This window comes from Triticum aestivum, chromosome 3B (genome assembly GCF_018294505.1).
Source record: "Triticum aestivum cultivar Chinese Spring chromosome 3B, IWGSC CS RefSeq v2.1, whole genome shotgun sequence".
NCBI classification, from domain to species: domain Eukaryota; kingdom Viridiplantae; phylum Streptophyta; class Magnoliopsida; order Poales; family Poaceae; genus Triticum; species Triticum aestivum.
This window is the reverse complement of record NC_057801.1, coordinates 809,524,631-809,595,284: the sequence shown is the minus strand read 5'-3', so window position 1 is coordinate 809,595,284 and position 70,654 is coordinate 809,524,631. Positions and strand designations below refer to the sequence as shown.

At 49.2% G+C, this 70,654-nt stretch overlaps 3 protein-coding genes and 1 pseudogene across 5 annotated transcripts; 2 read left to right on the top strand and 2 right to left on the bottom strand.

Moving 5' to 3' along the window:
• Positions 1-40,856: 40,856 nt before the first annotated feature.
• LOC123072574 ((DL)-glycerol-3-phosphatase 2) lies at positions 40,857-43,364 on the top strand. The gene is made up of 6 exons (XM_044496150.1): positions 40,857-41,113; positions 41,276-41,500; positions 42,464-42,524; positions 42,623-42,770; positions 42,878-42,954; positions 43,037-43,364. The coding sequence occupies exons 1-6, from the start codon at positions 40,897-40,899 to the stop codon at positions 43,158-43,160; spliced, it is 852 nt and encodes a 283-aa protein (XP_044352085.1). The 5' UTR covers positions 40,857-40,896; the 3' UTR covers positions 43,161-43,364.
• A 5,240-nt stretch (positions 43,365-48,604) lies between these two features.
• Positions 48,605-50,294, bottom strand: LOC123072575 (uncharacterized). Of its 3 annotated transcripts, none has more exons than XM_044496153.1 (4): positions 50,091-50,294; positions 49,618-49,796; positions 49,442-49,502; positions 48,605-49,031 (listed from the first exon to the last, which is right to left on the bottom strand). In XM_044496153.1, the coding sequence occupies exons 1-3, from the start codon at positions 50,200-50,202 to the stop codon at positions 49,446-49,448; spliced, it is 348 nt and encodes a 115-aa protein (XP_044352088.1). In that variant the 5' UTR covers positions 50,203-50,294; the 3' UTR covers positions 48,605-49,031; positions 49,442-49,445. The 3 variants fall into 3 exon arrangements, with proteins under 3 accessions (XP_044352088.1, XP_044352087.1, XP_044352086.1); XM_044496152.1 differs by having other exon boundaries at positions 49,442-49,525; positions 50,091-50,267; XM_044496151.1 differs by having other exon boundaries at positions 49,442-49,796; positions 50,091-50,264.
• A 1,611-nt stretch (positions 50,295-51,905) lies between these two features.
• LOC123067972 (protein Brevis radix-like 4) lies at positions 51,906-59,679 on the bottom strand (annotated as a pseudogene).
• Positions 52,423-56,170, top strand: LOC123072576 (uncharacterized). The gene is made up of 4 exons (XM_044496154.1): positions 52,423-52,753; positions 53,249-53,483; positions 55,579-55,673; positions 55,764-56,170. Exons 2-4 carry the CDS (start codon positions 53,252-53,254, stop codon positions 55,836-55,838), a joined length of 402 nt encoding a protein of 133 aa, XP_044352089.1. The 5' UTR covers positions 52,423-52,753; positions 53,249-53,251; the 3' UTR covers positions 55,839-56,170.
• Positions 59,680-70,654: the final 10,975 nt, after the last annotated feature.

Sequence of the window (70,654 nt, the reverse complement as noted above, 5' to 3'; positions counted from 1 at the left end):
TACAGAGAATCCGTTGAATCGGCGGACGAATCACCATCAGAGTGGACGGCCGTCTCACCGCCATCTTCAGGAACTTCAGAAAGCTCTTCTCCGTGGACGCAGCCCACAAAGACACGCTTCATGCCGGGTTGAACTCGGGCGGGTTTCGCACGCTGAGCCGTCTCGACGAGGTCGGTGCAGTTGTCTGGCTCAGGCCCTGGCTCACCGATCCGGCCGATGAAGACATGGATCCCTCCGAAGGGGACCCGGTACCCGTACTCAATTGAGCCGGTGTCGGGGCCCCAGCCTTCGTCGTCGATGTAGATCTTGCCGCGACGACTCTTGGTCATCCGGCCCACTACGTATCCCTTGAGCCCTTCGAAGTTTCCCTTCAAGAACTCAGATCCACCGTGCGCTGGCCCCACGGCGGGCGCCAACTGTCATGGAATTGTCACGTCAGATGTCCTCGTGAAAGGACTTAGTTGTGGAGCCATCGCAACTAGGAAGCTTGAAGGGGTTAATCGGGACAAAGGACACGAGGGGTTTTATACTAGTTCGGCCCCTTACGGTGAAGGTAAGGCCTACGTCTAGTTGGGTTGGTATTGATGTTTCGATGACCAGGGAGCGAGATACGCTATGCCAGGTTCTCGATGAGTTGTTTCTTACCCTAAGCCGCCAGCGGGTCGTCCCCTTATATACACGGGTGGACGCCCTGCGGCTTACAGAGTCCCGGCCGGCTTATAAACAATGTCCGGCTCGGTGACTAGTTAAGTCTACCTTATGATACAAGTAATATTATTACAGCGGTTTACTACAACGGGCCTTAAGTCGCCTGTGGGCCTTAAGCTCTCTATGAACCGCCATCTTCATTCTTTGGTCTTGGGCTTCTCTTTGATGAATCCTCTTTGCATAACCCGGCCCCTCCTGGGCGGCTTACACAAATAGTTATATCCCTAACAGGTTGGGAACCCTTTGCATGGGTGCCCTGGGGGGGTTTATATAGGCCTACCCCCCAGGGGTACATCGGTAACTTGGCCGGGTGTAGGACCCGTCTGTCAGCGCCTCTGGTCGCCGGCTTCTCCGCCGACAGCTGGGGCCCGCCGCGTGGTGGGCCCCTCTGACTGGTCCGGTACGGAGCCGAGGGCCGTCTCCACCGCTGGCGGGTCTGGTTGGTGGCTAATCACTTTAGCCACGATGCTAATAACGCAGGCTTGGTTGGCAAGGCATGGCTACAGTCCAACCGCCTGGCGGGAGATCACTGTAGCCTCGACGTGTCTTGTCTGGTTAATGGCGCTCAGGACTCGAGGAAGGATCCGGCTGCTCGCCAGGAGCCGAATCCCCTTGGATCCGACTGGCCGGGCTTGGCCGTCTTCCGGGCCCTTGCTGCCTGGTAGGGCCCGCTGCTTGCGAGCCGTACCGACAGGCCGTTGTGGGAGCAGGCCCTACCTGACTAGGATGACGTCGAGGGTGGGATGGCAACAGTGTTGCGCCGTGCGGAGATCTCCGCATGTACGGGGCACTGTGGCCACGCCAAACCCAGGTTTCAGGGGCGAGGGGCTACACTGTAGCCTCACCCTGTCTTGTCCTCTTGATGAGGGGCGCAGACTCTGAGGGCGCCAGGTGGCCGCCGGCTAGAAGTCGGCCTCTCCGGAGGCCGTCTGCTAGGAGTCGGCCTGTCTTGGTGCCATCTACTGGTGCTCGGCCGTCTTTGGGTAGCTGGCCATTGGGCCAGCCGGCCATTGGGCCAGCCGGCCATCGAAAGGCGGTGCTTCATTCCGGAGTCTCGTGGGGCAAAGCCGGCCCAAAGTCTTGAAAGGCTCAGGGACTCGGGTTAGGCTACCCGTGGCCATTACTCCAACAGTAGTCCCCGAAGCTGGTGAGGCGTCACGGTTGACAGGCCATAAAGCCTCAGCGGCTTCCTTCCTTGCCGCGCTCTGATTGAACGCTCGGTCCGCCTTGTGATGCGCCGGCTGTCGAAGCCGTTTGACAAGGTGGACTCGTCCGCCGATTTTGAATGCCAAGGCGGGAAGGAGATGGCATGCCTGCTGAGCTTCCCTAGGTCTGCCGCCCGCCACGGGCACGCCATGCGGCACGCGCCAGCCCAGCCAGGCTGCCATCCCACGCGCTGGATGGGACGTGTCAGCAGGCCGAGCCCGCCACCACTGGGCCTCAGCACGCGGACAGATCCGCTGTGGCCGAGGCGGGCGGTTGCGATTCCCACGGGAGTTACTGCATAGTAACTGCATAGTAATCGGGGGGTCGTGGGGTCGAGGGCGCAGTTAATCCCATGATCCCACGTCCCGCCCCCTCGGCTTCACAGCGCGAGGGCTATAAGTAGGGGAGGCAGGGGAGCGGCGGAGCACGCGCACCCTCCTCCCCGCTCTTTCTTCCTCCTCTCTCTCTGCTGCTGCTGCTTCGTGCCCGCCGTAGCGCTGACGTAGCTCGCCGTCGCCAAGCCTCCTCTCCCCGCGTAGCCCCGCTCGGACGCCATGGCGCGCGAGAAGGGAGGAGACTGGGACGGCTAGGTGGTCATTAAGGATCACCTCAGCTTTCTCTGGGGCATGCGCCGAATGCCCAACACAGCCTTCGTCAAGGTGCGGGTGCTCCCGCGGGAGGAGATCTTGTCGGCGCCGCAGGGGAACAAGCGGGTCGTCTTCCGCTCACATTTCCTCCGCGGCTTTGGCCTCCCAGCGAGCAGGTTCCTCCGCTCCTTTATGGAGTTTTGCCATCTCCAGCCGCACTACTTGATGCCCAACACCGTGATGCTACTGTTTGCCTTCATCACGGCGTGCGAGGGCTACCTCGGCATCCTCCCCACCAGCAAGTTGTGAGGAGCTTTCTTCTACGCGAAGCTGGGCACCTCCGCCAAGGAGACGGAGGCTGAGTGCGGTGCCTTCGTCGCCGTGCACCGGCCGTCGAAGAAGAACGCCTTCCCGGCTATCAAGTTGTCACAGACGGTGAAACTGTGGCAGCAATCATATTTCTACGTGAAGAACATCGACTCGGCCGTCGACTTCATCAACATGCCGCCTTACGAGGCCGCCCCCCCTATTGGACCTTGGGACAACTGGCACTACAAGGCGAAGCCCATATCGGCCGACGCGGCCGCCGCCATCATCCGGCTTCGGGTGCTGACAGATGCGGAGGTTCTCGTGGCGTCCGACCTACTGTTCGCCTTTGTCGAGCGCCGGATTCTCCCGCTCCAGAGCTGTCCTCATCTGATCTGTCGGATGAGCGGGCACCGCGACCCAAGTCGGATGTGCACAAAGGACATGCCTCCTGCCAAGGTGGATCTAATGGTGAATAAGATCCCCGACCTCAAGGTGTCGGAACAGTCCTGGCAGTTCGGCAAGCGGCCCTACTCCTGCGACAACCCGCCGCCTGTCGTAAGTCTCTTACCTTTCCCTTTTTAATTCTTGCCTTGGTCTTTGTCTTGGTATTGAGTGGTCCTTCTTTGGAGCAAAGATCTACATGTCTTCGGTGATGGCCACCCTTCGCGGCAACGGGTTGTCGCGGAATTAAAAAGTCCTGGCAGTTCGGCAAGTGGCCCTACTCCCGTGACAACCCGCCGCCTGGCAACCCTCATGGGGCCGGGTGGTAACTACCAGGCGGACCAGGAGGTGAGCGATGTGGATGACCCCGACTAGGGGGCGGCCGCCTTGGAGGACGACGCCGTAGGCGGCGGCGACGGAGCGGGCGGCTCCGAAGAAGGAGGCGGCATGGAGACCTGGCCCGACGACGACGAGGACGACGAGCCACGCCCTGCGCGGGGCGCCGTTAACACAGGCGCGGGCCCTTCCGCCAGGCCGTCCGCTCAGTGCGGCAAGCGTAAGCGGAAACAGGGCGCTGCCCTGTTCGGTAGCGGCCAAAGAGGCCCAAGAACCCGGCCGCCGCGGCCAGGCGGAAGGAGGCCGCGACGAAGGTGGCCAAGTTCCAGAAGCTGCCAAAGGCGCCACCCATGGTGTCAGCGTAAGTACCTCCCTTGCCCATTTCCTTGGCCTCTTCCTTGTGGATCTGGCCTGAAATTTCTTTGCTTTACTTTTTTGTCTCACGGCCCCGCTTTCCCACAACAAGTCGACCGCCGCATCTGTCATCAGGTCGGCGGAGACCTCCACCACCACCCGGCGAATCGAGCCGGCTGCCGACCTCCGTCAGGCGCAGGAGCGAAACGCGCGAGAGGTGCGCGAGGAGCGGGAAGCCGCCCGCCTAGAGAAGGCAGAGGCTGACAAGGCGGCGACGGCCATGCTGAAGAAGCTGGCGGAGGCGGATGCTGATGCCGCAGCGAAGGTGTGGCTCGCGACGGCCGCATGCCGCTAGGAGCCGCTGCTCGTCGTTCCCCTGGACTCCGCGCCACCTCCACCAGAGTTCATGGCGTCCACCAGGGGAGCCGGCGACGAGCAGCCGGCCATGGAGAGGGAGGGCGGAAATGTCGCCATGCCGGATGTTGTCGTGCCTCCGCCACCGCCGACTGGCGGAGCGCAAGACAAGCAGCCGACTGCCCCGCCGGTGCCACCAGCTGGGAATGAGGTGGTGACGGGCCCAATTCCTGAGGCCCGCACACCCGTGCGTCGTCGTCTCGCAAGGGCGGTCTCGGTACCGTGAACGCTGGAGGCCGGCGCTGTGAGCTCGTCAGCTCCGGACACCGAGGTGACCAGCTCCGCGCCCTCCGGCTGGGTGCGCGGAGGTGGGATGGGGGACTTGAACCAGGCGGCCCTTGACGTCCAGGCCAAGCTCCGGGCTGAAGCCGATGCCCTCAAGCGATGCAATGAGGCATTCCTGAACTCGCGAGCAGCCATCCGGGTATGCTTCTTACTTCTTTGTTTTTGATCTTTTTATTTCTTGGTGGGGGTGCGCTAGCGCACCCACTGAGTGTAGTCCCCAAGTTTCAGGCCGGCTGCTGAGCAGGCGGTCCGGAACTTTATCTTGCAAGCACCAGGTGCTAACTCATTCTAGCATCTCTATTGCAGGATTACCACAACCTTCACGCGTCCACCTTCTACTCGGGAGTCCGGGAGCTGGAGAGGCAGACCGCCAACTTGTTAGAGAGCCGGAGTAAGTCTTGTATTTCCTTTCTACGGGGGCGTGCTGGCGCACCCGCGGGCTGTAGTCCCCGAGATTCGGTCCAACTGCTAAGCAGTCGATACGGATCTCCCCGGCAACTATATTTCTTTGGTTGATCATTGGTAACTTCTTTCTTTTGCGGGGGCGCGTTGGCGCACCCATGGGCTGTAGTCCCCGAGATTCGGGCCGACTGCTGAGCAGTCGGGCCGGATCTCCCCGGCAATTGTATTCCTTTCTTGTCGAATGTTGACGTCCTTTCCCTTCTTCTCTCTTGGCAGACGCCAACGTCGCCTTACAGCAGTAGCTGGGCGAAGCCAACACTGCACTGCGTGCTAAGGAGGCAGAGTGCAGTAAGCTGGCCGAGGAGCATGACTGACTGGTCATGCAGCTGGCGGAGCAGACAGGGCTTCTCCAGACGGCTCAGAAGGAGGCTAAGGCGAAAGAGACCGACCTCCTTGCTGAGTTTGAGATCAAGCGCTCCGTCTGGGCCGACAAGGAGGCTTAGCTGACTGCCGGCTTCGGTAGCATCGAGGACATGCTCGACGATAAGTTCCCTCTTCTTTCTTTCTTTGAGCTGCCGGCCTCTGCTTAGGCTGACCATTTGCTTTTAACTTATGTCTTCTTTGCTTCTTCGCCCAAGCAGACTTCTTCCCAGGCCACTCTGTTGCTGCGAACCAGGCCAATGAGGCTTCTCGGGAGGAGCGGAGGGTGGAGGGCGTGCAGATTGCCATCGACGCCCCCCGGCCCCTCAACAAATAGCTTCTCAGCATCTAGGCCCGCCTTCGGCCGGCTCACCAGATGTTGCGTCGTCTTCAATGCATCGGGGCCCAGGCGATTTCCACCCTCTGGCCAGGCATGCTGGCTCCGCGCACGCCCAGTAGGACTACCGACTGGCTGGAGGTGGCAGCCGGTCGCCTGGAGGCCTGGAAGGGCTCTTCGTGCGGGCTGGAGCGCGACGGGCTCTGGAATTCATCAAGGCGTGGTACCATGGGCTAGATCTAGCCCAGTTGACTATGCTCCGGCAGGAGGCGCAGGAGGAGCTGGTGGCGGTGGAGGACGACCTTGTCAAGCGGGCGGCGGCGACCGCCGACTACATAGACACCAGCGTCTTCATCCCGGAGCTGGTCAATGAAGGTGCCGAGGCGCCACCGGAGTGGTTCGGGCTGAACCCGGAGGATAGCGAGGACTCGGTCGAGGTGATTGACTCCACCGATGAAGGGGAGGACGCGGAAGATGAGGACATCAAAGAGGACGCGTCGGAGGTCGGAGCGGACGGCCAGCCCCAGCCTGACCATGCCTCGAGCAACGATCCACGCTCAAGCGCGCCGACTGCTGCTGAAGGCGACCAGGCGGGGACCAACCAGCCGTCTGTTCCACCAACCGGCATCGCTGACTCTGCCGTCCAGCCATCTGCTGCTCCAACCGACACCGCCGACTCCACCGTCCGGCCGAAACCCTCTGCTGCTTCTTAGGTCGTTGCCTTTGTTTTCCCTGTTTAGTGGTCTCGACAAAACTTGTTAAATTTGCACAATTCCACCCAAGGGGTGTATTTCAAACTCTGTTGAATGATGGCCAATGGGCCTTTTGCTATGTAAATATGCTTTAATTGCCAATTTCCGGCTTTCCTTGCTTTCTGCCCCTTGCTTTTTTCCTTTGCCACCCTCCCTTTGCTATCCTTTGGTCAGCCAAACGGCCGCTCTGCGGACTGCGGCTGGGCCGGGTGCTTAGCTGCTTTTGGTAGGGCAAGTACTTTGCCGGTTGGAGCGTTGGCAAAGTAAGTAGAAGCCGGTCGAGTAGGCGGGATGCCGACCTCGGCTATGTGCGCCTTTTTTCCTTAGCCATTTTTCGCATGGGCACCGTTTTTGCAACTCCTGTCCGCCGTTCAATCGCTCTGCAAGCTGCCACTTCTGACAGGAAAAGTTTTCTGGTGCTGACACACTACTTGTCCGACTGTAGGAGGCGGCACATAGTAGAATGCGGCGAGCCCCCCGGGCCGACTGGTCGAGCCCGGTGCCAGGAGGAATAATGAAACGACACATTCATGGGCATAATTCTTATCATACAGATAAAAGAGGGTAGTCCCCGAGCTCTTCTCGGGGGACCCAGAGTCTTCGTACTTAATACAAAAGGTAGCGTGGTACATACTTCTTTTAACTGTAAAATCTTCGGAGGAGGTTTGCATTCCATGGTCTCTCCGTCTCCTTGCCTAAGTCGTCTCTTTGCATGCTCTGGGCTTCCGAGCGTCGATCAGGTAGTAAGAACCGTTGCCCAGCTGGCCGGATCGAGCCGATGTGGCTACGCCCCTCAGGGGTCTGTGCTCCACCGACGGCTCGGTCCATCTCTCGTCGGTAGGCTTCCAAGAGGCATCGCATGCTGGCCAGTCGGTTGACGCTTTTAATGATCTGGACGCGGTGTGCTTCCAGCGTCTCAGCGTCTGCATCTCCCGGGATGGGCGCTGACAAGTCCCACAAGGCCGCATCGAGTGGGTCTCGAGCGCCTCCGTCCGAGTGCTCACCACTGTTGATGACAAGCACCTCCATGATGGTGCTCCTGCCGCTGTGCTCGCGAGGAGGCGGCTCGTCATAGACCACCACGTTGGTGGGGAACGCGTCAAGCGATGCCGTGTCGGATTCGATGATCATCGGGTCGGTGGAGCCAACAGACTCCAAGTCGGCAGCAAGCTCCTGGTGACGTGGAGGTGGTCGAGGAGGCTGACAAGACGGCTCTCAGGGCAGTCTGTGCCTGTGTCAGATGCAGGCTCGTCGGAGAGGTTGATCTTGCCAACGAGGTCGGCGAGGAAGCTTGCTGCGCAGGCGATCTCCGTGCCATGCAGCGCGTCGAGGCTGACGCCGTCGAGCGTGCTGGGCTGGCTGCGCATGCCAGGAAGGAACAAGGTTCCCGTCCAGAACAGGTCTCTGGATGATGGTGCACCTCGCCCCACGATGGGCACCAAGTGTCGGGGGTTGGGTGCGACATATGCCAAAGGATGGCTAATCATGGTGGGAGCGAGTAGAACGTCGCTGATGACTAGAAGCGGGATGAGGCGTAGACACGAACGCCGGCGCACTTTACCCAGGTTTGGGGCTCTCCTTGGAGATAACACCCCTAGTCCTACTCTGCGGGGTCTTCGCATGATCACTAAGGCACTAGTGAGTACAATGTGCTCCTTGAGTTGTATGCTAGAGGTTGAAGGAGGCAGGGCTAGCTCTCTTCTTCCTCTGGGTATGAGTCTAGTTCTAACAGGTTGGGAACCCTTTGCATGGGTGCCCTGGGGGGGTTATATAGGCCTACCCCCCTGGGGTACATCGGTAACTTGGCCGGATGTAGGACCCGGCTGTCAGCACCTCTGGTCGCCGGCTTCTCCACCAACAGCTGGGGCCCACCGCCTGGTGGGCCCCTCCGACTGGTCCGGTACGGAGCCGACAGGCCATCTCCGCCACTGGCGGCTCTGGTTGGTGGCCGATCACTGTAGTCGCGATGCTAATGACGCAGGCTTGGTTGGGCAAGGCATGACTACAGTCCCACCGCCTCGCGGGAGATCACTGTAGCCTCGCCATGTCTTGTCTGGTTAATGGCACTCAGGACTCGAGGAAGGATCCGGCTGCTCGCCAGGAGCCGGATCCCATTGGATCCGACAGGCCGGGCTTGGCCATCTTCCGGGCCCTCGCTGCCTGGTAGGGCCCGCCACCTGTGAGCCGTACCGACAGGCTGTCGTGGGATCAATCTTTTTGTTCTGCAAATTTTGATATATTATATGTATTTTTCTGAATTAGGATGATTTAGTTATGATTTTTCCAAGTTTGAAAATTGCCATATAGTCCCGGTTTGTGTCTCCAACCGGGACTATAGGTTAGACCCCTTTAGTGCCGGTTCGTGGCACGAACCGGTACTAAAGGTTGGCCCTTTAGTACAGGTTTGTGCCACAAATCGGGACTAAAGGGGCTCGTGGGGCCCCGGCCTGACGCCAGCCTGCCACCACCCCTTTAATACCGGTTTGTGGCACGAACCGGTACTAAAGGTTCAACATGAACCAGCACTAATGCATAGCCATTCGAACCGGTACTAATGGTACCATTAGTACCGGGCCAAAATCGAACCGGTACTAATGTGTCTTTTATAAGGTCCTATTTCTACTAGTGTTGAGCGCCTGCCTCTCAACCCAACCATCAGGAAGATCAAAGCTCTTTTAGGGAACGGGTTAAACGGCGTCGATCTGGTCCAAGCCTGGGTCACCTGGCGGATACTACCGTTAAGCCGATGCTCCGGCTTAATGTGTACTTACACAGGCGACAAGGATGACCCGATGCATCATAGTCCTGATGATTTACCAGACGATGTGGTAGATGCTACAGTCTAATCACTGTTGAAGGAGGGCACTGTAACCAGTAATGCCTTCGGCTTACTTCCCTTCTGGAAGAAGAACCCGGCCCCTGCAGTAAGTTATCAATCTTCAAAAATACTCTTTAACATGATATACCTTCTTGTATTTATGATTCCTTATCTTTTTCCACAGGTCGATGACAGTTTCTGGAAAGTCAAGTATGACCATGAGGCTGCCAAACAAGCCAGGATAGCCAAGAAAAACGAAAGGAAGGCCTCCAAAATGGGCACCTCTAAGAAGAAAAAGCACAGCGCCTCTGATATGTTTAAATTGGATGACTCGTCTTTAGATGAGGAAGAGGTAATCTTTTACTTTCCTTAACTCCTTTGGTGTTACTCTACTGACATTTTATCCTTTCAGGAGGATACAGGGAACAGTCAAGCAATTGACGAAGAGGTAACTATAATCTCCTCCGACTCAGAGCCTTTGCCAACACCAAAAATCCGAAGGGTCATCCGGAAAGTAAGATTTTCACATCCTCTAGCTTACCAAGATCCTCAATTTCTTTTGAAGCAACAACAGCATGAGAACCGGAGGCAAACTCGGGCCACTCAAGACGCAGAACTCTCCTTCGGCTTACCCGATGTAACCAGGAAGCGTCGGACCGTGGTTATTTCCGATTTACATTCTGCTATTCCTTTTTGGCGGATCTAATTCGCCAACCTCTCAATTCATCTGACTCCAAATATCAGGATACCTCTCTGTCTTCCGACGAGTCGATGCAATCAAACATGCCGACTTTTAAAACAGCTCCCGGGTAATGCAACCTTTCTTGCTTAAAGCTTTTCCATACTTATACGTTGATACTCATCCTTCCACTTTAATTGACAGCCTGCAGGTGAAGCCCAACAAGAGGGCAAAGAAGAACAAGCCGTCCCGGGACCCGATGGTCACAGAACCGGCGATTGACTCATCCATTCCTGACAGCTCCACTCATCAGCCACCGCCTGAACCGGCTTTCGATATTCCGGTGTCAACCTCTGACCCGCCTGCAGAAGACATTGTCCATGATTCTGATAACCCGGAAATTCCTAGCCTGGTCAAGACGACTGATCCAGAAGTTGAATTTCTCAAAAGCCAATATGTTGAACCGAGCCAGCCTACTGTTCTTGCTCAATGCACTGCCAAGGAGGAGTTTGCCCAACGTCGGAAAGCCAAACAGCACATCACTGATTATACTCACCTAAGCATTGGTGATATAGTCTCGGGCTATCTGAACCAAGTGTACAATAGCCGTGACCTGGAAATTGACATGGTGAAGCAAATACAGCATAAATCTGAGGTATAACTTTAGCCTTTCCTGAACCTTGCTTACTATACCAGCCCCCAAGTCTATTGCTTATGAATGAATATGCTATAGACTTAGAAATCTACTTATTGTTAGTTTGTCTGGTTTAAAGTGAATACATTTAACCCGGTGACAACATGAAACTCTGAATTGACACATTAGCCCCCAAGTGTCAAGTATCTTTACTTGTAAAATGCTTGAGACTTAATATGTATGACTCAGTAAATAAGTTAAAAAAATTCTTTGAGCATACATTAGCCCCCAAGTGCCAAATATCTTTACTTGTAAAGTGTTTGGGACTTGAATGTTACCTTCTCATGATCCTTACCATAACCTCATGCCAATATAGGCCATCACAAGTCAATTTGAATCGGAGATTGCTGACCTGAAGAACCAGCTGAAGCTTCAAGAGCTTGAAACTCAGAAAGCAAACTCCAAATTCGAATTCAGCATCTCTGAACAAGAGAAATTGAAGAAAAAAAATTTGTCGGAGAAAAATGCTTGGGTTGATGAAAGGGCTTCACTAGTGACTCGGGCCGAGACGGCACAAGCATCTCTTGCAGAGGCAACAACCGAATTGTCTGACTTAAAGCGGCAGATATCCCAAATGGTCTCAGCCATCTTCGGTAAGCCACTCTGAAAAACCTTAAACATTGCAATCTTCCAAGGATTATTGTGATAATTATCTCCGGCTTGTTGTTATGCTTGTAACCATACAGGCCCCAAGAGTACCAACCTCAAGCAGAACATGTTGATCAAGCTCAAGACGGTTTACACCCTTGTGGAGCAGCTGTACTCCGGGTCACAACGTGCTTTGGCCGTTGTAGCCTTATCAAATACCCCTCCTCGCCTCCTACAAGACGTGTTGAAGCATCTCGCAGTGCTACCTCAACGGATTAAGGACTTAAGGCAGGCATCTGCAAGAGCCGTAGCTGTGGCCGCATTAAGCTGGGCAAAGGAATGGGTGCCAGAGCTTGACTTGGCTGATCTTACCCTGGATACCCAAGCTTGAAGGAGGATGGCTCTGTATTTGATGATCAAGACTTCTCCGCCTGTGTCAAAGTCGTTCGTCCCTTGGCGACTCTCATTGGCAATGATACTGATCTCACTAAATATTCGCCGGGCTATGATAGCAAGAACTGGAGAATCCCAAACGTTCCGTATAACCAAGTCAGCCTGTTCCCTCCAACGCGTAAGCATACCTTTGCCCCTGAAGTGGACCCGGCCAGTTTAATAGATGATGAGGCTGAATTTGAAGCCTTGAGCGGCACTGACTGGGCCTCGTCCACCTTCCAGGACAAAGCAACCGAAGGAGAGGCGGAGAAGGATAACCCGGAGCCATCAAGCCCGCCACAGGAATAAACTGCCACACGTCTTAACCTTTGCTAAAACAATGCTTCACTTTATTCAGGCTCGGGGAGTCTTGTAATAGGATAAAAAAACTTCTCAATTTTGTCATGCCTTCGCGCATGTTTATGGCGCTCAATACTTTCATAAGCCGCCATTGCTTAGCTTATGTTGACCATTTGCCTCCCTGATGTTAAATTTACTTGTCTTATCCTGCACATAAAACAAACAAACTCCCTTGACGGTTTATCACACCGGGTGTCACATAAGGTATTTGTAACCCGGAAACGAACCGAAGGCACCCTACACAGGCTAGTTTACAACTATATTGTTGCTAAACATAAACATAATAGTATGCCTGCCATTCTTTGATAACCTTTCGTGCTTATTTGATGCTCACCTGGTACTTAATAACCTGGTGTGACCAATATTAAACCGGAAAGACAAAAAACATCTCATAATGTTCTCCCAAAGTCTCAAGATAGTCAAATAATTCCCAGGCTTCTGATTCGAATGCGATCAGTAAACCGTTCCACAGGGGTTAAGCTAAGATTCGGATACGATCATATAGCCCCCAGTGGCTTGGCGATGCCGATCAAGTGGGTATCGACAGCTATGTTCTCTTTGGTTCGAATACGACCTATGTTTGAACAGGAAGCCCCCAAGTGACCAGAAGATTTGTTTAATGATGCTGATTCGTATACGATCCACGTCAGACCCAAAGAGGTTAAGCTATGATTCAAATATGATCAAGAAGCCCCCAAGTGGGTTTGGCAGTATGCCAATCAAGCGGGTTTCGACAGCTATGTTCTCTTTGGTTCGGATACGACCTATGTTTGAACAGGAAGCCCCCAAGTGATCATGACTAAATTCAGATATGATCATAAGCCAGACCAAAGATAAAGCCGGATTCAGATATGATCCGCTCCCTGTTGGTAGTATCCCTCACCTGATAAAGAAGACATAAAAACATCCTTTATGGAAAAAAGGACAGAAGTCCTGCTTTATCACCTTATATTATATATACAGTATAAAAAAAATATACCCTAAGAGCCGGTGGTTTAGATATAGCAAGGTCGAAGATGGGTTATACCCCATGGCCGGCGGGGTGAATCGTGCCGGATATCACTTAGCCAAGCTGCCTCTACTCCATAAACCATGAAGAAAGGTGTATAACCCGCCGGACCGAGGCCACTTACCCTTATGTCTCTAACTGTTACCCTATGCAATAACGTTGGCCACAAGCTCCGGGTTGTCATCCGCCTTACGCTTTTTGCCACCTTGATTCACCGGGTTATGCTGTTGGTCCTTTCTACTGTGGTTTTGTTTTCCCTTATCTATCCTTTCATCGTCAAACTCGAGATCTTTGGTACTATCAGAATCGACATACTTGACTAGAGCCGCCATTAATGTACCCATATCCTTGCAGCCACGTTTAAGGCGCCCCAGTTTCTGCCTCAGTGGCTTGAAACTGCAATTATTTTCCAATATAAGGACGGCAGATCCGGCATCCATCTTATCAGATGAATGAATTATCTCCTTGACCCGGCGTACCTAATCGGTGGTAGATTCACCTTCCCCCTGCTTCCAATTCGTCAAGTCCACGATCGTCATAGACTGCTTACAGGTGTCTTTGAAGTTTCGGATGAAACGGGCTTTTAGCTCTTCCCACGAACCAATGGAATTGGGTGGTAAGCCTTTAAACCAAGACCGAGCCGTTCCATCTAACATCATGGCAAACTATTTAGCCATTACCGCATCACTAACCTCTAACAGTTCCATGGCCATCTCATAACTCTCAATCCATGCTTCAGGCTGTAAGTCGGCCGTGTAATTCGGCACCTTTCGAGGTCCCCTGAAATCCTTGGGCAGGCGCGCGTTACGCAAAGCCGGTATCAAACAAGAAACACCACCGGCTCTGGTGGCTACTCCCATCTTAGTGGAATTCATCGGATACTCTGTAACATTCCGTCGTGCCGCCTGTTGAGCCGCTAGCTGAGCCGTCCGCCCGTTCTCCGGATGTACTCGGTCTTGCACCGGGTTATAACCACCATGTTGGTCACGGCGCTGGGCGTTGCGTGGCAAAGCTTCAGACTCCATGTGCCTGCTGTAACTCGGACTCCAGTTCTGACGAGGCGGTGCTAACCAAGGCGGAGGAGTTGAATGAATCCTATCTCGGCTGTAAGAATAGGTCTCTTGCTAAGCCAGGGCCGTCTGGACAAGTTCCCTGATTCTCCGAGTCTCCACTGCTGTTGGATCATCACCATCCACTGGGAGAGCCGCCAGACGTGATGATGCTGCGATTAAGTTCTCCATGGGGTTGGAAAAGTGACCCGGTGGTATCGGCACATAACGTGGCGGCGCCATGCTCACATGAGGAGGGGGCATCTCTCGATGCAGAGCCGGTCCTCCTGCTCCGGATGTCATAAGCTGATTGGCATCTGGCGGGTTACTTGGGCCGGCTCCGGGTGTAGAGAATAGAACCCGAGGGTCGTAATTCGGAGGCAACCGGGATTGGGTCTTCTGGTGTCTCCTCCTCATTACCTTGTTGGATGCATTTAAGCTCATCGTGAGCTGGTAAGCCTCCGACTGCAACCGCTGTGCCCGGGCGTCGAGAGCCGCCCGCTCCGTAGCTAATCTAGTATCCTCAGCTGCTAAGGCCTCCTTGGCCTGAGCTATCTCCTCATGTACCCGTGCTACCTCCGCGTCATGCTCATCTTTATTCGCAGGGATAACCGTGGTGGTTAACAGGGTCGTAAGCTTGTCCATGAGGTCTATCAGCACTTGAGCCGGCGGGCGCACAGGGCCTCCTGCCCCGGCCGCTCCTAACCCAGAAGTAATTGTAGCCACGGCTGTAGAGTTTTGTCCGGGTTGAGTCCCAGCCATGAAGACTCCTACCCAATTTGGCGACTCATAGGGGTCCGGAATACTGAAGCCATCGGAACAGCCCCCGAGCACACCATCTTGAACTTGATACAGAGAATCTGTTGAACCGGCGGACGAATCACCATCAGAGTGGACGGCCGTCTCACCGCCATCTTCAGGAACTTCAGAAAGCTCTTCTCCGTGGACGCAGCCCACAAAGACACGCTTCATGCCGGGTTGAACTCGGGCGGGTTTCGCATGCTGAGCCGTCTCGACGAGGTCGGTGCAGTTGTCCGGCTCAGGCCCCGGCTCACTGATCCGGCCGATGAAGACGTGGATCACTCCGAAGGGGACCCGGTACCCGTACTCAATTGAGCCGGCGTCGGGGCTCCAGCCTTCGTCGTCGATGTAGATCTTGCCGGGACGACTCTTGGTCATCCGGCCCACTATGTATCCCTTGAGCCCCTCGAATTGCCCTTCAAGAACTCAAATCCACCGTGCGCTGGCCCCACGGTGGGCGCCAACTGTCGTGGAATTGTCACGTCAGATGTCCTCGTGAAAGGACTTAGTTGTGGAGCCATCGCAACTAGGAAGCTTGAAGGGGTTAATCGGGACAAAGGACACGAGGGGTTTTATACTAGTTCGGCCCCTTACGATGAAGGTAAGGCCTACGTCTAGTTGGGTTGGTATTGATGTTTCGATGACCAGGGAGCGAGATACGCTATGCCCGGTTCTCGATGAGTTGTTTCTTTCCCTAAGCCGCCAGCGGGTCGTCCCCTTATATACACGGGTGGACGCCCTGCGGCTTACAGAGTCCCGGCCGGCTTATAAACAATGTCCGGCTCGGTGACTAGTTAAGTCTACCTTATGATACAAGTAATATTATTACAGCGGTTTACTACAACGGGCCTTAAGTCGCCTGTGGGCCTTAAGCTCTCTATGAACCGCCATCTTCATGCTTTGGTCTAGGGCTTCTCTTTGATGAATCCTCTTTGCATAACCCGGCCCCTCCTGGGCGGCTTACACAAATAGTTATATCCCCAACAGGTTGGGAACCCTTTGCATGGGTGCCCTGGGGGGGTTTATATAGGCCTACCCCTAGGGGTACATTGGTAACTTGGTCGGGTGTAGGACCCGGCTATCAGCGCCTCTGGTCGCCGGCTTCTCCGCCAACAGCTGGGGCCAGCCGCCTGGTGGGCCCCTCCGACTGGTCCGGTATGGAGCCGACAGGCCGTCTCCACCGCTGGCGGGTCTGGTTGGTGGCTAATCACTCTAGCCACGATGCTAATAACACAGGATTGGTTGGCAAGGCATGGCTACAGTCCAACCGCCTGGCGGGAGATCACTGTAGCCTCGACGTGTCTTGTCTAGTTAATGGCGCTCAGGACTCGAGGAATGATCCGGCTGCTCGCCAGGAGCCGAATCCCCTTGGATCCGACTGGCCGGGCTTGGCCGTCTTCCGGGCCCTCGCTGCCTGGTAGGGCCCGCCGCCTGCGAGCCGTACCGACAGGCAGTCGTGGGAGCAGGCCTTGCCTGACTAGGATGACGTCGAGGGTGGGATGGCAACAGTGCCGCGCCGTGCGGAGATCTCCGCATGTACGGGGCACTGTGGCCACGCCAAACCCGGGATTCAGGGGCGAGGGGCTACACTGTAGCCTCACCCTGTCTTGTCCTCTTGATGAGGGGCGCACACTCTGAGGGCGCCGGGTGGCCGCCTGCTAGAAGCCGGACTCTCCAGAGGCCGTCTACGAGGAGTCGGCCTGTCTTGGTGCCGTCTGCTGGTGCTCGGCCGTCTTTGGGTAGCCGGCCGTTGGGCCAGTCGGCCACCAGAAGGCGGTGCTTCATTCCGGAGTCTCGTGGGGCGAAGCCGGCCCAAAGTCTTGAAAGGCTCAGGGACTCGGGTTAGGCTACCCGTGGCCCATTACTCCAACAGTAGTCCCCGAAGCTGGTGAGGCGTCGCGGTTGACAGGCCATAAAGCCTCAGCGGCTTCCTTCCTTGCCGCGCTCTGATTGAACGCTCGGTCCGCCTTGTGATGCGCCGGCTGTCGAAGCCGTTTGACAAGGTGGGCTCGTCCACCGATTTCGAACGCCAAGGCGGGAAGCAGATGGCATGCCTGCTAAGCTTCCCTAGGTCTGCCGCCCGCCACGGGCACGCCACGCGGCACACGCCAGCCCAGCCAGCCTGCCATCCCACGCGCTGGATGGGACGTGACAGCAGGCCGGGCCTGCCACCACTGGGCCTCGGCACGCGGACGGATCTGCTGTGGCCGAGGCGGGCGGTTGCGATTCCCATGGGAGTTACTGCGGAGTAACTCTGCGTAGTAATCGGGGGGTCGTGGGGTCGAGGGCGCAGTTAATCCCATGATCCCACGTCCCGCCCCCTCAGCTTCACAGCCCGAGGGCTATAAGTAGGGGAGGCAGGGGAGCGGCGGAGCACGCACGCCCTCCTCCTCGCTCTTTCTTCCTCCTCTCTCTGCTGCTGCTGCTGCTTCGTGCCCGCCGTAGCCCTGACGTAGCTCGCCGTCGCCAAGCCTCCTCTCCCCGCGTAGCCTCGCTCGGACGCCATGGCACGCGAGAAGGGAGGAGACTGGGACGGCTAGGTGTTCATCAAGGATCACCTCAGCTTTCTCTGGGCCATGCGCCGGATGCCCAACGCAGCCTTCGTCAAGGTGTGGGTGCCGCCGCGGGAGGAGATCTTGCCGGCGCCGCACGGGAACAAGCGGGTTGTCTTCCGCTCACATTTCCTCCGCGGCTTTGGCCTCCCGGCGAGCAGGTTCCTCCGCTCCTTTATGGAGTTTTGCCATCTCCAGCCGCACCACTTGACGCCCAACACCGTGATGCTTTTGTCTGCCTTCATCATGGCGTGCGAGGGCTACCTCGGCATCCTCCCCACCATCAAGCTGTGGGGAGCTTTCTTCTACGCGAAGCTGGGCACCTCCGCCAAGGAGACGGAGGCTGAGTGCGGTGCCTTCGTCGTTGTGCGCCGGCCGTCGAAGAAGAACGCCTTCCCGGCTATCAAGCTGTCACAGACGGTGAAACTGTTGCAGCAATCATATTTCTACGTGAAGAACGTCGACTCGGCCGTCGACTTCATCAACCTGCCGCCTTACAAGGCCGGCCCCCCTACTGGGCCTCGGGCCAACTGGCACTACAAGCCGAAGCCCATATCGGCAGACGCGGCCGCCGCCATCAACCGGCTCCGGGTGCTGATGGAGGCGGAGGGTCTCGTGGCGTCCGACCTACTGTTCGCCTTTGTCGAGCGTCGGGTTCTCCCGCTCCAGAGCTGTCCTCATCTGGTCTGTAGGATGAGAGGGCACCGCGACCCAAGTCAGATGTGCACAAAGGACATGCCGCCTGCCAAGGTGTCCCTAATGGTGAACAAGATCCCCGACCTCAAGGTGTCGGAACAGTCCTGGCAGTTCGGCAAGCAGCCCTACTCCCGCGACAACCCGCCGCCTGTCATAACTCTCTTAGCTTTCCCTTTTTAATTCTTGCCTTGGTCTTTGTCTTGGTATTGAGTGGTCCTTCTTTGGAGCACAGATCTACATGTCTTCGGCGATGGGCACCCTTCGCGGCGGCGGGTTGTCGCGGAATTAAAAAGTCCTGGCAGTTCGGCAAGCGGACCTACTCCCGCGACAACCCGCCGCCTGGCCACCCACATGGGGCCGGGTGGTAACTACCAGGCGGACTGGGAGAGCGATGTGGATGACCCCGACTTGGGGGCGGCCACCTTGGAGGACGACGCCGTAGGCGGCGGCGACGGAGCGGGCGGCTCCGAAGAAGGAGGCGGCATGGAGACCTGGCCCGACGACGACGAGGACGACGAGCCACGCCCTGCGCGGGGCGCCGTTAACACAGGAGCAGGCCCTTCCGCCGGGCCGTCCGCTCAAGGCGGCAAGCGCAAGCAGAAACAGGGCGCTGCCCTGTTCGGCAGCGGCCGAAGAGGCCTAAGAACCCGGCCGCTGCGGCCAGGCGGAAAGAGGCCGCGACGAAGGTGGCCAGGTTCCAGTAGCTGCCAAAGGCGCCACCCATGGTGTCAGCGTAAGGACCTCCCTTGCCCATTTCCTTGGCCTCTTCCTTGCAGATCTGGCCTGAAATTTCTTTGCTTTACTTTTTTGTTTCACGGCCCCGCTTTCCCACAACAAGTCGACCGCCGCATCTGTCATTAGGTCGGCGGAGACCTCTACCACCACCTGGCGAATCGAGCCGGCCGCCGACCTCCGGTAGGCGCAGCAGCGAAACGCGCGAGAGGTGCGCGAGGAGCGGGAAGCCGCCCGCCTAGAGAAGGCAGATGATGACAAGGCGGCGGCGGCCATGCTGAAGAAGCTGGCGGAGGCAGAAGCTGATGCCGCAGCGAAGGAGCGGCTTGCGGCGGCCGCATGCCGCCAGGAGCAGCTGCTCGTCGTTCCCCTGGACTCCGCGCCACCTCCACCAGAGTTCATGGCGTCCACCAGGGGAGCCGGCGACGAGCAGCCGGTCATGGAGAGGGAGGGCGGCGATGTCGCCATGCCGAATGTTGTCGTGCCTCCGCCACCGCCGACTAGCGGAGCGCAAGACAAGTAGCCGACTGCCCCGCCGGTGCCACCAGCTGGGAATGAGGTGGTGACGGGCCCAACTCCTGAGGCCCGCACACCCGTGCGTCATCGTCTCGCAAGGGCAGTCTCGGTACCGTGAACGCTGGAGGCCGGTGCTGCGAGCTCGTCAGCTCTGGACAACGAGATGACCAGCCCCGCGCCCTCCGGCTGGGTGCGCGGAGGCGGGACGGGGGACTTGAACCAGGCGGCCCTTGACGTCCAGGCCAAGCTCCGGGCTGAAGCCGACGCCCTCAAGCGATGCAATGAGGCGTTCCTCAACTCGCGAGCAGCCATCCAGGTATGCTTCTTAATTCTTTGTTTTTGATCTTTTTATTTCTTGGTGGGGGTGCGCTAGCACACCCACTGAGTGTAGTCCCCAAGTTTCAGGCCGGCTGTTGAGCAGGCGGTCCAGAACTTTATCTTGCAAGCACCAGGTGCTAACTCATTCTAGCATCTCTATTGCAGGATTACCACAACCTTCACGCGGCCACCTTCAACTCCGGAGTCCGGGAGCTGGAGAGGCAAACCGCCAACTTGTCATAGAGCCGGAGTAAGTCTTGTATTTCCTTTCTGCGGGGGCGTGCTGGCGCACCCGTGGGCTGTAGTCCCCGAGATTCGGGCCAACTGCTAAGCAGTCGGGCCGGATCTCCCCGGCAACTATATTTCTTTGGTTGATCATTGGTAACTTCTTTCTTCCGTGGGGGCGCGCTGGCGCACCCGTGGGCTATAGTTCGCGAGATTCGGGCCGACTGCTGAGCAGTCGGGCCGGATCTCCCTGGCAATTGTATTCCTTTCTTGTCGAATGTTGACGTCCTTTCCCTTCTCTCTTGGCAGAGGCCAACGTCGCCTTGCAGTAGTAGCTGGGCGAAGCCAACACCGCACTACGTGCTAAGGATGCGAAGTGCAGTAAGCTCGCCGAGGAGCGTGACCGACTGGTCACGCAGCTGGCGGAGCAGACGGGGCTTCTCCAGACGGCTCAGAAGGAGGCGAAGGCGAAAGAGACCGACCTCCTTGCTGAGTTTGAGATCGAGCGCTTCGTCTGGGCCGACAAGGAGGCTTAGCTGATTGCCGGCTTCGGTAGCATGGAGGACATGGTCAATGACAAGTTCCCTCTTTTTTCTTTCTTTGAGCTGCCGGCCTCTGCTTAGGCCGACCATTTGCTTTTAACTTATGTCTTCTTTGCTTCTTCGCCCAAGCAGACTTCTTCCCAGGCCACTCCGTTGCTGCGAACCAGGCCAATGAGGCTTCTCGTGAGGAGCTGAGGGCGGAGGGTGTGCAGATTGCCACCGACGCCCCCCCCCCCCCCCGGCCCCTCAACGAATAGCTTCTCAGCATCCAGGCCCGCCTTCAGCCGGCTCATCAGATGTTGTGTCCTCTTCAATACATCGGGGCCCAGGCGATTTCCGCCCTCTAGCCAGGCATGCTGGCTCCGCGCACGCCTAGTAGGACTGCCGGCTGGCTGGAGGTGGCGGCCGGTCGCCTGGAGGCCTGGAAGGGCTCTTCGTCCGGGCTGGAGCGCGACGGGCTCTGGAATTCATCAAGGCGTGGTACCATGGGCTAGATCTAGCCCAGTTGACTACGCTCCGGCAGGAGGTGCAGGAGGAGCTGGTGGTGGTGGAGGACGACCTTGTCAAGCGGGCGGCGGCGACCGCCGACTACATAGACACCAGCGTCTTCATCCCGAAGCTGGTCAATGAAGGTGCTGAGGCGCCACCGGAGTGGTTCGGGCTGAACTCGGAGGATAGCGAGGACTCGGTCGAGGTGATTGACTCCAGCGATGAAGGGGAGGACGCGGAAGATGAGGACAGCGAAGAGGACGCGTGGGAGGTCGGAGCGGATGGCCAGCCCCAGCCTGACCATGCCTCGAGCAACGATCCACGCTCAAGCGCACCGACTGCTGCTGAAGGCGACCAGGCAGGGACCAACCAGCCATCTTTCCACCAACCGGCATCGCTGACTCTGCCGTCCAGCCATCTGCTGCTCCAACCGACGCCGCCGACTCCACCGTCCGGCCGAAACCCTCTGCTGCTTCTTAGGTCGTCGCCTTTGTTTTCCCTGTTTATTGGTCTCAACAAAACTTGTTAAATTTGCACAATTAAACCCACGGGGTGTATTTCAAACTCTGTTGAATGCTGGCCAATGGGCCTTTTGCTATGTAAATATGCTTTAATTGCCAATTTCCCGCTTTCCTTGCTTTCTGCCCCTTGCTTTTTTCATTTGCCACCCTCCCTTTGCTATCCTTTGCTCAGCCAAACGGCCGCTCTGCGGACTGCGGCTGGGTCGGGTGCTTAGCTGCTTTTGGGAGGGCAAGTACTTTGCCGGTTGGAGCATTGGCAAGGTAAGTAGAAGCCGGTCGAGTAGGCGGGATGCCGACCTCGGCTATGTGCGCCTTTTTTCCTTAGCCATTTTTCGCATGGGCACCGTTTTTGCAACTCCTGTCCGCCGTTCAATCGCTCTGCAAGCTGCAGCTTCTGATAGGAGAAGTTTTCTGGTGCCGACACACTACTTGTCCGACTGTAGGAGGCGGCACATAGTAAAAGGCGGCCAGCCCCCCGGGCCGACTGGTCGAGCCCGGTGCCAGGAGGAATAATGAAACGACACATTCATGGGCATAATCCTTATCATACAGATAAAAGAGGGTAGTCCCGAGCTCTTCTCGGGGGACCCAGAGTCTTCGTACTTAATACAAAAGGTAGCGTGGTACATACTTCTTTTAACTGTAAAATCTTCGGAGGAGGTTTGAATTCCATGGTCTCTCCGTCTCCTTGCCTGAGTCGTCTCTTTGCGTGCTCTAGGCTTCTGAGCGTCGATCAGGTAGTAGGAACCGTTGCCCAGCTGGCCGAATCGAGCCGATGTGGCTAGGCCCCTTAGGGGTCTGTGCTCCACCGACGGCTCGGTCCATCTCGCGCCGGTAGGCTTCCAAGAGGCATCGCATGCTGGCCAGTCGGTTGACGCTTTTGATGAGCTGGACGCGATGTGCTTCCAGCGTCTCAGCATCTGCATCTCTCGGGATGGGCGCTGACAAGTCCCACAAGGCCGCATCGAGTGGGTCTCGAGCGCCTCCGTCCGAGTGCTCACCACTGTTGATGACAAGCACCTCCGTGACAGTGCTCGCGCCGCTGTGCTCGCGAGGAGGAGGCTCGTCATAGACCACCACGGTGGTGGGGAACGCGTCAAGCGATGTCGTGTCGGATTCGATGATCATCGGGTCGGTGGAGCCAACAGACTCCAAGTCGACAGCAAGCTCCTGGCGACGTGGAGGTGGTCGAGGAGGCTGACAAGACGGCTCTCAGGGCAGTATGTGCCTGTGTCAGATGCAGGCTCGTCGGAGAGGTTGATCTCACCAACGAGGTCGGTGAGGAAGCTTGCTGCGCAGGCGATCTCCGTGCCATGCAGCGCGTCGAGGCTGACGCCGTCGAGCGTGCTGGGTTGGCTGCGCACGCCAGGAAGGAACAAGGTTCCCGTCCAGAACAGGTCTCTGGATGACGGTGCACCTCGCCCCACGGTGGGCACCAAGTGTCGGGGGTTGGGTGCGACATATGCCAAAGGATGGCTTATCATGGTGGGAGCGAGTAGAACGTCGCCGATGCCTGGAAGCGGGATGAGGCGTAGACACGAACGCCGGTGCAGTTTACCCAGGTTTGGGGCTCTCCTTGGAGATAACACCCCTAGTCCTGCTCTGCGGGGTCTTCGCATGATCACTAAGGCACTAGTGAGTACAATGTGCTCCTTGAGTTGTATGCTAGAGGTTGAAGGAGGCAGGGCTAGCTCTCTTCTTCCTCTGGGTATGAGTCTAGTTCTAACAGGTTGGGAACCCTTTGCATGGGTGCCCTGGGGGGGGTATATAGGCCTACCCCCTAGGGGTACATTGGTAACTTGGCCGGATGTAGGACCCGGCTGTCAGCACCTCTGGTCGCCGGCTTCTCCACTAACAGCTAGGGCCCACCGCCTGGTGGGCCCCTCCGACTGGTCTGGTACGGAGCCGACAGGCCGTCTCCGCCGCTGGCGGGTCTGGTTGGTGGCCGATCACTGTAGTTGCGATGCTAATGACGGAGGCTTGGTTGGGCAAGGCATGACTACAGTCCCACCGCCTCGCGGGAGATCACTGTAGCCTCGTCGTGTCTTGTATGGTTCATGGCGCTCAGGACTCGAGGAAGGATCCGGCTGCTCGCCAGGAGCCGGATCCCATTGGATCCGACTGGTCGGGCTTGGCCGTCTTCCGGGCCCTCGCTGCCTGGTAGGGCCCGCCACCTGTGAGCCGTACCAACAGGCTATCGTGGGAGCAGGCCCTGCCTGACTAGGATGACGTCGAGTGTGGGATGGCAACAGTACCGCGCCGTGCGGAGATCTCTGCCTGTACGGGGCACTGTGGCCACGCCAAACCCGGGATTCGGGGGCGAGGGGCTACACTATAGCCTCACCCTGTATTTTCCTCCTTATGAGGGGTGCAGACTCTGAGGGTGCCGGGTGGCCGCCTGGTAGAAGTCGGCCTCTCCGGAGGCTGTCTGCTAGGAGTCAGCCTGTCTTGGTGCCGCCTGCTGGTGCTCGGCCGTCTTCGGGCAGCCGGCGTTGGGCCAGCCGGCCACCGGAAGGCGGTGCTTCATTCTGGAGTCTCGTGGGGCGAAGCCGGCCCAAACTCTTGAAAGGCTCAGGGACTCGGGTTAGGCTACCCGTGGCCCATTACTCCGACAGGACTGTTCCTCTGAGATGATGTCTGGCAAAACCTGCTTCAACCTGTTTGCGATCACCTTCGAAGCAATCTTATACAGTACATTGCACAAGCTGACAGGTCTAAACTGAGAAAGCAAGGTTGGACTCATTACCTTTGGGATGAGGACTAGAAAGGTGTCATTGATACACTCTGCGTCTTCCTCCCCTCTTACTATCCTGAGAGCAACCTTTGTCACTTCAGCCCCACACACATCCCAACGTCGTTGATAAAAATGAGTTGGAAATCCATCCGGTCCCAGAGACTTTGTAGGAAACATCTGAAACAGGGCGGATTTGACCTCCTCGTCCGTATAATCTACACAGAGAATATTATTCATATCCGAGGTAACCTTCCTCGGAACGTGTGTCACATCCCTAGTTCTGGTATGACCTAGGCTAGTCATTTGTGCATCATGTTTAAATTCCATTTAAATTTGAAATGAGGATTTGTGAAACCCTCGGAATCATTTCTGAAAATGACCCAAATAAAAATTGCTCCAAAAAGGTCCAAGAAAATGCTCATGTTGCTCTCTGAAAATATTGGACAGAGATAAAAATCAAACCAATATTTTTAAGAGCCCATAAGTATTTATTTTGGGCATTTGGAATTAATGCATAATTATTTGCATTGGATATATATTTGTTATATATATAATATATGTCCAAAAATTATGCCATTTGTTGAGGAGCTCTGGAATAATACCACTAGTTCCTACAAAAATTGGCATAAGCAAATAAAATGATTTAGTATTTTTATTAAATCAAAACAAATGTCAGAAAATAGAAAAAGAAATAGGTAAAAGTGGAACTACCTGGACTTACCTGCAGCCCCTGTGCAGCCTAGCGGCCTAGCAGGCCGGCCCAGCCAGCAGGCGGCCCAGCCCAACTGCCAGGAGCTTCTTCAAGCTCCTGCCAGTAGGAGCAGCTGCGTGGCCGGCATGCCGCAGCCGCGCCACCACCTCCTCCCTGCCCGCCTGTCCTCCCTCTCGTTGCTCTGGATGCTCCACGCGACGCCACGCAACGCCCCGTACCCCTCTCACTCTCCCCCGGTCCTGTCCTCTCCTCTCCCTCGCCTTCTCTCTCGCGTCCGAACGCGCCGGCCGCCGCCGAGGAGCACCACCGCGTCCACCGGCCGCCCCTCGCCCTGTCGCTACGCCCAGAAGCTCCGCCACATCGCCGGCTACCTCCATGTCAAGCCACGCGCCTCGGGAGGCCCTGGAGAGCCGCCTCGCCGCTGTCTTCATCTCCGGTCGCCGGAGATTGTCTTCGCCGCCCCGCCGTCTTCAGCCCGTCCCCGAGCTCGCCGACAAGCCTGTCGAGTCCGCCGTGAGCATCTCCCCGTTTCCCCTCTCTTCTCCCCCTCGTTCCCACGTCGTAGCCGTCATTTCCACCATGGCCGAAGCCATCGCCGCCGCAGCTCCTCGCCGTCGTGGCCACAGCCGCGCGCGCTCACAACGGAGCGCCTCACCATGCTCAGGAAGCTCCCAGGAGCCTAACGCACACACCCACTCGCCCTCTCGTGCACCGTAGCGCCGAACCCAACCCCGACCGAGCTTCGGCCGCCGCCAAGATCGTCGCCGGCGCCACTCCAGCCACTCCCCGGCCGAGCCACCACCACGGTTGGATGCGGACGAGCGTCCGCATCCCATAGCTGTGCTTCGCGTGCCAAACGGAGCCCTGTGGGCGATTTCCGCGGTGCCCCGCCGTCTCGGGCCTTGCCGACGGCTTAACACCGGTGAGGTTTGACCCTTTGACCTTCACCAGCCATCAGGTGGGCCCCATGGGTCAGGTGATTAGCTTAAGGCTAATCACCATCTAACTAACCCGACACTGATAGTGGGCCCCAGCGCCCTAATATTTTAATTAGATTAGTATAAAACCCCCGATTAACCCTTAGACACTGACGTGTGGACCCCACACGTCAGGTTTGACCCGAGTCAGCCGCAGTTGACCTGCTGACGCCATGCTTACTCAATGCTGACGCAATAATGATTTCTGGAATTATTTGAACTCAGAAAATTCCAGAAAATGATTCAAACTTCAAAAAATCATAGAAATTAAACCGTAGCTCAGATTGAAATAATTTATATATGAAAAATTATCAGAAAAATGCAATCTTTCCATCTGTACCAGTTTCATGCATGAAAAACGAACCAAAACCTGCTGTATAGGTGAAAACATATGAATGGCATTTATAAATGTTAAGTTTGGAGTTGCATTTGAACCATTTGGTTCAAATAGACTTCATTCAAACAGAATGCTAGTTGCATTAGCTCAAAACAGCATCACATCTACATGCCATGTTCATGCATCATATTGTTGCGTATGCTTGTGTATTGATCGTCGACACCGTTCCTTCTTGATAGGTCCTGCTCCGGAGACCGTTCCAGAGTACCTGTCTGAGGAGCACTGCCCCCTCTGTTGATCTACCAGGCAAGCAAACCCCCTTGTTCATTCCGATACAATCCTACTCTCTCGCTCCTGCTCTCAGTTATTGCATTAGGACAACAACGATTCATCTGCTACTTTGTGCTGCGGTAGTTGAACCCATTCCTTTGCATGACCTGTCATTGCCACAGTAAATAGTTGAAACCCACTAGCATGTGTAGGAGTTGATTGAAGCCATTGTTGTGTTTCTACCATGCTATGCCTGCTATTGCTTAGAGTTGTGTCAGGTCTGATTCATTGGGAATGAATTGGAGTGCAGTGTTTTATGTTCTGATGCTGAGAGTTAAGTGTGTGAACACGATTTGGTAAAGGTAGCGGTGAGAGTCCATGTAGGAGTACATGGTGGGTTGTCTCACTGGAACCGTCCTTAAGCATGGAGTTCTATGTATGTTGTCCAATGACTCGATACTACCACACATTGGGATCCTTAATTGACTCTCTCGACTTATTAACCGACTTGATCTCTGTCCAGGAGTCGCAACTAGTTTTTGGTGTTTGTAGGTAGTGCTATTTTTCTACCAAGTGGCACCCGGTAGGGTGGGCTTGGGACAGACTAGGCACACGTGGCCTGGTGTACCGAGTGGCACCCGGATGGTGGGCTCGGGATCCCTGCACACATCGTTTGGGGCCGTGAGCGAAACCCCGGCCGGATCTCCTTGCGGATGGAACCCGAATAGGCGATAAACCTGGACTAGAGTCTTGTGTGGTTAGTCAGGTCGTGGCCGACACCCTCGCTAGGCTTCCGCTTGAAGGTTGCCGAGTTACATGACGTGTACATGGCGGTAAGTGGCGAGAGCGTGTGTGAAGAAGTACACCCCTGCAGGGTTAACATGATCTATTCGAATAGCCGGGTCCGCGGTTATGGACTTCTTGGATGCTTACATGGTACATAGACAACTTGAAGTGGATACTCTAAAATACTCAAGACAAAGTGTGAGTGCTATGGATGGCCTTCTCGTAGGGAGACGGGGATGAATCCATAGTAGTGTATTGTGTGGTGATTAGTGGACTCGTGTGCGCCATATCACCTCAGAGAAGTTCTCGTAGTCGTAGAACAGGATAGCCACATAGTCAAACCTGGCTTGCTGCAACTAAACCCCACATTACCCTCTTGATACAAATGCATGTATGATAGGATCTGATGTAAGTCTTGCTGACTACCTTTGCAGCGGAGACTTCGGTCTTACTAGTGTTTCTGTGGACTTCGACGAGTAGCTTGTACCTCAGCTACGATCTTGCTCGGATGTTGTAGATAGTCAGGCTCTTTAGCCTTTTTCATTTGTAGATGTCTGTACTCAGACATGTAATGCTTCCGCTTGTTGCTTGTTTGCTCTGAATGTTGGGTCATGTGACCCCTGTTTGTAATAAATGCTATGATGGCTCTTCTGAGCCTTTATCTATATGAGTTGTTGAGTTATGCTGTGATGCCATGTTGTACAGCACATACTTGCATGTTATGCGTACGTGTAATGTGTATTGCTATGTGTGGGACCTGACTATCTAGTTGTTTATCCTTAGTAGCCTCTCTTACCGGGAAATGTCTCCTAGTGCTTCCACTGAGCCCTGGTAGCTTGCTACTGCTCCGAAACACTTAGGCTGGCCGGCATATGTCCTTCTTCATTCCTGTGTCTGTCCCTTCGAGGAAATGTCACGCGGTGTCTACCGGAGTCCTGTTAGCCTGCTACAGCCCGATTTACCGGAGTCCTGCTAGCCCAGTTGCTATAGCCCGAATTCACTCGCTGATGACCGACACGTTCGATGCTGGGTCATGTATGCCTGTCCCTGTAAGTTAGTGCCACTTCGGGTTCACGACTAGCCATGTCAGCCCGGGTTCTTGTCATATGGATGCTAGCGACACTATCATATACGTGTGCCAAAAGGCGCAAATGGTCCTGGGCATGGTAAGGCGACACCATGGGAATACCGTGCGTGAGGCCACAAAGTGATATGAGGTGTTACATGCTAGATTGGTGTGGCATAGAATCGGTGTCCTGACAGCTTTGGTATCAGAGCCTGACTGCCTGTAGGATTACCAAGCCAAACTGGTCGAAGTTGAGTCTAGAAATTCTTTAGTTATGTAAGGGAATTTATTGTGGGAAGGAACGTAAGGCTCTTTTTACTCCTTTACCTCATGGCCTTATGATCTGAGTCATCCTATCTTTCCTGCGGGGTTAAGGAACTAGGCTTTCTCTCCTATCTATCAGGATCACGTGTTACTACTCTGTAGTCCCATAGGATTGATTGATTAGAGTCATACCCCAGTTTTCGAGTACTTCCGGTGTAGCCTTTTTAGTACTGTCCCAGAACCTTGAGTGATGATGTTGAGTATGGTACTACCCCATTTTAGCAGGATGTCTCATTCTGAGCATTTTACTGCCGTTATGCTGTCGGAATTTCTCTAGGAGTTTGAGAGTTACTAATTTCCTTGTCCTACATTCTATAGCCTATAGTTGATGTTGATTCCGTCCTTGGTTTCGTTTCTCAGGATGTCATCAGTTAAGCGAAGTTCTGTTGCTCGTAGCTAGAACCACGGAGATGATAGAGATGAGGATCCTCCCGACCAGCCTTCATTGACAGAGTTCATGTTAGAAATGGAGAGGAACAAGAGTGAGTCTAACCGCTTGTTGGCACGTATTGAGGAGAACACCGCACATCAGTTCGAAGGGTCTGCAACCATTCATGACTTCATCCGCTTGCACCCACCTACCTTTCATCATTCCATCGAGCCACTCGATGCAGATGACTGGCTCCATAGCATCACTCATAAGTTGCGTTCCGCGAACGTAGCTGAACATGACAAGGTCACCTATGCCACATACCACCTGGAAGGTCCTGCTAGTCTTTGGTGGCAGAACTATGAGGCTATGCTTCCAGCTGGCCAGATTCCTACCTGGAGAGATTTCACTGAGGCTTTTCGCGAGCATCACATTCCTGAAGCCCTCATCGATCGCAAGAGAGAAGAGTTCTGTAGTTTCACCCAGAGTAAGATGGCTATTGATGCTTACAGTAGAGAGTTTGAGAATCTCGCCCGCTATGCCACAGAAGAGGTGTCCACGGACGCCAAGAAGCAGGCTAGGTTCCGGAAGGGTCTCAACCCCAAGTTGCATCGTGATCTCCACCTGCATCATTGTGATACATTCCAAGCTCTTGTGAACAAGGCCATCAATGCAGAGACAGCTCAGCTCACTTACGAGGAGTCTCGTAAGCACAACCGTGATTTGGGATCTTCCTCCGGTTCTGGTCCTCAGAAGCACCGGATATGGGTTCCAAACTCCGCTCTTCCTTCGGGATATTCACCAAGACCATCTTACATGGCGCCTCACCCAGCTCAGTCGTATGCTCTACCCAGGCCTACTGGTAGACCGCTTGTCAGTGCGGGTCCACGTCCAACCTCAGGGACTTGCTTCACATGTGGGAAGCCAGGACACTATGCACGTGACTGCTCTCAGACTAGTTATGCCCCACCCCAGCCCGAGAAGTCTGTTGGCCATGGTAAGCCATCACGCAAGATGATCAGTGTCAAGTCAGCCCCCACTGAACGTGGACGTGTGCATCACGTCTCAGCTAAAGACGCTCATGATGATTCGGATGTCGTTCTTGGTACACTCCTTGTCAATTGTCATCCAACATCGGTTCTATTCGATACTGGAGCATATCACTCCTTCATTTCTGAAGGCTATGCTCGTTTGCACGACATGTCATTTTGTGATATGCCAACTCCGCTTGAAATCCAAACCCCAGGGTCTAGATGGCAGACCACCAGAATCAGCCATGGTAACGAGATCCTTGTTGACAGACTTGTATTCCTTGCATCACTTATAGCCCTCAAGTCTACAGATATTAACATCATCTTGGGTATGGACTGGATGAAAGCTCATTATGCCAAGATTGATTGTTACACTAGGTTTGTTCAGCTTACACACCCATCTGGCAAGATAGACACTGTCTCCACTGGAGTTGCAAGGCGTCAGCTCTATTCTCACAATGCCAACCCTCTTCCAGACCTTGAAGATATCCCGGTAGTCTGTGACTTTCCAGATGTCTTTCAAGAGGAACTGCCAGGTGTTCCACCTGACAGAGATGTAGAGTTCATCATAGATCTTATCCCAGGAACTGCTCCAATCTCCAGGAGACCTTACAAGATGGCACCCTTAGAACTAGCCGAGCTTAAGAAACAACTTGATGAGTCCTTGCAAAAGGGTTTCATCCGTCCTAGTTCTTCTCCTTGGGCTTGCCCCGTCCTCTTCGTCAAGAAGAAGGATGGTACGGACCGGATGGTTGTGGATTATCGTCCCGTTAATTTGGTCACGATAAAGAACAAGTATCCACTCCCCAGGATCAATGACCTGTATGATCAGCTCGTTGGATCGTCAGTCTTCTCCAAGATGGATTTGAGGTTAGGCTACCACCAAATCAAGATCAGAAATGGGGACATTCCCAAGACAGCTTTTGTCACTCGTTATGGCCAGTACGAGTACACCGTCATGTCCTTTGGTCTAACCAACGCTCCAGCTACATTCTCCCGCTTGATGAACTCGATCTTCATGGAGTACTTAGATAAGTTCGTCGTGGTTTACCTCGATGATATTCTTATTTACTCGAAGAACGAGGAGGAGCATGCCGAACATCTTAGACTTGTGTTAGAAAAACTCAGAGAGCACAGCCTCTATGCCAAGTTCTCCAAGTGTGAATTTTGGTTGCCAGAAGTGACCTACTTAGGCCACGTAATCTCCGGTAAGGGCATTGCTGTCAATCCCGAGAGAGTTAAGGCCGTTCTCGATTGGACTCCACCTGAAACCGCTAAACAAGTTAGGAGTTTCCTTGGTCTAGCCAGCTATTGTCGCCGCTTTGTTGAAAACTTCTCCAAAGTGGCCAAACCTCTCATGGAACTTCTCAAGAAAGATAAAAAGTTTGAGTGGTCCCCACAGTGTGAGTACAGTTTTCAGGAACTGAAAAGACGCCTAACATCTGCTCCCATACTTGTGCCACCGGATTTCACGAAGGACTTTGTTATCTACTGCGATGCCTCACGACAGGGACTAGGTTGCATTCTTATGCAGGATCGTCATGTGATTGCCTATGCATCTCAACAGTTGCATCGACATGAGGAGAATTATCCTACACATGATCTAGAGCTTGCAGCCATAGTATATGCACTCAAGACCTGGCGACATTACCTCCTTGGTAAACATTGCGAGATCTACACCGATCACCAGAGTCTCAAGTATATCTTCACCCAACCGGATCTGAACCTTAGGCAAAGATGTTGGTTGGAGGTGATCTCAGATTATGATCTAGGGATTACATACACTCCAGGAAAAGCCAATGTCATGGCTGATGCGCTAAGTCATAAATCCTATTGCAACAATCTCATGTTGCAGCAGGGCCAACCACTTCTCCATGAGGAATTCTGTAACCTTAACCTTCACATTTCTCCTCACGGATTCCTTTCTACCTTGGTGGCGAAACCTACTCTTGTGGATCATATCATAGAAGCCTAGAAGCATGATACGGGGATTACCCGGATCAAGAGAAACATTGCCAAAGGTGTTGCTGGAAGTTTCTCTATAGCTAATCGAGGTGTTGTTTTCTTTGGGAACCGCCTGGTGGTCCCCAAGAAGCAACATCTTCGACAATTGATTCTTAAGGAGGCGCATGAATCTCCTCTCACGATTCATCCCGGTAGTACTAAGATGTATCAGGACCTACGCCAGAGGTTCTGGTGGACTAGGATGAAGAGAGAAATCGCTCAGTTTATTGCTAACTGTGATGTTTGTCGTCGCGTTAAGGCAGAGCATCAAAGACCTGCTGGCACCCTTCAGCCTTTAGCTATTCCTGAATGGAAATGTGATAAAGTTGGTATGGACCTCATCACCGTCTTTCGAAGGACCAAGAAAGGGAATAACGCTATCTTCGTAGTCGTTGATCGTCTTTCCAAAGTGGCTCACTTCCTTCCTGTTCGAGAGAGTATCTCTGCTAGTCAGCTCGCTGACTTATACATTTCTCGGATAGTGTCACTCCATGGTGTTCCACTAGAGATCAATTCAGACCGTGGCAGTCTTTTCACTTCTCATTTCTGGGAGAGTTTCCAAACTGCCATGGGAACCCATCTTTCCTTCAGTACCGCTTTCCACCCTCAGTCGAGTGGTCAGGTGGAAAGGGTCAACCAAATTCTCGAAGACATGCTTAGAGCTTGCGTTATCTCATTCAGTATGGATTGGGAGAAATGTCTTCCTTTCGCCGAGTTTGCTTATAACAATAGCTATCAATCCAGTCTCAAGAAAGCTCCTTTTGAGGTTCTCTATGGACGAAGATGTCGAACACCTTTGAACTGGTCAGAAACCGGTGAAAGACAATTCTTTGGACCGGACATGATCCAGGAGGCAGAAGAGCAAGTTCGCATCATTCGTGAGAATTTGAAAACAGCCCAGTCTCGTCAAAAGAGCCAGTATGATCGTCATCATAAGGATATGACTTATGAAGTTGGCAACAAAGCTTACCTTCGGGTTACTCCCTTGAAGTGTACCCATCGATTCGGTATCAAGGGCAAGTTGGCTCCTCGTTACATTGGTCCTTTTCGCATTCTCGCTAAACGAGGAGAGGTTGCCTACCAGTTGGAACTACCCCCACATCTTTCCAGAGTGCATGATGTCTTCCACGTCTCTCAACTCAGGCGTTGCTTCTCGGATCCCATCCGCGGAGTGGACCACGAAACGCTTGATCTCCAAGATAACCTCACATATCGAGAGTACCCTGTTCGCATTCTTGATCAAGCAGAGTGTGTCACTCGACGTCATAACATCAAGTTTCTCAAGGTTCAGTGGTCTCATCATTCCGAGAGAGAATCTACTTGGGAGCGAGAAGATCGTCTTCGACTGGAGTACCCCACTTTCTTTCCGTTGACCCGTGAATCTCGGGACGAGATTCTTTCAAGTGGGGGCGAGTTGTCACATCCCTAGTTCTGGTATGACCTAGGCTAGCTAGTCATTTGTGCATCATGTTTAAATTCCATTTAAATTTGAAATGAGGATTTGTGAAACCCTCAGAATCATTTCTGAAAATGACCCAAATAAAAATTGCTCCAAAATGGTCCAAGAAAATGCTCATGTTGCTCTCTGAAAATATTGGACAGAGATAAAAATCAAACCAATATTTTTAAGAGCTCATAAGTATTTATTTTGGGCATTTGGAATTAATGCATAATTATTTGCATTGGATATATATTTGTTATATATATAATATATGTCCAAAAATTATGCCATTTGTTGAGGAGCTCTGGAATAATACCACTAGTTCCTACAAAAATTGGCATAAGCAAATAAAATGATTTAGTATTTTTATTAAATCAAAACAAATGTCAGAAAATAGAAAAAGAAATAGGTAAAAGTGGAACTACCTGGACTTACCTGCAGCCCCTGTGCAGCCCAGCGGCCTAGCAGGCCGGCCCAGCCAGCAGGCGGCCCAGCCCAACTGCCAGGAGCTTCTTCAAGCTCCTGCCAGTAGGAGCAGCTACGTGGCCGGCATGCTGCAGCCACGCCACCACCTCCTCCCTGCCTGCATGTCCTCCCTCTCGTTGCTCTGGATGCTCCACGCGACGCCACGCGACGCCCCGTACCCCTCTCACTCTCCCCCGGTCCTCTCCTCTCCTCTCCCTCGCCTTCTCTCTCGCGTCCGAACGCGCCGGCCGCCGCCGAGGAGCACCACCGCGTCCACCGGCCACCCCTCGCCCTGTCGCTGCGCCCAGAAGCTCCGCCACATCGCCGGCTACCTCCCTGTCAAGCCACGCGCCTCGGGAGGCCCTGGAGAGCCGCCTCGCCGCCGTCTTCATCTCCGGTCGCCGGAGATTATTTTCGCCGCCCCACCGTCTTCAGCGCGTCCCCGAGCTCGCCGACAAGCCCGTCGAGTCCGCCGTGAGCATCTCCCCGCTTCCCCTCTTTTCTCCCCCTCGTTCCCGCGTCGTAGTCGTCGTTTCCACCATGGCCGAAGCCATCACCGCCGCAGCTCCTCGCCGTCGTGGCCACAGCCGCGCGCGCTCACAATGGAGCGCCTCACCGTGCTCAGGAAGCTCCCAGGAGCCTAACGCACACACCCACTCGCCCTCTCGCGCACCGTAGCGCCGAACCCAACCCCGACCGAGCTTCGGCCGCCGCCGAGCTCGTCGCCGGCGCCACTCCGGCCACTCCCCGGCCGAGCCACCACCACGGTTGGATGCGGACGAGCGTCCGCATCCCATAGCTGTGCTTCGCGCGCCAAACGGAGCCCTGTGGGCGATTTCCGCGGTGCCCCACCGTCTCGGGCCTTGCCGGCGGCTTAATGCCGGTGAGGTTTGAACCTTTGACCTTCGCCGGCCGTCAGGTGGGCCCCGTGGATCAGGTGATTAGCTTAAGGCTAATCACCATCTAACTAACCCGACACTGACAGTGGGCCCCAGCGCCCTAATATTTTAATTAGATTAGTATAAAACCCCGATTAACCCTTAGACACTGACGTGTGGACCCCACACATCAGGTTTGACCCGAGTCAGCCACAGTTGACCTGCTGACGTCATGCTTACTCAATGCTGACGCAATAATGATTTCTGGAATTATTTTAACTCAGAAAATTCTAGAAAATGATTCAAACTTCAAAAAATCATAGAAATTCAACCATAGCTCAGATTGAAATAATTTATATATGAAAAATTATCAGAAAAATGCAATCTTTCCATCTGTACCAGTTCATGCATGACAAACGAACTTAAACCTGCTGTATAGGTGAAAACATATGAATGGCATTTATAAATGTTAAGTTTGGAGTTGCATTTGAACCCTTGGTTCAAATGGACTTCATTCAAACAGAATGCTAGTTGCATTAGCTCAAAACAGCATCACATCTACATGCCATGTTCATGCATCATATTGTTGCATATGCTTGTGTATTGATCGTCGACACCATTCCTTCTCGATAGGTCCTGCTCCGGAGACCGTTCCAGAGTACCTGTCTGAGGAGCAGTGCCCCCTCTGTTGATCTACCAGGCAAGCAAACCCCCTTGTTCATTCCGATACAATCCTACTCTCTCGCTCCTGCTCTCAGTTATTGCATTAGGACAACAACGATTCATCTGCTACTTTGTGCTGCGGTAGTTGAACCCATTCCTTTGCATGACCTGTCATTGCCACAGTAAATAGTTGAAACCCACTAGCATGTGTAGGAGTTGATTGAAGCCATTGTTGTGTTTCTACCATGCTATGCCTGCTATTGCTTAGAGTTGTGTCAGGTCTGATTCATTGGGAATGAATTGGAGTGCAGTGTTCTATGTTCTGATGCTGAGAGTTAAGTGTGTGAACACGATTTGGTAAAGGTAGCGGTGAGAGGCCATGTAGGAGTACATGGTGGGTTGTCTCACTGGGACCGTCCTTAAGCACCGAGTTCTATGTATGTTGTCCAATGACTCGATACTACCACACATTGGGATCCTTAATTGACTCTCTCGACTTATTAACCGACTTGATCTCTGTCCAGGAGTCGCAACTAGTTTCTGGTGTTTGTAGGTAGTGCTATTTTTCTACCAAGTGGCACCCGGCAGGGTGGGCTTGGGACAGACTAGGCACACGTGGCCTGGTGTATCGAGTGGCACCCGGATGGTGGGCTCGGGAACCCTGCACACATCGTTTGGGGCCGTGAGCGAAACCCCGGCCGGATCTCCTTCCGGATGGAACCCGAATAGGCGATAAACCTGGACTAGAGTCTTGTGTGGTTAGTCAGGTTGTGGCCGACACCCTCGCCAGGCTTCCGCTTGAAGGTTGCCGAGTTACATGACGTGTACATGGCGGTAAGTGGCGAGAGCGTGTGTGAAGAAGTACACCCCTGTAGGGTTAACATGATCTATTCGAATAGCCGGGTCCGCGGTTATGGACTTCTTGGATGCTTACATGGTACATAGACAACTTGAAGTGGATACTCTAAAATATTCAAGACAAAGTGTGAGTGCTATGGATGGCCTTCTCGTAGGGAGACGGGGATGAATCCATAGTAGTGTATTGTGTGGTGATTAGTGGACTCGTGTGCGCCATATCACCTCAGAGAAGTTCTCGTAGTCGTAGAACAGGATAGCCACAGAGTCAAAGCTGGCTTGCTGCAACTAAACCCCACATTACCCTCTTGATACAAATGCATGTATGATAGGATCTGATGTAAGTCTTGCTGAGTACCTTTGTACTCATGTTGCTTTATTTATGTTTTTGCAGCGGAGACTTCGGTCTTACTAGTGTTTCTGTGGACTTCGACGAGTAGCTTGTACCTCAGCTACGATCTTGCTCGGATGTTGTAGATAGTCAGGCTCTTTAGCCTTTTTCATTTGTAGATGTCTGTACTCAGACATGTAATGCTTCCGCTTGTTGCTTGTTTGCTCTGAATGTTGGGTCATGTGACCCCTGTTTGTAATAAATGCTATGATGGCTCTTCTGAGCCTTATCTATATGAGTTGTTGAGTTATGCTGTGATGACATGTTGTATAGCACATACTTGCATGTTATGTGTATGTGTAATGTGTATTGCTATGTGTGGGATCTGACTATCTAGTTATTTATCCTTAGTAGCCTCTCTTACCGGGAAATGTCTCCTAGTGCTTCCACTGAGCCCTGGTAGCTTGCTACTGCTCCGGAAACTTAGGCTGGCTGGCATGTGTCCTTCTTCGTTCCTGTGTCTGTCCCTTCGGGGAAATGTCACGCGGTGTCTACCGGAGTCCTGTTAGCCTGCTACAACCCGGTTTACCGGAGTCCTGCTAGCCCAGTTGCTACAGCCAGGATTCACTCGCTGATGACCGACACGTTCGATGTTGGGTCATGTATGCCTGTCCCTATAAGTTAGTGCCACTTCGGGTTCACGACTAGCCATGTCAGCCCGGGTTCTTGTCATATGGATGCTAGCGACACTATCATATACGTGTGCCAAAAGGCGCAAACGGTCCCGGGCATGGTAAGGCGACACCCGTGGGAATACCGTGCGTGAGGCCACAAAGTGATATGAGGTGTTTACATGCTAGATCGGTGTGGCATAGAATCGGGGTCCTGACAACGTGCCTGAGGACCACCTCCATATCCGTCACCCCCTCCTTGGTGTACATATTTCTATAGGAATTTGTTATCATCTCTTTCAGTTCCTCTGGGTCTTCAACCCGAACCCCTATGGAATTCATCAAAGCTTTAATCATGTTCTTCTTTCTCCTCATGCTCGCTCTCATATGAAAAAAAATGTGTTCTTGTCTCCCTCCGTAAGTCACTCTATCCGTGATCGCTGTCTCCACATCAGCTCTTCTCTGTGATATAATTCGACCAACCTCTCGTTCACCTTCTTCTCTTCATAATTAGGACCTGGACGACCAGGTATATTTCACATCTCTTCAAGTTTCCTTTTTAGCTCCTTTATCTCATGGCACACTGACCCGAAAGTCCTTCTATCCCATCTTCTTAAGTTACTTGACAGATCAGCCAGCTTAAACTTTAAATCCTCCATTCTATCCCCTTGCAGCGAAGCCGCCCAGGAGGCTGTAATTGTGTCTTTCAACTTCTCATGAGTTTCCCATGCTACCTCATAGCGAAATAACTTCTTCCTTACTTGGCGCCGTTGCTCATCCAAATTAAGCTATAGCTGGATCGGTCCATGGTCTGAAGTTGCTGCAGTTAGATGATTGACACAAGCAAGTGGAAACAGAGAACACCACTCGGTCGACCCGAGGGCCCGATCCAATCTTACTCTTGTATAGGAACCCCCCATCACTTTCTTCTCAAAAGTCCAGAATCTGCCTTCGTAACCAATATCCATGAGCATGCATCCACCATGTCCCTAAACCCTTGGATCTGAGCGTTACTTCTCTCTCCAACTCCCTCATGTTCTTCCGAATGTAGACCTTCATTGAAATCTCCTATGCATAGTCAGGGGAGAGGGCTTAAACTTGCAATATTTTTCATTGTTTCCCAAGTATGGTGTCTTAGGTGCGTTTGGGCTTCACCATACACCACTGTCAGTCTCCAGGGGTCAAAACCCGGATCCCTCACCTCACAATCCACATGGTAATCCGAGTAAACAGAAATAACTATATTTATTGAATTATTCCAAAACAAACCAATGCCTCCACTTCTACCTACACTGCTGATAGCATAACCATTTTCATAACCAATTGAAGTAGCTAAACCTTCTACCCTAACTTTATCAATTTGAGTTTCTACTATACAAAGTAAGGTAGGAGCAAAATTCTTCACGATCTTGCGAAGCTCGCGAATTGTCGAGGCTTTGCCCACACCTAGACAATTCCAACAGATTATACTCATTGCTGCCGGCGGTACTCCTCGGGGGAGCCCGCCGATGCTTCATGGTTTGCTTTGATCACCTCCATCCTGCTATCCTTTTCTCCTTCATTACCACCTGCTGCCGAACTATCCAGCTTCCTTCCCTGATCAACACCCTTCTTCAGCCTCTTCACTTCTTTTCTCGGAGAGACATACACCGGTAGCAGTGGCGGCACCCCCGACAGCTTCTCCCCCACCACCAAGGCCGTCGACACCCCTTCTGTCATTGCTGCTCCTCCCATCACCACAGCCGGTCCAAGTAAATTCGCTGCAGTGTTGTCAGCTGAAGTCCACTTAAGCGAGCCTCCTACTGGTCCATCCACCTCCTCCCAAGTTGTGCTCCTACCCAGATGCCCCAAAACGGGAGCCTCAGCTCCATTATTCTCATTCATGGGAGCTTTATTTCTGCCCCCTTCTTGCTCATGAACCTGCGGCTGTCGTTGCTCATATTGCTGCAGATTAGACTGTACATTCTCCCCGTCTTTTCCTGCGGTCTCCCCTCCGATCCTGAAGCTGCTCCATGGGTCTGCGGTGGCTGGGTGTTGAAAGGCCAGCTTTGGTTCGGGTTATATGGTGCCCTTCCCCTCCCGCGACCCCCCATCGTGAAGCCTCCCCTTCCTCTCTGTGCTTGAGCATTGCCTCGCCCTGCTTTCGGACTCTCACATTATCTGCATATAAGAAATCGCCCCACTCAAAAGTCGCTTCATCATGTACTCCGTTGCCGCACTCCTCAGGCCAATGCCCGAGCTCCCCACAATTATAAAAAAAGATAGGTAGTTTCTCATACTTTACTGGGTATCTGACCCTCTCATCACCCTTCTTTCCCGTAACAAATCTTTTGATTTTTGCATTTGCATCGATCCTGACTCTCACCCTCACATATTCGCCGAAAAACCAGCCGGAAGCTTTAACTGCACCTCCACCACCTCACCGATCCTTGACGCCAGCCCCTTCACCGCCGACTCAATCAGATAGTTATCAGGCAGGCGATGGATCTGAGCCCACACCTCAATCTTATCCAGCTTGAACGAATCAGGGTTTTTGAAACCGTCATATTCCTCCAGGATCACAGCCTGATCCCTAAACAGCCATGGGCCTTCATACATAGCTTTTTTCCAATCTGCAAGACAACCAAATTGCGTCGAAAACAAGTTCTCCATGATCTTCCTCTAGACTACCGTCTTTGCCAGGTTCCAGGCCGCCCTCATGTCACCGTACAGAGCGTTAGGGCTAAAGGTTTTTGGTGTGTGGACCCTGGCGATCGCTAGCCACTTCGCCAGCTCCATTAGGTCTGGTAGCTCCTCTTCCCAAACAAAATCATCCTCTTCCTCCTCCTGTAGGGTGAGGCGGGCCAGAAGTTCCTCCGCTGTCTCCTTCCCCTCCTCCCTCTGAGTACTCCTGCCGTCCTCCATGGCCGCGATCCGATCTGACGAGAAAGAAAACTAGCGCTCCCCAAAAATCAATCAGACCCCCTGTTCCAAGGCCGGGAAGGATCACAAGGATCCCCCTTGGTCAGCCTGAGTCGAGGGGGTTCGATCGTGCTCCGGGGCGGCGCCGCAGGAAGATTCCCGCGAAGAACGCCGGAAGACGTCGAAACCCTAGTTTATCGCCTAGGGGATAGCCTAAAAAAAGTACGCGAGCAGCGCTATATGCATTTTTGATTGATTATATATGACCTATAAACAACCCAGTAGGTTAAAATCGGCCCAAAAATAGCCCAACAGGCCAAAAAGCACCTGGGACTACGTGCCCGGCATGCTGGTGGGCTGGCCCGACTAGTAAAGAGGACCAGGCCTGAGGGCGTAGCACACCATGCCCCAGTGGGCCGTACTGGCCCGTTTGGCCAGCTCTCGGAGGGAGGAGTATCATTCTGTTCGTTGGCAGCGAAGGACAGGCGCAAATTTGGCCCGGCCCATAATGTTCCAAGCTGCACGAGCTCAGCTTGGTGGAGCAATCATCCGGTCGGCTGGACGAGCTCAGCAGCCGCGCGAGATCCGCACGCCGAAATCCCCCAGATCTCTCTCCCTCCCTCGCGCGCCAATGGCATCGGTGGACGCCGGCGAGGGGCAGGCGGCGCCGGCGCCCAGGGCCACCGTCTCACACGTCATCTTCGACATGGACGGCCTCCTCCTCGGTACCCGCTCCCCGCTCCCCACTCCCCACTTCGCCTTCCGTCGCTTCCCTCGATTCTTGGCATCCGGGCTGGTTCTCGTCTGTCGGGAGCTTCTTGGATGGCTGGATTTGGTATCTTCTTGCGCGTAGCTGATGGTGTCTGGTTCGGTGTGGACGGGCGCAGACACGGAGGGGTTCTACACGGAGGTGCAGGAGAGGATCCTGGCGAGGTACGGCAAGGTGTTCGACTGGTCCCTCAAGGCCAAGATGATGGGCAAGAAGGCCATGGAGTCGGCGCGCATCTTCGTCGACGAGTGCGGCCTCGCCGGCCTGCTCACCCCGGAGCAGTTCCTCGAGGAGCGCGAGGGCATGCTGCAGGAGCTCTTCCCCTCCTGCGCCGTCCTGCCCGGTTTGCTTCTCCCCTTCTAATGACAGATACTCTTTGCGTTGTTTATCTTTCTAATAACTGATGTGTCAAGCTTTGTCACCTGTCAGTTCAGTTGGGTGGGCAACTGAATTGCTGGTTCAGTTTAACATGACTCGATAATCTGTTAGATGGGGAAAAAAGGAAAGGAATTTGAGCTGTAGAAGATCCTTTAAGTCGATTGTAATTGCTTCGGTTGCTTTTGTGGTTGCTACAATCTCCCTTACTAGTTTAATGTCACATGGCAGAAAAATGAGGAACTGAAAGTATTGAGGGCATGCCTTGCCAATTCATTTGGCGTGAACCTCTGCTTTCAGTTTTTACCACACGATGTACTAATATATGCTGCCCAAGACAACATGCCACCTTGTGCTGGTGTTACTCGGGCCATGTTCTTATGTACTACTCCCGCCGATCAAAAAAGCTTATGGCTCAAATGGATGTATCTAGCACTAACTACGGAGGGAGTATAATTATACACTATTAAACCAATGATTTAGAACGGAATTTAAGGGAGTTAATTCTGGGTGTCCTTTGTTTCATGAAAATATTGGTACTTGGTAGCATGAGATCTATCTTCAGTTGATATAATATAAGCAGACGCAATCATTGATTGAACATACTGAAAGAATCTCTATACTGGAAGGTAAAAACATTCAATATTTTTCCTCGAGAAAACGCAAAACTTGTGCTTCGACGCATTTATAGAAATAATAGTTACAACTGTATAATACTAGGCTGAAGCAACTGACCGCTCAAGAGAAGATAAAATCTACCATTTGGACGTCATTTATTTTCCTACTCACTGCTATATTAAAATGTATCATGTGGTTCTCTTTCTTGTTTATTTGAGCTGTTTTTGGCACATAAATGACTTGGAGTAGCATACTGATTAGATATATGTATATGATATTGCTTATGGTGGATAATGAATCGTTTGTCTTGCAGGGGTAGTACGATTGATTCATCATCTCCATGCAAACGAAATACCTATCTGTGTTGCGACAGGGTAATTTCTCTATACTAATCACTTGGCCTCACTGCACGATTCTTCGTTGCTCTTTGTTCTTTACTAAGTTAGAATCATTTATTTATGGTGTCTTTCAGATCCCATAAACGTCATTTTGCACTAAAGACACAGAACCACCAGGAAATGTTTGCCTTGATGCATCATGTTGTCATGGGGGATGACCCTGAGGTGAAGGCTGGCAAGCCATCTCCTGATATTTTCCTTGCTGCCATGAGAAGATTTGAGGTATTAGAATTATTGTTTTAGAACTTCTGTGCTTGCTATGTCCTTCAGAACATTGTGCGCACTCTTTCTTTTCACCTGATATGATTGCCTTGTATTTGTGCTTTTAGGGTAATGTAGAACCAAGTAAGTGCTTGGTCTTTGAAGATGCGCCATCAGGTGTAGGAGCAGCTAAGAATGCTGGCATGTAAGTGGCAACTGCAGTTACACAACTGTGCCTTTTGGCTACTGGGGCATGAAGTGCAAACTATGTTTTTTTTCCTTTGCAGGTATGCAGTGATGGTCCCAGATCCGAGGCTGGATGTTTCGTATCAGAAAGAAGCTGACCAAGTCCTCAGTTCCCTGTTAGATTTCAACCCGACCGAATGGGGCTTGCCACCTTTTAAAGAGTAGTGGAAATTGAGGAGGTTCAAGTGAGTAACAGAACATTGGCAGGTTGATTTACATATGCAAAAGCTGGAATTGTGGTTAAGGTTAGTGGGTAACCATGGAACATTCTTGCTGTGTCTGATTTGGTGGTAGCAAGCTACTGCATATACTTCAATGAAGACCTTCCCATCAAATTTTAAGTGTGCATAAACTATTTTTTTCTTGAAACTTTGTTTTATGTTTATTGTATGATTCTTCTAGCAGTGATATACCTTAGGTATTTGAAGAACGCCTATCTCATACTGTATTTACTTACTGTTAGCTAAGGAGACAAGCAAAGTTTCGTGTTGTCCATGTCTGAAACTTGAACTTAAAACTGAACAAAACATTGTCAGCCAAAATTTAGCAGACCTGAAATGTTGCAGCATAAGTGTGTGATGCCACATATTTTCTGGATAGAACTACCCTAGTTCTTTGGAATTCTTGATAAAGTTCAAGGAATAAGGTGAATATTATGCAGCATGGGCCCTGCTGTTTCATCAAAATAGATAACAAAGTGAAAATGACATGCAGGAATGAGGAAAGGAGAAATAAACATCATTTGCCCACCAGCTAGAATTAATATCATCACACTATCACAGGTTTATTGCTGAAATTGTCCTCATCTTATGCATAAAGAATTCACAAGAATATATAATCAGGTGCAAAAACCTCTCCAATCTTACAAAGAAAGGAAAGGAAAAGGAGGAAAGCATGAAACTTGTAGAACATTAGATCTTAGTCCTATGTCAGTAATCTTTCATTGATACACTTCTTTAATCTACTGATGAACGAATATTCTGGCCCATGAATCTTATGTGTCTTGGGAATCGTCTCTTGCCACACATCCCTCAAATATTTACCTTTTGTCCACAAAGGCCTCAGCCTTTGAACTGATCCGATTTTGCTGTTTCTGCATCCAAAAAGAAAAAGATTGATCGATCCAGCTCAGTATTTGGACTGAACAATGAACAGCAAGTCGCAAAACTATCATAAAAGCACCAAACCTGCAAGAAACCAGGGAAGGGTGCAAGACCTGTTCCTGAGCCTGTCATGAGAATCACCATTGAAAGATCGGCAGGAAGTCTCGAGTTTGATTGCCTCACCAAAGTTGGAGGCCAGTTGTCCTCAGACAAAAGTTGAAAGTGGCTCACCAGCTATTGGCTGTGTGAAGCACTGTTTCCATTGGTGGCATTAAAAAGCCTAGGAAAAAATCTTGATAGTTTTTCTGCTTGAATTATTATTGTTAGAAATGATAGGTTTGTTCTGGAATGTCAGAGGAATTTGGCAGGATATCAGAAACAGGTTTGTTAGGGATTTAATTCTGGAAAGAAAGCTGGATTTTATTGGTTTACAAGAAACCATTAAAGCTGATCTCAGTAAAAATGAACTACATAATTAGTGTGGTGGAAAGAATTTTGTATGGAACTGGTCGCCTCCTAGAGGTAGATCTGGAGGTATTTTGGTGGGTGTTGATGATGATTTGCTGGATGTGGTACAAGTGGAGATTGGAGTTCACTTTGTTAAGATCTTGGTGTTTTGGTAAAATTGCTAAATTTCATTGGAACTTGCTTACTGTCTATGGAGATGCTCAAATTGATGGAAAAGCTGCCTTTTAGTAGAATTGTCCAGGGTGTATCATGATAACCCCCTACCATGTTTGGTGAGTGGAGACTTTAATCTTATTAGAAATAGCTCTGAAAAAGATAAAGCAAATGAGACTGATCATTGGAATTTTGTCTTTAATGCTATTATTGAACACTAGTAAAATGCCCGTGCGTTGCTACGGGCCATAATGCATAAGAATGAATTTGTCTTCATAAAATTTATCCATCTAAACAGTCTGGACTATCTTAAATACACACCATATGTGAAGGAGACAATAATCCTAGACGCACGGACCCTTACGAGAGTTTTAGAGAATCTCCTTCTAACTCATCTTTCTCCCCCTAATTTTCAGCTGGGGTTGGCCCCATCCTTCCCTGATCTTAAATCCTGTTGGCCCACAGTCGATAGTCCGTTGAACCCATAAAAGAACTTCACGTAGATGTAGCATTACTCTGGAGAAGAAATATGGTTGTCCAGACTATCCGACTGTTATCACCAACACATGGTCTCTTTTTTTTCTGCCGGGCCCTCCCCTTACTACTCGTTTTCCTGCCATAGCGAGACTTTTTTTTATTGGAACCCTTTCCTTTAAAAACATGGCTAACATGTAACCTTAGGATCGTCATGCATGTCATGTGACCTTTTTTATGGTAGATAACTTTTCTTCTTCCTACTATCTCTGCCATTGAAGCCCCCTTCTCCAATAAAAAAAAATACATTTTTAATAGAAGGATAAACATATTGCGCCATAAAGAAAATGCAATCAGTGCATATCATGTGACCTTGTCGTCTTTTATGGTAGATAATTTTTCTTCTACTCACTATCTCTGCCTTGGAACCCCCTTCTCTAATAAAAAACAATACATTTTTCGTAGCAGGATAAACGTATTGCGCCATGAAGCAAGTGCAATCAGTACATGCACACCGATATGTTCTCTGTAGCAAAAATTTACTCGTTTTTTTATTTTTTGCAAAATCCATCATATCTCCACATCTCAACGACTTAACTCATTTTTTTCAGATTCGTCTCGACTAATATTACAACCACTACCGTGGCATCTGGTCCTTCTTGAATCCTTGTCGATAGCTACCGTCTTGTCCTCCTCAAATCCTTGTCGCTAGCAATCTTGGCGTTGGACGGTCGTAAAGGTCGCTGCTAAGAATTGTGACGCACACAACATGTCTTGTGGTGGTGTGTCTGATACAACTGCAGAGTGTCCATTTGTGTTTGTGCTTCTGTTAGGCAAGTCTGGTAAGTATGCATGTAAGCTGTAGTCAATTTCACAGCTGAACCATCATGTATAGCAAAGAACAGTGTAGTAATAAAGATAAGAGGGTTGTAAATATGCAGGTATGGCCAAAAAAATTATGACATCAATAATTAAACTCTGTTTTTCATGTAATTATATTTCTATACCAAACGTCAATAATTTCTCATTACCAAACGTCAATAATTTCTCACCGTCCAAGAGTGTCAGCTCCTTACTAACATGTACTCCCTCCGTTCTGATTTACTCGTCGTGGTTTTAGTTCAAATTTGAACTAAAACCACGACAAGTAAATCGGAACGGAGGGAGTAGTACTTTACATGTATTAAAATTTAAAAGGGATAGGAGTTTCTTTGCTTCACATAGCCTCTGTAGAAATGTAATGACTAAAATACTAATAAATCTAATGGTTCCAATAAATAGAAATTCAGGGATAGGAGTTTCTACAGCTTGGACGGACGGTGGTACAATCCATATAATTCATCTGAGCAGTACCTAGTGACTTGTTTCACAATCAAGTAGTTCTGGAAGCCCCTTAAAGCATAGAAGTAACTCACCATACTCTCCCTACTCCTGGCGAAAATCAATCCTTGTTCCCTCCCCATGGAGCATGGAACATACACATCAGCAATTCATGTTCACTCCTTAAATGGTCATTCAGATAAGCATGTAGCCTGCTGCAAAAATATAGTAAATCCTGTCCAAAGCAACAATCTCTAAGATACAACCATATCTAGTTCAAATGCAATAAAAAAAATTAGTGCTTGTGTTTCCAACAAAAAATGTTAACATCTCTGGCTATATTACTTTGAATCGGGATATCTGCTATGGAGTTCATGAAAACAACACACACAATATTAGTATAATGCAAATGCTTTATACATACGCATAGGCTTCATTTCTGATCCAAATTATGGAATATGAGCACATGTAAAGCCCAGAGAAGTCCAATACAGTACGCTTCATGTGGAATTCAAGTTGTTAAATTAAATAACTACATGCACCAAGATAACAATATGTGTTTTTGTATATTAATTCAGTTCATAATATCTAGCAAAGGTGTATGCTCACTCATTTCTCTTTGGTTCCATTCCTTCGTTCTTCCTTGGTGCAAAACATGAACTATTAACCACGTGAATCTTTTTCCGCCTATCATTGGCCCTTTTACATATTTTCTTGCCCTTGTTCTTCCACTTTTGTTATTACTACAGATGTCTGGGCTTCCTATATTTCCCTTACCTTATGCATCCTACAGCTTAATGGAGTGGCATTCAGTTTTTGGACTGCTCAAACGGAAATATACATTATCTAGTAAGTTATTTAGTAATTTAAATAAATCATGTAAGTTCACTTTTCTTATTTCCTTAGACTGAAGATACTTGTGATATGTTACGAGTGGAATCTATGAGAGAAAAAAAGCAATTGCGTTCTTGAAAAGAACTGATTTCATGTGCTCGAACGTTTCTTCGGGACCCAACTCCAAACCAAGAAAAGGATCGAATCTGTTTTTAGAACATGGCTCTGCTGTTGTATAACTACCTATGAATTCACAAATCTAGAAGGCCATTCACCATATGCAATGAATACACAATGTTTTATTGATTGGTGATGAACAAGTACAAAAAACAGTAAGGGTGTGTTTGGTTTGTGCCCCAATTTGCCCTGTCAATTTTTTGGCATGACCAAAGTGAGGGCATGACCAAAAAATTGGCAAGTTGTTATTGTTTGGTTTATAGCCACTGAACCTTCCAAAATGTTGGCAGATATTACATTTGGTTTGACAACTTGAATTGATTTGTGTTTTTAGTTATAATGTTGAGCCAATAACAAATAAACTCAAAACTTTATTTTTGTAATATGGACACTTAATTAACTGTAGCATGCAGAAAGAAATGAAATGGGTCATTCACAAAAACAATGAAAATATACAACGTTTGTGCTCAACGAAACTTGTGCTGCCTTACGAAAACAGAGACAATTTCATTCGCAAAAAAAGAAAAAGAGACAAACAACCGTAATTTAGTAGTACTATTTCTTCTCCGGCTATTGGACTGTGCTAAACAGAATTAGTTGCGCGATCTAAGTGATCAGAACGACCCAAAGAAATACTCAGCCGAGTAATCCGCCGCACCGATTGTTCGAACTATACGAGATTAAAAAAACTAACACGAGATCCTCGTATCAGCCGGCGAGGGACGTGCTCGCCAAATTTTTGGCGACCAATTTCGGCGCCCTCGATGCGCCCACGAGTTGACAGAAGTAACATTGAGCCTTCGGGGCGAACCAGGGCGAGCCAATATTTTGGCGATGGTCCAAACAGGGCCCAAATCGCAAGGGCATGCCAAAAAACAGATAGGGTCGGCGTTGGTGCTAATCCAAACGCCCCCTAAGCATGATGTGGATAGAAAAGGATGACAGGGTTGCTACCGAGAACATACCGATTACAGAAAAAGGATGTCAGGCTTGCTTCTAGTTCTTGATTTTTTGGTCAGATATCAGCTCATCAACCAAGATTCTTAAATGCAGCTTCAATAACCTTCAGTTCCTTCTTCGTCAACTATTTCATCAATGCAGGCTCAATAACCGTCCAGACCTAAACCCGTTATCAAAATACTCAGGATATTAGCTACCGATGAGCATTCACAAGCGAGATATCTAAAACATTTAATAAATCTCACGAGGTGAACACTTACTTGGAAATACTTTGGAAGAGTGTTGTATTTACAGACCTCTTGAAATGCCAGTAGGGTCATTACATGCCGCAGATGTAGAACATATGCCGGGCATATTGTGCTTAAGCCACCAAAGACTTAAAGTCTCGGGAGTAAGTAGGTGGTCGCGTCCAACATTGTGATTGATCATTAAAATAGTATTCCAACTAAAAATATTCAATTCTTAGGTGGTCGTGTCCAACATTGTGATCTCCTTTTATTCATTTTGATGACAAGTATTTTCGGACGGAGGACATTTCATAAAACACCTGAAAGGTATAGCTTAATTAGTATCAGTACGTAGTGATTCTTGCTACCATGAATTTAGAGATATATATATATAGAGAGAGAGAGGGAGGGAGGGATCATATTATGCATCGTCCTTCGCTTATCTAGTGTGAGGAACTACAGATAGAAAGGAGAAATATGCTTGGAACTGATGGATATAGAATGCAGTGCATCATAACCAAATATGGATGAAGCGGCAATGGCTGTAAAAGCAATCACGTGATGAAAATTTGCAAATGGGAACATGGAACAAAAACAGGAAGAGTTTCCATCTCATGTATAGTAGTAAAGGAACCCTGAAAATGGCTGTAAAAGCAATCACGTGACCGATAACATACTCCCTGTCGTAAAGGAACCCTAACATATAAAGTTGTACTATTTCATCACATACCTTATTAGCGCAGTAGTACGTCTTTCCCGATGCCCAGACCCTGCGACCGATAACATACTCCCTGTCGTTGCAGAAGAATGGAAACTGCACAGGCAAGGCAAGCAGTGACGGCAAAACTTATATAGTTTGTAATGCATTCCAGAAATATTGCCAGGGATATCACGCAGATACCTCACCTTCCTGACCCAGCAAACAACCATTGTTCCAGTCTTTGTGCACCCGTCGTTCAATCTCGTGCTGCAGATATTGTCCCAAGTGTTCTTGACCCGGAAGTCATCATCCCAGAAGAAATCCCTAACAACATCCAGCGACGCGTCTTTGAAGATAGTGGCAATGCAGTACTGCGGCGGGCATTCTAGAATGAAACAAAGTGACCAATTTTTTAATCCTGAGCTATAGTATAGTATCTTGTATGTCTAAACACTGAATTACTGAACCAAACTTCATTGCAACCAGTATCACAAATCTACATCTCTCATCAACAATCCAAAAACAGTATAATAATTGATATAATTTTGAAAAGTTCAGACACCGTTGCTCTTGAATTGTAAGGCTATGTCTGAATCAACTTTGAAAGACTACACACACAAAATTCTTCAGTTATGCAGTCGCTCAACTAAAAAACTAACTAAGAAGGCTTCATGCATACCTTGGGATCTCTTCTCTAGCCCTGGTACCGCATCGTCGGCAATGTGTGTTCCATCATGTGTAGGCCGGGCCGCCGTCCTTATCTTCGACGACCCTCCCTGCATCAAGTCCATGTGCTCACCGAAATTGTTGCTCCGGCGCCACAGAAGCCTCCTTTGCTCTACACGATTTACAATCAAATCAGGCGACCACAACACTATGCACAACACGCACACACAGACCGTACCCTTTGCCTGTAGCCACCGACTCGCGTGCACCCTCAAGCACAAACCTGCATGCGCCTCTGCCGACTGACCATAGCTGATTAGTTTCACTTCTTTCTAGGATTCCATTTTGCGCTAGACCACCAAGTCCTCCACCAATATCCGCAACAACCCCGTGGTATGGTAAGTGAAGGATACATCGCAAATACTCTGAAAAAGGATGGAAAATAAACATAATTGTCACATGAAGATATTATAATGTAAATGGAACAGCCGGAGAGGCTTACGCTCAAGCTGAAAGAGCCATGATCCCACAGGTCTTAATCCGTCCCTTCGTGTAAATAACAAAGGAATTGATACAGTACTTTAATATAGCATTTGACAAACAAAAACCAGCGAAGATGATTGATGCTTCATTCTCTAATACATGTCTTTAGTTCCTGCATACACACTGGACGGATTTAATTCAGATGAAGATAAGGAAAAACTGGCGCACCCTTCCTATGCACATGGCATATCCATTAGAGAATTAGTGGCAGTGGTTAACCTAAAGAGTCTGGAATTACATTACACAAAAAGAGAACAGGGAAATGTGTAGACATCATATCATACAGCTAGAATGCTAAACGTTGCTCCTAACTGAACTGAACTAAAATGGCAGCCAAATCTGAACTTGAACTCAACTAAATGGCAACTTGAGCTAATATAATTGGTCCAAAAAGATCATTTTAAAACTGTATCGGAGATAACCATGGAAATAATTTATAGAACATAAAAAAGAAAAACAACATTTAGCTTCTTGTAAGCATACAAGTGGCAGGAATATACAAACAAAATTATCTTTAGGTGCCCAAAACAACTTCACTTCAATTACTCACTATACAATTTGGTTTTGTAAAATGGTAGATCGGAAGTTTCTTTCTGGTTGATACAATAACTATACATGAGGTGCTAGCTCCAGTAAAGTACTCCCTCCGTCTGAAAATACTTGTCATCAAAATGGACTAAAAGGGATGTATCTAGAACTAAAATACATCTAGATACATCTCCTTTTATTCATTTTGATGACAAGTATTTCCGGACGGAGGGAGTATATGTCAGTTCTACCAGATTGCAATAATATCGGATAGGCCTCCAAATAGGTGCATGTTGACAAGAAAATATGACTGCTATACTAAGTATTCACTATACCATGCATGCTTTCTTAATGGTAATATTTATTGATTTCCCTATTCTGCAAATACGAACGACTGATGCTTTCCCACCACGAATACATTTTTTACCACCCCAAAGTATTGGAGTACTCCCTCCGTCCGGAAATACTTGTCGGAGGAATGGGTGTATCTAGACGTATTTTAGTTGTACATACATTTATTTTTATGCATTTCTCCAACAAGTAATTTCGGACGGAGGGAGTACTATGCAACCACACACCAAAGTATTGGAGTAGTACTGACAACAACACACTAACAATAGCACCGTACCTACAGTGTCTCTCGAGGTATTTCTTTAACTCAGGAGCGTACTTTAGCCCTGACATATCGAACCTGAACCTGAAAACAACGATTGTCGGTTTAACAGATAGTGCATATGCACAACCATGTGATAGTTTAACTGGACATCAAAATCCTGTTGTCCACATGCGTAATGTAAACCCTGCCTGGCATGAAGATCATGGCACAAACCATTCTAAGAAAACTAAGAAATTTTATTTGTCATGGATGTGGTGGTGAGAACACAAAACAGCAGGGGCACACCAAGCAGACGTGCACAGCAGCAGCAACCAGCAACATCCACACACGCACATTAGCAAGCAAGCATTGAGATCTGCCAAGGTCGTATGGGGCAAGATAAGCGATACATGCTTGACCATACGTGCACCGGAGTCAGCCTGGACGACACGAGCGAGCTTTGCGGCCCGCTCGTGGCCCGTTCAGGACCGGACCGTACGGTCCAGGCCCGGTAGAAAAACAGGACGGGCCGGGCCCAGAAATACAGACCGCAAAAAGTTCGGTCCGGTCCGGTCTTTAACCGGGCCGACCGAGCGGACCGCTGGCGCAGCAAGGTCCATCTGGCTGGACAGATCGAGGCATCGAGCGAACCCCCTCCCCTCGTTCCATTCCCCCTCCCCCCCTCCCCTCGCTCTCCTCTCCTCACAGCGCCTCCTCCTCTCCAATCCCAAACCCTAACCCTTCATCGACGGCGCCATCGCCCGCGGCTTCTCCCCTTCATCGATGGCGCCATCGCCCGTGGCCTCTCCCCTTTATCGACGGCGCCATCGCCCGCGGCCTCTCCCCTTCATCGACGGCGCCATCGCCCGCGGCCTCTCCCCTTCATCGACGGTGCCATCTCGTCCGAGTACGAGCTGGAGGAGCACGTGTACGTCGGGGACGCAGCAAGGCCAGCACGCCATCGGTCCCGTCTTCCCTGGTTCCTCGCCGAGCGCCACGAAGAGGAAGAGGTAACCTGACCTGTAACCCCGCCAAACTGAGATGATTCAGTGCTGAACTCAGATAGGTGATCTGGAGATCTAGTGTTTGAACAAGAAACTTTCTGAATTTTCTGAACTTATGTAAGAGTTTCTGAATTTTCTGAACTTATGTAACAGTTTCTGAATTTTCTGAACTAATGTATCTAGAGTTTCTGAATTTTCTGAACTAATGTAATAGTTTCAGTAGATGTAGTGTTTCAACAGCAAACTTTAGTCAAGAGATTATACTGAAAAGTGACAATAGTTTCTGAAAAAATGCTTGATTATGCACTATTGCTAGATGACTATATGTTTGTTTGCACTAGTACTAGCTGATTTAACACGTTTGGTCAGGAGATGTAGTTCTAGAGAGTAGACAGTATGTGCAGAACAAGGTTTTCTATGCTACAACAAGAAGAAGATGAATTATTTGCACTTGATGGTTGATGTACTGACTGTAGATATTATGTGCTGTTTTTTTTGTAGAGAATGGTGAAGGAGAAGGGGAATGAGAAGGGAAAGGGTGCTGGTAAGGAGAATGGGAAGCCGAAGGGTGCTGGTAAGGAGAATGGGAAGGCAAAGGCAAAGGAAAAGAGCTTGAATTACCTAATTAGGCAAGATTCGGCGCTGCCTCCTCTAGTTCCGAGGAAGAAGAGCAAACCTAAGGTGCAGATTAAGAAGGCAAAAGACTTTCCCAATGCCCCAATGGGAGAGTTAATTTGTAGGTTAAAAAAACACCCTCCGCCTCCTCCGCGTCTCCCCGACCGCACCGGTGCCGGCGTGCGTGCCGCGGAAGCCGCTGCCTCCGGCTCGGCAACTGGCTCCGAGCTGCCTCATGCATCTACTATTGTGGTAGAGGACGAGGAGAAGGAGGAGGACGACGAGGACGAGGACATGGATGAGGACAAGGACAAGGAATATGAGGAGCAGAGTCTGTTTGTGGTTCCGCCATTGCAAGCGGGTGCTGATATGTCGGATGATGATACATCAGAGGGGTATAAGGAATCAGCAGATGAACTGGAAGGTGACACTATGTCCGAGGAATCACTTGTGCATGTTGTCTCTAGTGAGGAGGAGGCAAGAGAAAGGAAAAGGAAAAAGAACAAGAGGCCAAGAGCCAATGCTCCCGTTAGGACGTCATCCAATGTTTGGGCCCATTTTCACAAGGTCAAGGAGCCAGATGAGAAGACTGGAGAGATTGTGTTGAAGGATGTTTGTAATTATTGTATTGATAAGAAGTATGCGTATACGCAAGGTGGCAGCACCTCAACTATTGGAAGGCATCATTTAAAATGTAAGAATTACAAGGCCAAGATGGCTAGGGATGCCATCCAAACAACTCTGGAATTGCGCAAAATCAATGGTACATCAAGTGGTCCAACAATGCACCCCTCTATTGAGTATGACCAAGGAATTGTGAAGGAGCTTATTGCTAAGATGATATGTGTGCATGAGTATTCATTTAGAATGGTTGAACATGAGTGGTTCAACATTCTAATGAAGTGCATGAATCCAAATTATAAACCCATTGGAAGGAAGGCAATACGAGCCGAGTGCATGAGGGTCTACAAGAAAGAAAAAGAGGTGCTTAAATCTGTCCTAAAGGGTGTGAGCTCCATATGTCTAACTACAGATTTGTGGACAAGCAACCAAACCTTATCTTACATGTGTGTGGTTGCACACTACATAGATGGGAATTGGAATATGCAAACCCGTGTTCTTGCTTTCATAGAGTTGGACCCTCCTCACTCTGGAAATGTCATTGCGGATGCTCTCTGGTAATCATTTACACCTGGATTGTAAAACAAGGTGGAGTTCAACCTATAAGATGATTAGCACTGCCCGTGATTATAAGGAAGCCTTGACCTCTCATGCTAGTTCCAATGCCAACTATGCTTGGGCGCCGACAAACGCAGAGTGGGACATGTATGACCTTATCTCTCCATTACTTGAGAGTTTGGCTGAGGTGACAAATGCATTTTCAGGAAGTTTATATCCCACTTCGAACATCTTCTATCCATACATTGTTGGTGTCAAGCTTGCAATCAAACGTGCAATGACTAGTGATAGTGACCACTACAAGGAAATGGGTGAAGCAATGTTGGAGAAGTTTGACAAATATTGGGAAGAAAAGAACAATGCCATGGTGATCGCAACCGTCTTTGATCCACGGTACATATGCTTGCTGTTTTCACTCCAATGTTTTTTTATTCATGTGCTTGCTGTTTTTTTATTATTGTGCTTGCTGTTTTTTTATTCATGTGCTTGCTAATTCACTCCAATGCTATCATCTTTCATCCTAGGTACAAGATGAATTACATAGAGTGGGCCTTTGGAGAACTATATGGAGTAGGAAGTACGAGGGGTAGGACTGAGATGAAAATCGTGGAGAAAGAGTTGGCGACCTTGTATGACAAATGTGTTTCCCAAGATAAGCGAGCTGGAAATGGAGAAAGTGTATCTTCCTCTACAAACATTCCTAGTATCCCGGTTCAAGCTGGGTATGAGTCCTTCTTATCGTCCCGTTCAACAAGAATATCAAAGAGTGAGTTGAGAAACTACTTAGAGGATGCGGTTGAACCTCGCAACAAGGCTCTTGATCTTCTTGGTTGGTGGAAAGTCAATGCTCCTAGGTACCCAATTATGGCCAAGATAGCCAGGAGGTTCCTTACTATCCCGGCTACCTCTGTGTCTTCAGAATCTACCTTCAGCACGATCGGAAGGATTTTAGGTATGTCAACTCGTACTAATGAACTCTGGATATAAACTTGTCAAGTTCTCATCCTCAAACTAGTTTGTCTACTTGTGTGTATTAGATGACTACAGGAGTTCGTTAAAACCGGTTATGGTGGAGGCATTAGTTTGTGGTGCAAGTTATATCAAGGGTGCTCACGTTGACTTGAATCTGGTGGTATGTTTGCCATCTTTTCCTTACCTTTTTCTTTCTTTCTTTTTTGGTCTTGTTGTGATGTGAGCATTTGTCGAACTTCCACACTTGTAGTCGAGGGATGAGAATGAAGAGGATGATGTTGAAACCATCAAGTTACCAATCGTGGAGGAGATCAACGATTGGTAACAATTCTTCCTACATGTTTCACTTGGTATACGATACCAAACATTATTTATGTGAATGTTGCTTATCTTGTAGACACTCATCATGTGGATGTTGATCTTGATCTTGCTATTTTGGAGACGAATGTCAAAGTGATCTTTCTCATGGGAAGGCTACTTTTGCATTTGGGTTATGTTCGAACTTGTCAAGTCATGAACTGTGAAATGTCACAACTAGCTTGGAGATGAACCTCTCATTTGTGTTATGTTCAACTTGCCAATTGACATGGACTTGAAATTGTCATTGCAAGTTTGTAATCGTGTCGTTCAATGATGATAAGACATTATGTTTGTGGATGTGGTATTTGTGTTGCTTAACCTGATTTGTGCTATGTTTGCTGTCAAAATCAGTTGTTTTGATGTCCAAAAAACAAAGGAAATGCTGTCCGAATGTAGTTATTTTTACTGTCCAAATTTAGTCTAGTGCCTGCTGTCCAAATGAATTGTTTGTGGATGTGATATATCTGCTGTTCCTGTCCAAACTTACCTGAAAATGTAGTGAGGAGTGATGACTTATCATATTACATCCATTCGTAAGCTTGTCACTATGTGATGCCTAAACAGTAGCTAAACTTATCTACTTATTGTTGCACTTTTGCTTTATTTACTCTCCAAAATCAACAGATGCCTAAACTGATGACTAGTCTGTTGCATGTTCTAGCATACACTTTGCTCCTTCTCTGAATAATAGGACCGGCAGCATGCATATGTCCACGTACAGTCAGTAGCTCAGCTAGTTTCGCTCAAGACCAGGTCATGGGATGGATCGTGCGATCGGCAGCTACCTGCAACTGCATAAACAACAGCTAAATATGACCTATACGCAGCAAAATACAGTCTGCCAGGCAAGGTGACGGGCCGGTCCATTCGGTCCTCTCGGGCTTGACCGAGCTGGCCCCCAAACGGTCCGGTCCCAGAAAAGGAGCTCGTTGGACAGCTCGGTCCGGTCCGGACCGGACCGCCGGCGGCCGGTCCAAGTGGCGGCTCGGACCGGGACCGGACCGGCCCGGACCGTGTCCACCCTGACACCGGAGTAGGGAATATGTCGAGGGCGCGGCGGCGTACCTATCTTGTTAGCGTGGCCGCGGGTGGAGACTGAGGCTGGGCGCGGCTCCCCAGGAAGAAGACCTTCCGCCACAATGCCATCAACGTGCACGGGCGCCAGCATCCTCACGGCGGCACCCAGCCTCGACGACCCCTCTTACTCTTCCTTCCGCCATCATGGTGGTGGTGTCCGTGGAGGGCATCGGGTTGCGGGCAGCCTCGATGACCCCTCTTGCATTTGATGACAAGTATTTCACGAGAAGTTATTTACAAAAAAAGGTCCCATATTCAGCTGCAATTTTTGCCCTTTGTCCAATTGTGTAGACACAGTTCTGTCTATAGTATGCTTATATTGGAAACCTCAATGACCATGTCCTCCAGGCTCAAAGAGTCGATGCTGCTGTAGCCTAGCTGAGAAGCCACGTCTGGAAGGTGTTCAGTTCAAGAGAACGTCAATAGGGTTTCCCCCAACCATAGAAAACACATCAACTATGTTCAAAGTGAAGAAAGGATGTTGGATGTTGTCGGCTTACTCTGTACTGAAACAGTAACATCAGAAACTGCATACCGCTCTTTCAGATCATCATAACGCTGACGGAGCTTTGCCATTGCCTGCACGCATAATATCTCCACTGTGATTCAATAGATCGTAAGCTCGAGATGCACATGTCAGAACGAACAAAGTCCAGGGTCTTAGCAAAAAGATTGTCCATTTTAATGCAAATGCAAGGTATCATAGGCTCTGTATCCATCTTATGTGAAGGGTGTATACAAGCAAGATCACACGAGCACAAGGATGCTCCATTCATATGCAGCATGGACATAACCATGATGAACACAGCACACACTGAAGCTAGACCCGCAAAGTCCACACTCTGAGTTTACACTTGTTGCATTACAGACCAAATTTGGATCCAGTTTTTACACGGATGGATTAAATTAGACTGATGTTTAAGAAGCAATGCAGAGCCAAAAGAGAACCAGCCCTTTTAGTATGTCTGCTGAATCTGAATCACAGTTATCTAAGTCACCCGTCTCAATAAAACAAAAATAACAAAATCATGAGGAGGGTGGAATTTGCAGAAGGGAAAAGAACCTGAGAAAACGAATCAGGGTCTGAAATAGCATGTGCCCCCTTGCTCTTCAACATATCGTTCACGTCTAACTCAAGTGGGACATCGATCCAAATGGTGGGGGCGGCGATGCGCCAGGAGGAGGCGGAGGCGACCTCGCGCGGGAAGTAGGCCGGGGCGGAGGCTCGCTGGGTTCGAGGGAGGGGCCAGGTGAGGGTCTGAACCGTCGGGGCACCTAGTGGAGGTGCTCGGCTGCTGCAGCGGTTGGGGCGGCGGCCGAGTCGCGGAACCGGCAGTGAGGCAGGATTCGGTGCGCCTCCAGCAGATCTGGGTGGGGGGAGACCGGCGATGGGACCACTGGTCCCGTGGGCGGGGGTGGTGGGGCGGTGGTGCTCTGGGGAAGACGGCGGCAGCGGCGCGCTCGGGAAGACGGCGGGGGCAGCAGGGTGGCGGCTCTCCAGGGAAGAAGAAGGGTCCGACGGCGCGCCGTTAGGTGGCGGGGATGACGGCGCGCCGGAAGGAGGCGGGAGTGGTGGCGCACCGGCAGGAGGCGGGGTAGGCAGCAGCGGCGACGGGATGGTTTTGGTTGGGTTTTTTGTCGAGGCGGGAGGTGGGAGTTGTCCTGTTTAACCTACGAAATTTCGTTGATTTTTTAAGGACGAAAAAAACCCAGCGAAGGTGGGACGAAAATTGATCGGGGGAGACTACCAACTGCTCCATTAGGAGTAGAGATGCTGGATTGAGAGAGGTCCTTTAAATGATAGAATGACTCCACATTTCAAGTAATACATCTATTCTTTAACTTTCAGGTAAAGTGACTCCACATAATTTTCAACCCCTAACAATATTCAACATTACAAGTAGACCGGTGCAGCAACACACGCCATTTATTGAATGAAAAGCTGGGTGGCAAACGAGCCTTTACATTACTTCTGCGAGAGCCTAACCTTCACACAGGGAAAAAAAAGAAAGGGTAGAGAAAATAATTATGTACAACTAAAAAAGCCTGTCCTATATTTCCTTTTTATGAGGCCTCAGCTCCACTTGTAATCAAGTTTTTCTCGCCCGAATCAAGTCAATGAGACGCAGTCTCGCGATCCATGCCTGCAATCTATTTGTCATCCCACTGGATATTGTACTGCTGGGACACCCTTGCCCTGTTCCCCCGCCACCATTGTTCTGCCTGTGTCTCACTGAACCTCTTCCGGCTGCAGCCACAAAGTCGAATAGTGAAAATGTTGAACCAACTCAACACGAATGGGCGACAAAGATGAAAAGGTACCGGAGTGGACATAAAAGTTCTCTTTTGGATAGGATACAAATGCATTTACCTGAACCGAACTCGCTTGAGACCGTTGGCCCCTCCAGGCAAGGCAGTGAGAGTGATATAAACACCTGGTTCATCTTGCTCTACCCTTTCAGCCTTGTGGTAGGATTCTGCATCCGGTGGTATATACATCCATTATTAGTTATTTCTGGATGGCTTGTCTTGTTCCTAACAGAACTTGATCCATCAGAAACAAGCAACCCATCAGGACCGTCTGAAGTTTGTTCTTGTACCCCTGAACTTCCCGGGCTGCCCAAACTTTCGGTGACTATGGTTGATATGTCACTTGGTAAAGGAATTCCAGGAAGGCGTGGTAGCTTGCCGTTCTCTGCTACTCCTCCAGGCAACGTTTCGGCCATCCCCTTCAACTATTATGGAAGACAATCGTAATAAACATGTGGCAGGCTCTCTCTTTTAGCAAAAAAGCCTTTACCAATACCGGCTAATAGATACTTGGAAAATGTGGAATTCTAACTTTTAATGTGGTATCATGCAAGAATGACAAAAGTTGTGCATGGATCATACCTGTGAGGGTGGAGGATGAAAACTGAATGGCTTAGGTAAAAGGAAGGCCATGATGGCAAACATAGCGTCCATGTTCTTATTGGATATACGTTGTTCCACCTGGATCAACTGTTGGGACAGGTGCCTAGAGTTGTAGAAAAGGCGCACAACGTTGGTCTCCTGGCAATCGGTGACGAGCTTCAAGGCCTCACCAAGGATCTGGTCCAACGCCTCAAGTGCGGCTCTCACCTCCAAGCTGTTCATTAGCTCCGTGTTATTCTGGTACTGCGACATCGTATTACTGAGTACCTCGACGCGACTTTTTATTTGCTTGCAGATATGCTCGTTCTGCTTCACCTTGTCTGCAGCGTTCTTGATCTTTAGCGCAACTTCCACAATCTTGGTCACCGTGCCCACTGTATCGACCATCCTACACAGAGAGACACAGAGTACAATCTGCAGACCAAGTTCAGTTAAACTAATAAAAGGAGCAATTCACAAAAAGGAGTAATAAGCTGATTAACAGTTTGAGCACTAACCTCTTTTCCCTGCAGATATCTTCCTCCAAACGAGTGATTCCAGAGTTAATGAATAAGAGGTTACAAATGACACTCTTGTTTCCACCGGGGACAAAGTCTTCTCCGGAAATTTCAAAGAAATGAGAATTGACGGACTGCACGACATCGTGCAAAAATAAAATGGCAAACCGTGTTATGATGTGTTATTGACAGCACAATTATCATTTTTTAATAATGCTCTATCGGTTATGACGTTCCTACAGTTTGTTAATGTCACTGAATAAGAGGTGTTAAACATCGAAAATGGACAAAGAGCAGGTTGCTGTCTTACATCTACACAAATGCTACCAAACAAGAGAAGAGCAACATGTAAGCACCGGACCATTTATTTTTGTTGCCATTTAGTGACCATTTATTTATTAAACACCACCACCATGCTTTTGTCCACTCGGCACCATCAGTCACAATTTTCCTGATAGAATTCACTTTAGGGTTACATCGATAATTTTGCACTCAATGAAAACTACAAACTTAAACTACTATAGATATGATCGTCAGCTTTTCACCAGACGGCCATGACCACTATCCCCATCGGTTTAAGTTGGAAACACGTTACTGATAGATATTGGATAACTATCTTTCCCAATCGCCATCATCTCACGACTGAAACTGATGCTATCTTAGTATCTTTCCTTGTCGTCATCAGCTCCCAATTAGAAAAGATGGCTATCTTTTCTGTCAGATTATTTTGTTTTTGTTTTGAGGAAACGCCACGTCCTTTACTCTTGTTGAAAATGATTAGATAAAAAATGCAAAGGTTTGTTTTGATTGAGGTATGCTCCTGCAAGCAGCACCCAAGGTTTTCTCAGCACTAGAGAAAGCTGCCACAATGCAAAAAAATAATAATCCGAAATCAGCAAATTACGGCAACAACAAAAACTGGTGTCGTTTCCCATTGGGGGCATCAATCTTGGAGGGGTTCATCGGCTAAAGGGACCAGTGGATGATTACAGTGGTGGAGCGGCGTGGCATTTGACGCGCCGACATGGACGGGTCTCGACGACATGGGGCAGCGGGGTCTTGGCAATGGTCACGTGTTGATGGACGCGCGCAGGAGGGTGGCGCTGTCTGGAGTCGTGGTGGCGTCGACGGTAGTTGGACCTCGCAAGGCATATGCATTGATCTCTCCGGAAGATGGCGGGCGCTGATTCTTCAGTGTGCGCATGCGGTGTATGTTGAGGGTCTGTTACACCGGTTGGTGCTCTAGGCTCGTCAGGTAGCCTCGGGTGGCCACCAGATTAGATGGTGTGCATGGATGCGCCAGGACACTCCATGAGACTTGTGGGTGTAGTGATTGAGGTTGCCAGGAAGGTTGTTTCGGGTTGATCCATGTATCTTCTTTGTCGGACTGTTGAATAATTTAAAAAGATGACTGTGTGTCGATGCAAAGGCCGGAGTAATCTCCTTTTCGAAAAAAATATGCGCTACAAGTGGGGCCCAACAGAGGTGCGTCCTAATGTATTTTCAAATCTCAAGTGTCTTAATTTATCCATCCGTAAAATGCGTGTTGGCGCTGTTTGCGCATTGTAAAGGGCTCTGAGTCTGCCATACACATCTGGTGTTGGTGTATAGCTAGGGAACTCGTTGGACAGAAGGTGGATTTTATTGACTCAAAATGTAACATCAATGAGATATAAACAGGTAAGCTAGCAGCCTAGCAACAATGAAGATTGGCATGTGTCAAATCGATGTTATATATTTTGATATCAAATCACTTGATTCAAGTAGAAGGTATAACTGTATTGTTGATTGGTAATAAACTCACGAGAAGATAACAAAAGATAAGAAGAAGCAAAAGAAAACGAGCGTTTACAAGAACAAAAACTTTTATTGGAACATATACTGTATGTAACTTTCTATTTACTCACTTCTAGTATAGACAACCATACATCCAACAATCAGCTCACCTTTCTTTTACCAGACACGTCTCAACACACGCCACTGCCTTTAGGAGTCCCTCCACGCCGCCTCATCGATCCTCCACACCTTTCCCGTTGGACGGCCTCGTCATTGACCGGAGAAGCGGGGACCTGCCCCTTCGTGGATCTTAGTTAAAGTTGTTGGATATATGCCTTAGAGGTAATAATAATGTATTACTATATTTTCATGTTTGTTAATAATGTTTATATTTCTATACTATAATTGCAATGATTCTTGAAAATGAGATCTAGAGGAAAACTCGGTTGCATGGGTGGAAACTTAAACACCAAATTGATCCCTAGTCTCGCCTCTAAGACAAGCTCAGATATTGCAGATGATCTCGTTTTCCTGATCATGGGTATAAGGATGCTAACAATAATGAAAACACATTGTTGAGTGAACAATGTAGTTGGATAGACCCAAATTATGATTAAGAGTGATACACTTCGTAACTTAGTTATCGGTATTATCATATAATATATTAACGCGTACTCATGTCCTTAGACCATGAGAATATTGTAGGCCTTCATGCCGGATGGTTAACTTGGGGTTGTCAAACGTTTTCCGTAACAAGGAGATCATAAAGGTAGTTTACGGGTACACTAAAAAAATATGTCAAGGTTCTCGACAATTCAAGACTTGGATTTTCTCCTCCTCCGATGGAGAGATACTCTCTGGGTCCACTCAATATTACGGTATTCATCATGGTCTAACCAAACACAAGTGTGATATTGATCGTGGGGATAACATAAATACATAAACTAGAAACTAGAACACAACAAGTAATGAATATAACTTGGTATTTGATACCGATAAGTCTCGCCTTGGGTTTTATACAAGTATCCCAAAGCAGAGGGTATGCGGAACTAAAGGTTTACTCGATAAAGATATTTGTGTGTATGTCGGAATTAACATGGGTGTCCAGATCCATTGTTAATTTTTGATCGGAAAATGTTTTGGGTCATGTCCACATATTACCGAACCAGTGTCACACACTTAACGACTAGTGTTTTATTTGAGTACTAGAAATACTAGCAAGTTACACGTGCCATGAACATGAGAGTAAATGCGACAAATATCAATTTACCACGTCATAATAGGCAAACATATAAATTGTTGTTATCTTATGGACGAAATATAAGATATAGGTTTAAGTCTGAATGTTCATTCCATTCAAAATCAAATTATGACTACAGAATATTCGATGACTATGTGGTATATCCTACACAAAACAAGTTTGAAATATATAAGAATAGCTAAATACTAAATGTGCCAAGACAAAGTGGACTTTAGGAAGATGTTGCCATAGATTTAAACCACAACAAGCAAATATCATATAGTAAAAACACATGCCAATTGTTTTGTAAGAAAAAACTTGAGAGAAGAGTCTAGAAAAAAAATGAGAAATGGTTGTATTTTGTGCATATTATGTAATGTAAATGATATAACAATAATGAATGACAATTCTCTTAATAGAAAAGTTTGTAGAATTAAAGTACGAAAGAATCTAGAAGAAAGCGAAAGTGTCTTTATTTTGAGGTATGTGCATATCATGAGTACCTAAGCTCAAGTAGAATCGTCTACATAGTATACACGTGGAAAAAATCTGATGTAGAGGAAACAATATCTAACAGCCAATACTACTCAGATTTACCACCTCCCAACCGTTGGATTGGTTTCATCCAACGGCCAATATGTGAAGTTATTCGGACAATATATAGTGGTATAGATAGGAGAATGACAAAATGAGCTCCGAAAGAGTTCCAAATGGTTTCGGAAATGTTTTGAGTGGATCCGGGAGTGTCCCAAAAGTATCTAGAAGCCTCCAAAAGGTTCCGAGAAGTCCTGGAATATTCCGGGGGGGGGGGGGGGGGCGTTTGGAGGCACCCCTGCATAGATATTGCGCTCCTCTATCCTCCATCTAGTTGAGAACCCGAAGGATAACCGCTAGGCTCTTCTCCCTCTAGTTTTCTCTTGTCAGATTTTTTCCTGGACGATAAAGTGTTGCCAAATCACTACTTCTGGATGTGTGGATACCGCAGAGGGGTCGTGTACTTTGACTCTTGCATCGGTGAAATAATTCTCGTGGCTGGGAGGTATAACCTAGCTGCGGGAATTGTCAAATCTTCACTAACATCTTCCTCTCCATTACACTCTTGTGGGTGAGATTAGATCTATCATGTCATCTTCATTGTGTTCTTGGGTGTGATCGCATGTTATTTATTTTGTTGTGTAGTACATCCCATTCAATATTAGTTTCATGTTTCTTCCTTACGTTTTGGTTCCATGATGACATCGATGAGGTGGCGGCGACAATGGCATGTTGGAATAATCTTTCTTCGGCATCTCCTTACCTCGAGGATGTCCGATTGGACACCTACGAAGGGCCAATGAGGGTAGGTGATGTGACATATGTTGGCTTCCTTCAGATCTTGACAGTTGGTATGTCAACCAAAGGAGATTGTTGGCTAACTTTTTGTGCGGCGACTTTGACCTCTCTATAAGTGCAATCTACGGCAAGGTCTAATTTGTTCAACCCTCTATATTTGTGGTGATGGATCGCATGCCTTCACTGCGTGGGGTGATTCATCAACAATGCTCTTCAGCGATTACTAGTTCTCGTTGCAAGTAGTGGGTGGCTATTGTTATCTTTAGAGCCTTGTATGATGAGGTTGTTTATAGTACATGTATTCCGCCCTTACTGCTTGTTCAGGCAAGTTCCAGCAGACAGCGAACGGTCAAAGGAAAAAGACGGTCAAAAAGGCTTTCAATGTGATCTTAGTTTTAGAGGTCATTTTATTTCAAGTTGTCCCCCTTTTGTACTAACTACTGTATTCATTGATAAATATCATATGTAAGATGCCCTTTCGGTGTCTTCTCTAAGAAAAGGTATAAATAAACATACTCTCCAAAAACTTCTATTGAGATATCTGGCAAATGCTTCACTCTAGAGCAAATTCTTTGTCACGATGTTTAATGACACTACAATGCGCAGGAACTTCAACATATATTTACCTTTACTATTTATTAAATTAAATGGGAGATGGTTGGTCTCATGGTTCATCCATACCTCTCACATATATTTTCCATCTAAGAAACTCTAAACATGAGAAACTAACTTGAAGTCAACATAACTAATCCGCAACAAACAAATTTAACCGCACCATCAAATATATAAAAATGTAGACTAATCAATAGAGGCATATAATTACATATTTATTTTTAGTTTTCCCCGTGTCTACAAAGACTCGGTATAAAATATTTTCCTAAATGCGAGTGTATCAGAATGGTAACAATTTATGTAACTTATATTGTAGAATGTAATTTTTGAATGAGACTAATCTAGCTGAAATAATAACACTTATGTGGCGAAATTTATTAGATGTAATAGAAAACTATATGCAGAAATAAGAGAAGGATGGATGTACAAGCTTCCTCAGAGCTCAGTGACTTTCAACCGTTGGATCGGTTTGCTTGATGCGTTTCTGGACGTCGGATCAGCATCTGGATCAACCTGGGCCGTCGGATCTCGAGCTGGCACTGCTGGAATGAATAGTAATGGCAGCAAAATGTAAATAACATGCCCCCACCGGGGTATTTTGGTCATTTCACATAGAGGCCTATAAAAGCTAGCAGCTCCCGTGGCAAGCCCTAGCTGCCTCCTCTCCACACTCGCCACCCCGCCCGCGCGTCCCAGCCCTCTCCCCTAACACCGCCGCCCACCTCCACCCAAACCCTAACGCCGCCGCCGTCTCCTTCGCCCTGCCCGCCGGACCTCCGCCGCCCACTTCTCCGGCGTCGTCGCCGTCGTCCACCACCACGCATCCCCTCCTTCCCTTCACGCGCGGCCCCGCCGTCCCGCCCCGCCCGCCGCGGCAGCCATGGATGAGCTCCGGTCCGGTCCTCCTCTCCTCCCCGTTGTTTTCCCCTGCTGAGATCACCACCGGTGCTGCTCTCCCCGTAGAGCGCGCTCCTCGCCGTCACTCTTGCATGCGCCACCGCTCTCCCGTTCTCCTCTCCTGCTCCGTTCCTCCCTGTCAATGACCTCACCGCTGCCACTGACGCGGTACTCCGTCCTTCCCGAGCCCGGCGACGATGGAGGTGCGCGGCCACCACGCTCCCATTCTCCTCTCCTACTTCGTTCCTCCCCGCCAGCCACCTCACCGCTGCCACTGACGCGGTACTCCGTCCTTCTCGAGCCCAGCGACGATGGAGGCACGCGGCCATCCCTCCCCGTGCGGTGGTGGAGGAAGGAGGGGGCCTGCACGGTTGTCGGCGACCTCCTCCCCGTCCATCAATCGGAGGGAACTGGAGGTCGATGTTCGATCTCTGCCGGCCTTCATGTATTTGTTCAGGGAACTGCAGGTCGACCCCTTCTCGCCTTCCTTTCTCTATTCCTGTTTCTTTGCAGTCCTAGGCTTGTATTTGTGCGCCGGTGTATCTTTGTTGTTTTCTTTGTCTGGGGATGTTGTTGGGTTCAGTTGGTGTGCAGGTTAGGCACCGCTAGATTCAATTGGTATGCAGGTTAGCCAATGATTGTATCTCTTTGTTGTCTTCTTTCTGGTAGAGGCAAAATGTATTATCCCTGGCTGGATTTTTGTGGCCTCCTTTCCTTGTTTGTTCTTTTGTGGGTTACAGGTGTGTCCTTTTGTTTCTTGTGTAGATCCTACTAGGGGTGAGTTTTTTTGTTTGTTTGCACATGGATGTTTGCTGCCCTTGTTCTTTGCTCTGAATTGACATGGCTGACTGAATTATTAGTGGCTACGATTATAGATGTGCTGCTAGGAAGTTTTGATTAATAAACTGTGTGGGCTTTAGTTTAATCTGGTCCAAGATATTGCTTTAGTGATACTGCTGTTTGTGTTGAACAGGGTATGGTAACTTAATTTAGCCATATACTGATTTAGGCTTGTGTTACTTTTCCTTGATTTAGCTCTGCTCATTTTTTGTAGTTGTATGTTTGTTTTTCTTATCTTTTCTTTTGTTTTCTTTTGACTTCTACATCCATGGAATTAATTTTGTATGCTCAAATGGGTGTATATATTATGGCATAGAGTTACGGTGCAGCTGATATATTATTCTTAGCCTTTTCATTTGTTACATGTGGTTTGTTATGTAATCTATTCACCGTGTGTTCCTATTTATCAGCTAATACCAGAACACTTTATCTTGCTTAATCTGCAGGGTGATGATTGCAACAGGTAAATGGCTTCTTATGGTTCTCAGCAGCAAGATGACCTGCCACAACCTGGAGGTGGATAAATTGGTTAAAAACATACACCCCTTTGGTTAGTTCCTCCGTTATCCGGAGGAGGGAGGCATGCTGAACAAGCATGGTGGATAGATAGGTGTAAGTAATCTTTAACGCGGTCCTAATTTTGCTGGTTATTTCATTGTAAGGGTGTTAAATTTTCTTGGAATTACTTGGTGATTTTCCTGTACTCACCTCTGTAGCTATTCTCGCTGTCATTTTTTTTGCCTTCGTATCCATGGTAACTTGTCCGATGTTGGGGTTTCGATCGGTTGCAATTTTCTTCTTTGTCAAAGATGAGTTATTGTTGGATAATGTGCATGTCATGGTGGACATCAATTATAAACTGCAAATGAGAGCTACTAATCTTATTATAGGTGTGGTACAGGTTATAGCTCTTCAGTGCTTGCTGCACCTATATATTTTTAGAGCAGAGGAGATGGTACACCATATAGTTTGGTCGTGAGGTTTATTTTTTACCACTGGCTATGTAGGTTTTGTGCTAGAATGCATTCCGTACAAAACTATTAGCTATGCTTAATTGTGTTTAGAAACTTCCTTGCAGCTCGTGCATTGCATAATTTTATAATTAGCAAGAATTTTACCTCCCTGGACTGAATAATTAGCTTCAATTGTCTTGGATATGTTTCAGTCATATGATAGTTAGGAGATGCTTTGCCGCTTCAGTTGTGCCCCTTTTAATTGGTATTTTTGGATGAATAAATGGATATTCTGAGGGATGAAGGCTAAAACATATTCATTTGTATTAGAGTTGTAGTGTATGAATCTGGTGAGAGATAAGGGCTGAAATACATTCGGTCGTCTTGGAGTTTCAGGTTTTTTGTGCATTTGGTTCTGGTTGTTTTGATCTGACTAAGTGACACCTAGGTTTCATTGATTTCTTGGGATTGTTCATTATCTTGATCCATGCCTGGTACTGAATCTGAATGTTTTCATCTCCGGTACCATGGCACGGCATTGGCGGCGGCAGTAGCTTAGGGAGGAAGATGACACTGGCAACCTGCAGTGTAAGAGGCTGCCGATGCCGCCGTTGGTGAAGAAGATGCTAGGTTGCGTCATTTTTGTGGGAATATTGTGGTGAATTACATATTTAGATTATTGTATGGTCACAGAAACCTAGAGAAGGAAACTGGCTTGGTGCTCTAGAGCCAGGTGTGTGCCCAGACAGCTGAAAAGCTAATAGAACCACTATAAATCAAGGGACAACAATCTTCACTGCCTAATTCCCTTTGTATTTAAATCATAATTATATCTATCATCTCCTAACCATCGGCTCATGGGGACAGGACATGATCCAGGAGATGTTCGTCATGTCGAGCCTCCTAACCATCGGCTCCAGCCATCGGCAGCTAGAGTTCCTCGATGGTTCATGTGGCCTTAACCGCCGCTGGGCTCCCTGCGCCCACGCCTCAATTCTTCTACCTCTTCTCAGGTATATTTTGTGTCTCCTTTTCCTTATTTATTTCTCTTCCATGGTACTATCGATGTCTGCTGATATGTGTGTCCATATTTTCACTGATGTCATGTTTGCAGTATATGAGGTAGCTTTCCTGTTAAAAAATGGCATTGCATGTCATGTTTGCTCTAAGCAAATCTTCCTATTTTTATTTTTCTACAATGTAGGGCACAATTTATACATGTTTCCTTTCTTAACTCGACCTGTTCCTGAAACTTTTATATTGATATGGTCTTGGTGGTCTCTGGTTTTGGTAATTAATTTGAAGGTCCATTTATCAAAAAAATAATAATTTGAAGGTCTACCTTTCTGGTTTTCATTACTTATATGTGTGTATAGTCATGTATATGTTAATTTGATAGCGGAGTTAACTTTACAAAACATATAAGTTACCACTGTTTTGTTAGTTCATTGATGGTCAAATATACTATTTTTATATCATCCTATAAGTGCCACAAAAATTATGCAGTTGATTGTAGCATGTTGTCATTGGATTAAAAATATATATGTTCTCACTCGGGGTTCTTGGTGAGCACTAGGCCTTCTACCCCCCCCCCCCCCCCCCCCGTCGGTGCCGCCTCCTCGCGAGATCCCGACCATGGTGAGCTCCACCACCCTCCCCTCCCACCCCGCTCCTCCTCCCAAAGTTGCCGGGCACATGAACACTTATTATCTTTGTGCTTACTGTCTTACAGATCTTGAGGTTTGACCCTGAATGCTTGGGTCTAGGTAGCTGAAGATTCTTAGGTCCATGGTGACAGTGATTGTTAGGCCCGTGGTGACAGTGAGCATCATTGGTCAACAAGGTTTCAGTGAGTGTGCAAGACGTGCTACAGGTGTGCTCCAATCCTCCCCGTCGTCTCTCTTAGATACTTCACATGTTTCACAAGCAATTTAAGAACTGATAACTGCATTAGTTGCTTAATCCATACAGTGTGCAGAACTTCCTGGGCAGATAATCGTGTAGTTAATGTTTTATGCCATATATATCTAGATAGGTGAATTATCAGAGGTTGGTCCAGATATCCAAGGTTAAATATATGCCTACATCTTCCAAAGTTCTTTGGAAAGGATCAATCCTTCAGTTTTTTGGTGTTGTTCTTGGATTTGTACAGATGTTAATGTTTCCATTTTGCTCCATTTACTACTACACAAACCTTGAGCATTTTTTAAATTTTAGACAACTAATGGTTAGTACATATCCTTCCATTCCATGAATTAGTTTCATTTTGTCTCGGTTAAGCTCTCTGTGTGTGCAAGCTTTACAAAACCAAGACTTAATCCTAGCTAACCTGAAGATGCTAGCTAATCAAGAATAGTCTAAAAATGTTGTGTGGCAATATCGGCCACTAACTAACCTGAAAGGAATTCAACTTTTATGTTTTGGCCAATTGGTCTGCACGGCTATGTCCATTGGTGCCATTATATCTAAATTAATTAATTATCTTGCTGGTGTTATGGGCTAAATGTACACTATCATGTAGTTCCTGATCTAGAAAGCCTATGGTCGTCAAGTGTTTTTTCTTCTGCTGCAGGCTAGGGCTGTGGCGCGATCAGCATGTTGAGTATTTGACGAAAGAGCCGGGGCATCTTGCACCCAGCTTCCA

Bases quoted from the DNA above. Each gene is read 5' to 3' on its own strand.
- LOC123072574 (XM_044496150.1), top strand. From the start codon at position 40,897: ATGTTCCAAGCTGCACGAGCTCAGCTTGGTGGAGCAATCATCCGGTCG. The intron at 42,525-42,622 runs GTAATTTCTCTA...GGTGTCTTTCAG, and splicing joins CCTATCTGTGTTGCGACAGG to ATCCCATAAACGTCATTTTG. The intron at 42,955-43,036 runs GTAAGTGGCAAC...TTTCCTTTGCAG, and splicing joins GCAGCTAAGAATGCTGGCAT to GTATGCAGTGATGGTCCCAG.
- LOC123072575 (XM_044496151.1), bottom strand. From the start codon at position 50,202: ATGGACTTGATGCAGGGAGGGTCGTCGAAGATAAGGACGGCGGCCCGG. The intron at 49,797-50,090 runs GTATGCATGAAG...GTTTCATTCTAG, and splicing joins GCTAGAGAAGAGATCCCAAG to AATGCCCGCCGCAGTACTGC. The intron at 49,032-49,441 runs GTATGTGATGAA...TATACCTTTCAG, and splicing joins CGTACTACTGCGCTAATAAG to GTGTTTTATGAAATGTCCTC.
- LOC123072576 (XM_044496154.1), top strand. From the start codon at position 53,252: ATGGTGAAGGAGAAGGGGAATGAGAAGGGAAAGGGTGCTGGTAAGGAG. The intron at 53,484-55,578 runs GTAGGTTAAAAA...TGTGTGTATTAG, and splicing joins CCCAATGGGAGAGTTAATTT to ATGACTACAGGAGTTCGTTA. The intron at 55,674-55,763 runs GTATGTTTGCCA...CCACACTTGTAG, and splicing joins ACGTTGACTTGAATCTGGTG to TCGAGGGATGAGAATGAAGA.